This window comes from Drosophila santomea, chromosome 2L, assembly GCF_016746245.2.
Source record: "Drosophila santomea strain STO CAGO 1482 chromosome 2L, Prin_Dsan_1.1, whole genome shotgun sequence".
Classification (NCBI taxonomy): domain Eukaryota; kingdom Metazoa; phylum Arthropoda; class Insecta; order Diptera; family Drosophilidae; genus Drosophila; species Drosophila santomea.
The window spans coordinates 22021400-22093488 of record NC_053016.2 but is presented as its reverse complement, the minus strand read 5'-3'; the positions used below and the strand labels follow the sequence as shown (position 1 = coordinate 22093488).

General features: G+C 37.3%; 2 protein-coding genes and 1 long non-coding RNA gene across 5 annotated transcripts; 1 reads left to right on the top strand and 2 right to left on the bottom strand.

Moving 5' to 3' along the window:
* The first annotated feature begins 19303 nt into the window (after positions 1-19303).
* On the top strand, positions 19304-48630 carry LOC120453669 (laccase-1). Of its 3 annotated transcripts, XM_039638483.2 has the most exons (8): positions 19311-19673; positions 29895-30384; positions 31372-32132; positions 34071-34255; positions 35153-35348; positions 35402-35614; positions 36484-36714; positions 36776-37503. In XM_039638483.2, exons 1-8 carry the CDS (start codon positions 19544-19546, stop codon positions 36922-36924), a joined length of 2355 nt encoding a protein of 784 aa, XP_039494417.1. In that variant the 5' UTR covers positions 19311-19543; the 3' UTR covers positions 36925-37503. The 3 variants fall into 3 exon arrangements, with proteins under 3 accessions (XP_039494425.1, XP_039494433.1, XP_039494417.1); XM_039638499.2 differs by lacking the exons at positions 36484-36714; positions 36776-37503 and adding an exon at positions 35752-35961 and having other exon boundaries at positions 19309-19673; XM_039638491.2 differs by lacking the exons at positions 35153-35348; positions 35402-35614; positions 36484-36714; positions 36776-37503 and adding exons at positions 47727-47922; positions 48038-48630 and having other exon boundaries at positions 19304-19673.
* LOC120453700 lies at positions 30783-40787 on the bottom strand. Its single transcript, XR_005616554.1, has 5 exons — positions 40729-40787; positions 39771-39854; positions 38981-39139; positions 31100-31158; positions 30783-31025 (listed from the first exon to the last, which is right to left on the bottom strand). It is a non-coding gene; the product is annotated as an uncharacterized LOC120453700 (long non-coding RNA).
* Positions 48631-68837: 20207 nt separating the features above from the next.
* Positions 68838-70994, bottom strand: LOC120458845. Its single transcript, XM_039646671.2, has 3 exons — positions 70766-70994; positions 69412-70546; positions 68838-69328 (listed from the first exon to the last, which is right to left on the bottom strand). Exons 2-3 carry the CDS (start codon positions 70184-70186, stop codon positions 69183-69185), a joined length of 921 nt encoding a protein of 306 aa, XP_039502605.1. The 5' UTR covers positions 70187-70546; positions 70766-70994; the 3' UTR covers positions 68838-69182.
* Between the last annotated feature and the right edge of the window lie 1095 nt (positions 70995-72089).

The following is a 72089-nucleotide window of genomic DNA, read 5'->3' as shown; positions in this document are numbered from 1 at the left end:
ACGCTACGATAGCTGCGTCATAACGGGGTTTGCCAGAATTGTTATGCCGCTAACAGATATCTTAAAAGGCGAAAATGAAAAAGTAAGTGCCCTTTACTCAAGAAAGATGATAATCGAACAGTCACCAGAGGCTTTATACGTTTAAAGATATACAGGTTTACAAAGATGGAATATTGTCCTGCCCAAATTATAAATAGCCTTTTGACTTCACAACTGATGCGTCTGGCTACGGACTGGGAGCGGTACTGTCTCAAGGCGGTCGTCCGTTTGCAAAAAACTCGCGAACATTGCGAGGTAACGAGATCAATTTTGACACAAATTAGCGTGAGATTCTCGCCATTGTATGGGAACTAAAAAACCTAAGAAACTACTTTTATGTTGTTAAAAATATTAACATTCATACAGACCACCAACCATTAACCTTCTCGGTATCGGACAAAACCCGAATGCAAAATAAAAGCGTTGGAAAGCCTTCATCGAGGACCACAACGCAAACATAATTCATAAACCCGGAAAAGAGAATTGGGTAGTGGAAATGTCAATGCGTTAGAGAAACACTGAAGAATTCCCCACATATACCATTGAAGAAATAGACAAGCTGGAGAATTGCTTTCGGAGAACTTGGTTACAGATGTAACATAATGGAACAAAAGGAAATTGCAACAGCTGAACATAGTCGCGCAAACAGACCACTGTTAAAACAAGAGAGAACGCTATAGTCGAGTTCCCCGACTATCTGATACCCGTTACTCAGCTAGTGGAAGTGCAAAGGAGAGTCTTCAACAGTTTTTGGCGATTTGTGGGCGTTAGAGTGGGCGTGGCAAAAAGTTTTTTGGCAAATCGATAGAAATTTGCAAGACTAATACAAAAATGAAAAAATATCAAAACATTTTTCAAAAGTGTGGGCGTGGCAGCTTTGGGCGGTTTGTGGGCGTTAGAGTGGGCGTGGCAAAAAGTGTTTTGACAAAACGATAGAAATTTACAACACCAATACAAAAATGAAAAAATATCAAAACATTTTTCAAAAGTGTGGGTGTGGCAGTTTTGGGCGGTTTGTGGGCGTTAGAGTGGGCGTGGCAGCATGATTCGACAAACTTGCGCTGCGTCTATGTCCCTGGAGTCTGTATGCTTAATCTCAACTTTCTAGCTTTTGTAGTTCCTAAGATCTCGACGTTCATACGGACAGACAGACGGACAGACGGACAGACGGACGGACAGACGGACAGACGGACGGACAGACGGACATGGCCAAATCGACTCAGCTATTGATCCTGATCAAGAATATATATACTTTATATGGTCGGAAACGCTTCCTTCTGCCTGTTACATACTTTTCAACGAATCTAGTATACCCTTTTACTCTACGAGTAACGGGTATAAAAATGCGAAACAAATACTTAGGGACTAAGTAATAGAAATAGCTGCAAACTGTAGAATGTATGTTCTGAGTAAACATGATCGGCATCCATCATATGCCCGAGATGCCACTGCCCGTAAACATTTTCTAGCATGCATCGAAAAATTTTTCAAAGTACAATAGTAATAGTTCGCAATAGTACAGCTCATACTCGCGCAATCACAGGTAAAAGATACTGTCAAAAGTATTTCCCTTGCAACCATAAAGTACAAAAGATCGATTCGGTGGTAAACGAGAGACCCACAGACACTGCAGTGCGCATTAAGAAAAAAACACTCTATCACCAGTTTCCCGGCCATCACCATCTCGACTCTTAAGATTGGCCTTACTGTCGTTTAAGGGAAACCATACCAAGTATACAAATTTTATTACTTCATTCTTGAATCTTATGAACCGTGAAAGCATATCGAACGTAGATAAGTTTAACCATCTCCGCAACTGTCTAACAGGATCCGCCTTGGAGACCATAAGAGCTTTTCCAGTTTCTGTAGAAAATTATCTGGCATTGGATAAATTTAAGTTTCGGTACAATAAGCTGGCACTTACGAGTATATTCGTGAAATCAGTCGCGTCAATTTTCATGCTGCCGCCAGCTGGCTTATATAATGCCACCAGTTACGGAGCCACTTGTAAACTACTACTTAGGGAAAACCTAAACCGTAACAAACAGACAATATGGGAAAACACCACACACTGTCGCCTAACACGCCAAATATGGCCAAAAATAAGCTCAATAATATGAATATATAAGAACGTCAAAACTTTTAAGATTGACCAGAGCAAACCTCAGCACTGCTATGGGAGTCATCACAGGGCATTGGTTGATAGGCACTCATGCCAGAAGACTAAATGCCTCGTATAATGATTTCTGCCGTAGCTGTAGGGACGAAGAAATGGAAGAAACGGTAGAGCATCTACTATGCCACACAAGCCACAGCAACCGAAAAGACTTGCTCAATTGGGAAGCAGATTCCTGATAGACACGTCCGACCTGTCCGACACCGATCCACATCGGATACAAAAATTCACCAGCGCCTCTTTCTGGGGAAACTGCCAACTTCACACGAACCTCGACGGGCAAAACCTAACCTAACCTAACCTAATTGACAACGAATCTGACCTTTTTAGTTCGTTATCATTTTTAGGATCTGATGCAGAAATTTCCCAGGCGAAATCTACATTATATTAGAAAAGTGTGATGAACAAAGCAAAGCCAAGTGTAATGAGTCACTGGAATAAGTTACTCTTCCATCCTGGAATCAATTTGTGAAGGTGTCATTGCCAATTTCTTCTGTCGTTCTTCTGTGTCAACAACACCGCTCAGCAACAACACATCCAGCACCTATTCTAGAAGCGTTACGTCTCACATAGCTTACCAGCCTGACAACGATATTGATACCACCGCGTGGAATCTTCAACACTCCGCTAGCGGACGATAAATTTTACCGATCGCGATTGACATATTACTAGGAACCGAAGCATTTTTTGATTATATGTCAATTGAACAAATCAAACTGGGTCCCTCTGGCCCAATGCTTCAGAGAACATTATTTGGATGGGTTGTGACTGGCAGATTTCAGCCCAGTGGCACGACTAAATCAACAATCTGCTTGGCTCTCAGCACCACCGCAATCGATCGCAGTCTTCAGCGACTCTGGGAACATATCAGATCATATTCTGTGCAAGGAGCAATAAAAGAAAATTACATACTTAAATAGCACGGGCAAAATAGTCGTCAAACTGCCTGTTGGTCATACAGCCGCCTAAACTGTGCAGTAGACTAATCTTAGACTTGTAATATTGTAAGCCGAAGAAGTCAGTAGTAGCAGTTGCGATGCCCATAGTGCAAACCGCTGTTCTCGCATAAATGTATCTCTACGGCACTTATCCCTTGTTCTCTTGTTATCTACCTACATTAAGCTTGGGCGCACCATTCGGCTGTCTGTCCCGCCAATTGTCACTTCTTCGTTTTTCGGCAAAGACTTAACTTGTGCATTCGTTATAGCTCTTGGTCGGCCCTAGCTGCCAGCATAATTAACAAAATTAGCTGTATCGGAAAAAAGACAAAATATTCTTCGGCTACTTATTTTTCGCAACAGCTATTGAAAAAGCTCAATAGCTAAACACTGCCGTTTAAGGATAGTCCAATAATCCCCAATCCGGGAGTCGCCGGTTCCTGAGTATCGAACGTCGCTTATCGCAATCATTACCGCTTCGGACACAATATTGCGAATTTATGGACGAGTATGAGAGACTGGAGCACATGTTTCTAGTCTCTCGACCTAGGTTGCACGATCCACACTACTACTCGTACATCCCCCATCATTGTGTCACTATCCCTAGCCGCGCAAAGGGCCTACTCTACAGAACCCTGACGACTTTTAGATTTACGTTTAAAGAGCTTTGCACTGTCACAGCGGAAGTTGAAACCGTTCTTAGTTCACACCCTTTGTCTCCGCAGTCTCCAGATCCCAGCAATTTCGGAGCATTCAGGTGATCTCTTTCAGAACGCACCATGCCTACGTCAATACTTACAAATCTAGAACGGTTCGACGCCATAACTGGTGCTAAGCAATAGTTTTGGCGACGATGGTCAGCCAACTACATAAACGAGTTTCGAGGACGAACGAAATGGACGACACCAACATCGAACATTTGGGTGGGCTCCCCTATGGAAATAAAACCATCGTTTACAATAACATTTGCTAAATTATAAAAACTAAAGATTTTTTTTTCGTGCTATGTTGATTTTGAAAAGGTATTTCCAAATGCTGTATGTACGTATGTAAATGTACGTATTTATTTATCTGACATCTGCATGTATGCATTCAATATGGCAAATGGATCAATCAATCTAGAAGAGGATACAGTATTTTCACTGCATATCTTTTTGAGAGTAAATAGAATAACATTATGTTATTGGTAGAGAAATATAACAATATTAGAAAAAATTATAAACTGAAAAAGAAAAAAAAGAAAATAAAACCGCATAATTTATGTCTAATTAAATATTTATAAATATTATTGACAAATTGCTACTTGCAAAATACAAAACCAAATCTGAAAGCCGACGAAATTTTTAACATACCAGAAAACCTGACTATTTTCAATAAAAAATGCACTTTAACAGATATGCAATATAACCGTATAAATACTTCGCCCTTCATTGTTTGTTAATTTTTCTTTTCTCCATTTATTATTGCTTATTTATTATTGCCTTATATAAGCTACATATGTATATGTTTTTTATTTTGATTATGTGTATGCTTTAATTATGCCATTAATAAAAACAAGAGAGAACGCTATAGTCGAGTTCCCCGACTATCTGATACCCGCTACTCAGCTAGTGGAAGGGAGAAGGAGAGTCTTAAACACAGTTTTTGGCGGTTTGTAGGCGTAATAGTGGGCTTGGCAGAAAGTTTTTTAGCAAATCGATAGAAATTTACAAGACCAACACAAAAATGAAAAAATATCAAAACATTTTTCAAAAGTGTGGGCGTAGCAGCTTTGGGCGGTTTGTGGGCGTTAGAGTGGGCGTGGCAAAAAGTGTTTTGGTAAATCGATAGAAAATAAGAAGACTAATACAAAAATGAAAAAATATCAAAACATTTTTTAAAAGTGTGGGCGTGGCAGTTTTGGGCGGTTTGTGGGCGTTAGAGTGGGCGTGGCAAAAAGTTTTTTGGCAAATCGATAAAAATTTACAAGACTAATACAAAAAAGAAAAAATATCAAAACATTTTTCAAAAGTGTGGGCGTGGCAGTTTTGGGCGGTTTGTGGGCATTAGAGTGGGCGTGGCAACATGAATCGACAAACTTGCGCTGTTTCTATGTCTCTGGAGTCTGTATGCTTAATCTCAACTTTCTAGCTTTTGTAGTTGCTGAGATCTCAGCGTTCATACGGACGGACAGACGGACGGACAGACGGACATGGCCAGATCAACTCGGCTATTGACCCTGATCAAGAATATATATACTTTATATGGTCGGAAACGCTTCCTTCTGCCTGTTACATACTTTTCAACGAATCTACTATACCCTTTTACTCTACGAGTAACGGGTATAAATACAAGCTTTACATAAATGTTAGTATTCCCGCAGAAACTGTTTGTAGCAAAAACACGGTTCGGCTTTTATCCAAATGTGCACGATTCGATTGTAAAAATATGAGCAATCGGCAAATTTTCCTTAACATTTCTAAAGGAGTATATCAAAATGTATTATAACAGAGCTTTATACGAAGACTTTTATTCAATACTTGTATCAATTATCTTTAGTGTAGAAAAAATAAATTGTTTCGTTAATTTGTGGAAAATAAAGTATCTATAATATAAAAATTTTTTTTGACACGTTCCCGAACGGAGTACATTTGATGATCCGCACGTGGATTGCGGCGTCCGGAATGATGTTTCGCACGTGGAATGCGGCCAGTGGGTTTCCTAGTTGCACCTGTTGTAGATGGCTGTGGTTAGGGCTGCCAAGTACATTTTATACATCATACATTTATCCACTAATTAAATTGTTCGAAAAATTCCACAATTTAAATATATGTATGGCCGTGAATATTATATTTTATTCTCGATTTTAATCGCATATTTTATTGTATGCCATTTATATTTATGCTATGTGTTCTCTGCTTAGTTTAAGAGATTTATTTTCTTATAGACTTTAATAAAATTTTATAATGTTTTAAAGGAGTTTTTGTGGCCGCATCTAGCTTTGCCTTGTGATGTATGGTAGCACTTGCAGAAGGGATCGCTCAGGCTATAATGTGCAGAGGGTAGGAGAGACCATTGGTAGGATGGGCAAGAGACAAGCCTCCAGAATATCAGGGGTAGTGAGGGAGGTGTTCAGCCAAAAAATGGAAATATTTTTCCTGCAGCATTTATTTATTTGTGTGTGTGTTTCTCTATACCGGTTAAAGCTTGTTGCCTGTTATATTTTTGGTCAGGGTAGCGGTTCGTTACAGAAGTTCTAAGAAAATGGTAAGTAAATAATTATACTCATAAATTAAATTTTTAATCATATTCGAATTTAATTCATTAATTATTGCAGGTAATGGATTTATATCATAATCAACAACAAATACAACTCACAAAAGTGATCATTTAAGGTAAATTGTTTTAAGATACTTTCGTATACATCTAAAATTTTTTATTTTAAGGTTAGAATTAATTGTAATTGTGAACATGTAGTCCCATTTTCAAAGCAACTGAAACGAAGCTAGCCCCAACTCCGTAGGACTGAAGACTGGAAAATCGCATGGCTTCGATCTAATAACACCGAAAATGATCATCGAGCTTCCAATGTGTGCAGTTCTACAAATCTGCCTACTCTTCAACGCCATAACCAAAATGGGATACTTTCCTCAAAAGTGGAAGAAATCAGTTATAGTTATGATCCCTAAGCCTGGGAAAGACAAAACACAGCCATCATCATACAGGCCAATAAGCCTACTTACTTGTCTCTCCAAGTTATTTGAAAAAGTACTGCTGCTACGAATCAGTCCCCACCTTAAAACACACGACACACTCCCATCGCACCAATTTGGTTTTCGGGCAAAACATGGAACTATTGACCAGGTTAACCGCATCACAACGGAAATTCGCACTGCTTTTGAGCATCGTGATTATTGTACAGCTTTATTCTTAGACGTTGCACAAGCGTTCGATAGAGTATGGTTGGATGGACTTATGTTTAAAATAACCAAACTGCTGCCTCAAAACTTTCATAAGCTTCTAAAGTCTTACTTATACAAAAGAGTGTTCGCGGTTAGATGTAGTTCAAGCACTTCAAGCGATTGTACTATAGAAGCTGGAGTGCCCCAAGGAAGTGTATTAGGTCCAATTCTATACACCCTATACACGGCGGACATCCCAACAGACTACCAGCTAACAATATCCACATTCGCTGATGACACTGCACTACTGAGTCGATCCAAATGCCCAGTAAAAGCTACGATGCAACTAGCACGCTATCTAACATGTGTAGAGAATTGGCTTGCAGATTGGCGCCTACGAGTAAACGAACAAAAATGCTAACAAGTTACGTTTACCCTTAACAAACAAAGCCGCCCGCCCTTGGTTATGAACCACAAGCCGATGGACAAGCGGCTCACCTGGCGGAAACACATAGAGGCCAAGACGACGCACCTGAGACTAAAAGCAAAGGATCTACACTGGCTTATAAACGTTCGGTCTCCCCTGAGCCTGGAGTACAAAGTCCTTTTGTATAACTCCGTTCTTAAACCCATATGGACCTATGGCTCCGAGCTATGGGGCAATGCATCGAGAAGCAACATCGACATCATACAGCGAGCACAGTCTAGGATTCTGAGAATCATAACTGGAGCTCCACGGTGTCTTCGGAACGAGAATATACACAAAGACCTAGAAATAAAACTAGTCATTGAGACAATAACAGAGAGAAAAGTAAAATACAAGGAAAAACTAGGCTCACATCCAAATCCCCTTGCAAGAAAACTTCTTCGAGTATGCAGCCAAAGTAGACTGCACCGCAACGATCAACCAGCCCAGCGTTAAATTTGTTAGGCCACATAGCACAAATCATCTCATAAAATGATAATTAGCTAGCTTAGAGTAAGATTTATTGTTATTGTTAGTCTCTTAAGCAAAAGGGAAGATTCAATAAATAAGAGAGATTTAAAAAAAAAAAAAAAAAACTCCGTAGGACAAAACGCACAAGACTCAGCAATTTAATAGATATTTTTTATGTATTTTTGCTTACACTCCTTCACTCCGCTCCTTTTGCGGTCTTTATGTGATATTTATCAAAGCGATGACTTCCTAGGACATCCCTATTTTAAAATCAACAATTGTTATACCCGTTACTCGTAGAGTACTAGATTCGTTGAAAAGTATGCAACAGGCAGAAGGAATCGTTTCCGACCATAAAAAGTTTATATATTCTTGATCAGGATCAATTGCGGAGTCGATGTTATGATGATGTTTTGATATTTTTACATTTTTGCATTATATAACGCGCGAGTCCCACGGCCACACCTCCCGCCCAACCGACCGAGGGGCGCTGCCGTGTATCGTACGGCTCGAATCGCGGCAAGATAGACGCGATATAGAAGACAGTAAAGGACGAGGAAATATATGTATGCTAGTAGTAATATCTAAGAATTCGTTAAGTACGTTAGTATTGATCGCTTTAAAAACGGCAGAGAGTCAGAATTAGAGATAATAGGATAGAATCTATTATAGTCAGAACATAATACTCTGTAGGGATCATGCAACTCATAGTTAGATCTACAATGATTTAAAATTAGAGGTACGTAATTTCTAGTAAATCTGCTTGGAACAGTGAAGTTTAGCCGACTTACCAAGTCGGGACTATCCACTTCACCACGAATAAGGTTAAAAATAAAGACTGTTCCAAGCATCGTTCTACGGTTAGCTAAGGAGGGTAAGTTAATTAACATTAATCTATTCGAATAAGGAGGTAATCTACGGTTTGCATCCCAATTAAGGCGCCGTAAGGCAAAAAGTAAGAAGTTCTTTTCAACCGATTCAATGCGGTCCGACTAAACTTCATATTGTGGACTCGAAACAGGTGATCCATACTCGAGGATCGGACGGACTAGAGAAATAAAGATTGTTTTAGTCATGTAAGGATCATCAAATTCCTTTGACCACCGTTTTATAAAACCAAGCACACCCCTGGCCTTATTGACAATAGACGAAATATGGTCTGAAAATTTAAGTTTAGGGTCCAGAAGAACACCAAGATCATCAACATGTGTTATTCTGTCCAAAGAGCACCCACTTAAAGTGTAAGTTGCGTGCATTGAGTTGGCACGACAAAAGGTCATAACTTTACACATAGAGCCATTTAAGTTTAATACGTTATCACGGCACCAGGTTTGAAAACAATCTAGATCGGATTGTAAGTCCAAATGGCGAGAAATGTCCTTATATTGCAAGCATAATTTTACATCATCAGCGTACATTAGTACACGCGAATGATTTATTATTAAGGGAAGGTCGTTAATAAATAAGGTAAAAAGGAGCGGACCTAGGTGGCTCCCTTGTGGGACGCCAAAGATAATTTAAACAGTTTTAGTAGAGGTTTGCACAAGGCTTCCGCACAGAATCTAAGCACACAGCCAGGAATTCCGTCGGGATCTGGCGAATAGACAGGCTTAACTCGCTGAAGATCATAAAGCAGTGAGCTTTCGTTTAAAGTGGGACAGAATATTAAATTTGACTTTGATACCGCGTAAGGGTAAGGCCGTTCAGAATGAGGTAACGTAGAATATGTGGTTTGAAACAACTTGGCAAATAGATCGGCTATTGCCTGATCCGATGTTACCGAAGTATTTTCAAAAAATAGCGAGGAAGGGTAACTGGTTGTTTTGCGCTTAATGTTAACGAAATTATAAAACTGTTGGGGATCCTGTGCGAACTGGAACTTACAACGGTTTAAATAATTCTTATAACACTGAGCATTAAGCACGGTAAAATTTAACCGAGCACTTACATATTTAGAAAATATAGATTGAGAACCGGTATTTTTAAATTTTATTAAATTTAAATTTTTTAAATTTTAAGTCTGGACTTAACAATTCTTAGATGTGTCAACTCTTTATTAAACCAAGGAGGTTTGTTAGAGGTAGACGGATAGTACATCGGAACACAAGAGTTGAAGAATGATTTAATTGCATTATAAAAAATATCTATGGCATCGGCCATTATGTTGCAAGAATATAGATCGGACCAATTAAAGCCAGATATAAAAAGATTTAGCCTCTGAAAGTTTGCCTTACGAAAACAATGAATTCGTTTGGTTGACTTTTCTGGCCTCTCTTTTACCTGTGTCGATTGTCACCTCGAAAGTTGGATGGTATGGATCTTCAGGTTGACTAAGAGGTGCTACTCTAGTCAGAAACACACTTTCAGGACTTGAAACAAAACATAGATCCAATAAACGACCAAGAAAATTTCGAATATAATTAACTTGCGACAACGATATGCAAGCAAGCCGTCAATAAAGTCATGCTGTGCTACAGGCAGGAGAATATTCGACTGTTCCTCTGTGGACCACTTAGTGCCTGGTATATTAAAGTCACCTAGGACAACTAGTTGGTCCCTATCGGTCAGTCTGTTTGTAACGGATTGGATAGCGGACAAATGGTTAATATATTCAGGAAATTCAGAAGACGGCGGAATGTACGAGCACGTAATATAAACATAGCTATCAGAAAATGACAGCTTTACGCATAAGAATTCTAAGTTACGGAACTCGTCAAAAAGTACCTCCACTGACGTGAGGGTAGACCTAACAGCAATTAGGACCCCACCTCCCCGCCTGGAGGGACGATCATGCCTGTATACTGTGTACATGCCTGTGAAAACTTCGGAGTTAAGTATCTCCGGTTTTAACCAAGTCTCTGTAAACACAATAATATGGGATGCAAAGGAAAGACTATTAGAATACAAATTAGTAAGCTTACTACACAAGCCTCTTACATTTTGATAACAGATAGTGAGACTAGATTTTAGTTTTTTGAAGATAAAGAAGTAGAAGTACTAGAGGAGGATGGGGCAGTGATCTGGCCACTTGTGGGAAGTTTAATTCCCACGGGCCCTTTTTTTCTATTTTTAATCTTAGCTTCAAACACTTTCACAATCATACTTTCCGGCCAAAAATCACCAGAACATATGGTTGAGAATAGCTCATTTGGGACAGTTAGCTTGAAAGATGAGATGTCCCTAGCATAAGAAAATTTAAATTTTTCCACTTTTATGTTGTCGGCTTTTGTTTTGTCTTGTATATAAGAAAGTACATCAGATGATGTTTGATCAGGGGAAAGCCGAGAAACAAAAATTTGTTTCTTTAGTGGAACCACCGAGAGGGGTTTTGGCACTGCAGGTTGTATTTCTGAAGTGCCAACTTGTGCCGGTAGTCCGGACTCAATATTCCTTTGTGGTGGTAAACAATTCGGGACGGGTGGAATCACCGGTTGAGAAACCAGTGTGGACAAAACGGAATCTGTAGCAGTCCCAGGCTGGACTCCCTCCACAACCGATTGATCGGATTGCGCCGAATCTTTTTTAGCTGCCGATCTAAGCAACATTTGAGGGTTTGCTGCGATCGTCAACTGATCAGCTGTGGAGTCCTGTTGATCACTTGCTGAAGGTTGCGGGGCATTCCCCTTAGGCAGCCTACCACCAGCGGCTTTCTTGCGCTTTGGAGATTCTTCTAATAGTTTAAGGCTATTAAATTGCGAATCAAGCGCAGAAAGAAGATCATCAGCTCGACGAAAACTATCTCTAGCCACGCCAAAACTGCTGATCAGTCCTTTCAAGCCACCTTTAGTTTGGCGCATAAAGAGTTGCATTTCATTCGCAACTCCTAGGCAAGTATCACAACAGTATTTTAGATTAGGGCCTTTAGCTAGGTCATCACTTGTTCGGCCGTTAAAACCAGCGCACTTAGTGTGCACCATTCTATCACATAGCCAACAGGTCATTTTTGACTGATCAGGCTTTATTACCTGACGGCATTTGTTATGAAAGCAGACAACATTGGATTCCATGTTTAATTGGGTTTTGACCACTGTACCAAAAGACAAAATCAGAAAATGTACCGCAAGAGCGCAGTGTGCACTTTAAGATTTTGTGTGGGAGAGCGAGAGAGCGGGTGCACCGTGCAGTTTATTACAAAAACAGCACCAAACAGCACTACGGACAACGCACGAAAAAGAGAGTAAACAAAACGCAAAGACAGAAAGAGAACAGATTGAATTAATTTATTAAAATAATGCACATATCACAAAAGATTCACTCGCGAAGCGAACGGCACTTTAACTAGTACGGATTACGAAATTGAATTATTAAAGAATTTGTTAAATTCCACCTCTGGATTTAGCAAAACAAAAATAAATTCGGAGCGCAGAAAAAAACACAAGCTTTCGAATTAACAAATTAAATTAAATTAAATTTCTATCGATATGCAGAAAATCTTTTAGCCACGGCCCCCCAACGCCCACACTCTGAAAAGTGATTTGATATTTTTTCGCATTTTGGTTAGTCTTGTAAATTTCTCTCGATTTGCCAAAAATATTTTTGCCACGCCCACTCTAACGCCCACAAACTCCCAAAAACGGTCAGTGATGAAATTTCTCTGCGCACTTCCATTAGCTGAGTAACGGGTATTAAGTAGTCGGGGAACTCGACTATAGCGATATCTCTTGTTTTCATATAAATTTAGCGGTGATTAAACGCTCGAAATTTTTACAGTTTGGTAATTCATCGGTGAAAAGCTAATGGATGGAACTGCAGGGAGGTTTCCGAAATCATTACCTGAAATACATTATCGAAAGGATTCTGAATGTTTTTCAAAACAAGTATTTCAGAATATTTATATTACAATAATTTCGTAAACGTTACTGAGGATTGTTTTTATATTATTTTCCAAATTATTTATTAGCAAAGGTATTTTTTGTGTATCGTATTCTAACTAAAGTAGAGGAAGTGTTCCCAAAGTCCCAGTTTAATAATTTTTTTTTTTTGATTGTAAATTTGTTATCGATTTGCCAAAGATATTTGAATTACGCCCACTCCAACGCCAACAAAAGGCCAAAAACTGTCACAACCTAAGTTGTTAAAAATTTAAAATTTTTTAAAATTGTGGTTATTTTTTTCCCAATTTTTACCGAAATCCCATAAAATGTTAAAATTTCTCGGTCGTTGAGTAACGGGTATCTGATAGTCGGGGAACTTGACTTTAACATTCTCTCTTGTTTATTTAAAGGTTAATTAAACATGTAGTCCCATTTTCCAACACAACTGAAACGAAGATAGCCCAAGCTTCGATAGATTGATTGGTTTTTGTGATGTTTGTCTTAGCGATAAATTCCTAGGACATGTCAATGTTAAAAACATCTAAAGTTTTTATACAAATTAAGCGATGAATAAGGGCTCGGTATTTATAATATTTTGTGATAGCCTGATGAAAGATACATAAGTGAATGGCATTTGAACAAAAATTCTAGAGAGCCTGGAGAGATCCATCTATAGAGCCAGCACAAACAATATTCGTATGGCGTTACGCATTTTGATGTAATATCTTTCGAAAATACCCCTTTCGATTTCTTGAAAAATATATATCTTCTTAATCAAAATCAACTTCAGAAGCTAAATGTTTTAGATTAAGCATTTTACGTACACCCTTTTTGTAAGATCATAAGACTTTGAAGATTAACATATAAAACCAACCAGAATCTAAAACAGGGTAAGGGGTATTACCATCTCGTTGAGTCAGACGAAACGCGACAAGGAAAATGCAAGTCGACAATAAACAAGTGTCCAATGACCAGTTCAGCGGCCGCATTAGTTCGCAGAAAAAAAACCTACTAAAATTACGGGTACAGTTCACCGAGGGGATATTGACTCCCAAAATAGGGGAATTCTAAAAATATGACTCCTAGGTGGGAACACTTGGCATATAATAACGATGTCCGAAGTAGCTCAGAAAAAGCTCTAAGCCGGTATAAGAAGACCGTAGCCCACCGAGAAATCGAGAGTCAATACTCGGGAGTCAGTAGTCGGGACTCAATACTCGAGATTCAATTCTCGAGATTACCTTCCCGGGACTCCATCCTCGCGATTCTATTCTCGGGAAATCTATCCTCGGGCGGTATAATCCCCAATGAAGACAGTCTTAAACGCCAAGAGCTTCGGTCAAAAGAAAAGTAACGAGGGGACCAAGGACTAAATCCTGCACCAACCCCCAGGATACCACGACTTAGACTGGAAGGATCAAACCCCAGCGTAAGGAATACTCTTGAAGAAAAACTAGAATCCTACCGACCAAAACTATAGAAAAGAAGTCTCAAGATGGGCGACAAGGAGTCCAAGGCATCCGACAACACCGCCAACGTAATCAACACTGTGGAAGTCATCGACCACAAAGATGAGATACTGGGTGTGCAATATACACTTGAGTTTATCGCGTGATATTAGTGTTGCTGGCACTATTGAAGCTAGTAAGAATCTTCAAGTGATCAGTGCAACGGCGTCGGAAAGGATCGTATCCAGTATTCCGCAACACCAATAGTGTATAGCTCTGGAAACGGAGCCCGCTCAACAGATATGAGCAGTGTATCGGGCTAAAAAATCCGTCTATTTGACGGATGTTTGACGGACAGTCTTGACAAAAGGCTGTTACAAAATAATCGTATTGCGCGCCCCGCGACGTTCCGTCAGGGATGCGGACGTATGAAGAGGAGGGAATGTGGCCGAAACATTTCCCGATCCTTTTACGATCAAGCTACCGCTTAGCTTGTGGGGCAGTGAGGACTACTGACTGACGAACGATACGAATTTTTTCAGGCACTTCTTATATTTATTCTCGTTATGTTGGAGAGGTTAGAGGCTTACCAAGATTCCACGACCCAAAATCGACAAGCTTACACTGGAAACCTGGTGTCCTTACTCAGGACATTGTCACTAATACGGCGACGTAACAAGCGTGTAGATTCCAGAAATATAGACGTAGCGCAAGTTCGTTTTAAACGTTGCAACACCCAGTCGAACGCCAGGAAGCTGCCACCCACACTAACTCGCCCATAACGTTTTTTTTTTTCATAAGTAAAATCATGAAAACTTACGCAACATACCCAAATGATTTTTCAATACTAATAAACTTCTAAAGGTTGTGCAAGATTAAGTTCGTGGGCCATATAACATTTATATATATATTTATTTTGAAGAAACTTTGTATCAATTACCTTTTCAACAATTACAGTGTACTTTTTATACCCGTTACTCGTAGAGTAAAAGGGTATACTAGATTCGTTGAAAAGTATGTAACAGGCAGAAGGAAGCGTTCCCGACCATATAAAGTATATATATTCTTGATCAGGATCAATAGCCGAGTCGATCTGGCCATGTCCGTCTGTCCGTCCGTATGAACGTCGAGATCTCAGGAACTATAAAAGCTATAAAGTTGAGATTCAGCATGCAGACTCCAGTGACATAGACGCAGCGCAAGTTTGTCGATTCATGTTGCCACGCCCACTCTAAAGCACAAACCGCCCAAAAGGGCCACGCTCACACTTTTGAAAATATTTTTATATTATTTCATTTTCCTATTAGTATTGTAAATTTCTATCGACCTGCAGAAACACTTTTTGCCACGCCCACACTTTTGAAAAATATTGATATATTTTTTATACATTTTTGTTACTCCTGTAAATTTCTCTCGATTTGCCATAAATCTTTTTGTCACGCCCAATCTAACGCCCACAAACCGCCACATACGGTCAGTGTTGAAATTTCTATTCGCACTTCCACTAGCTGAGTAACGGGTATCAGATAGTCGGGGAACTCGACTATAGCGTTCTATAGCGTGCCAACCAATAAATTGGTTATATTGGTGACAAGAAGACAAGTAGTCGGAAATGCAAGCGGATGACATTGGCTTTTTAAATTGAAGTTGAGTTGCTAATCAGTACGTTGTTTAGATCCCGAGTCCAGTAGAGCACGACAAAGGAACGCGGAATGGATTTTTACTAATACGGTTGCAGATGCTAGGACCACAATATCTTTACTAATATACTGTGCAAGTAAAGCAGCAGTCGTCCCAGGCAATATAGGGAGTTCTACGGCATGATTAAGTCTGGGGTGTTGTGCTCAGATCTGTATGAACGCAATTGCAGAAGGCACAGGTGGAAGGGTTGAAATTAGTGACTAGATTGGATGACCTAAGCCCGGCGCATAGCTTGTAATAGCGAAATCCCTATTCTCCAGCTTCCTGCATCGAAGGTTTCTCTAGAAACGATGCAATGGATTTGTAATTTAAAATTAAAATATCGAATTCTGGGTTATCCAATTAAAGCCATTTTCTTTTTTCAAACGTGTAACTCAATGGCAATTTGTTGATCCCCTTTAAGCACAGCGATACGGACAACCGCCGACATAAGTCGCGTGTTAATCATAATCCGTTAGAAATCGTGATTTCGAATCCCGCCGTATGTTATGTTATGTTATGTTATATATTACGTAATGTTATTGAGTATAATTGCTTAATTTTACATTACCCCTAACTACGTCATCAAACCTGCTGACTACGTGAAAATTTTATTAAGGACGCCAAAGCCGCTCACCTTATCGAATATAATTTCTTCAACAGCTCACTTATTATTCGAAGATAAGCGAAAGATATTGGAGATATTTAGAAATCCATGTAAATAGGAAAAAATTGTTGATAGTTTGTAATTAAAACCGAAATTTCTACAAAGAATTATCTAATATGACTATTACACCTGAAGAGAAGTGGAGACGCTTGATTGGAGTTGTATAAAAGAGAAAGTTAAGGTTTAAGGTGACCCGCTGTGGATACGCTAAGAAGACTTAAAATGTAGAATTTTTGCGTCACAAATACCCATATTTGTTTGAAGAAAGACTGGCTTTTCGCATCTTGTTGGACCTACATGCCTACATGACCTATATGCCGTGAACTACGGTGCTTATGACTGTAGCGGTCCTTAAGAAAAAATGGAAGAGTCCTAAAAAGCAGGCTTTGGATTGAAGACCAATAGTAAATTGTTTGTTGCATATAGTCTGCAACCTTTACCAATTGAATATATTGGTTCTGCGGTATCTCAGGTAAAACATAAGAGAGAGAGAGAACGCTTTAGACAAGTTCCCCGACTATTTGTGGAAATTATAGGAAGCTATTTGAAGTACGAAGGAGAAATTTCAACACTGACAGTTTTTAGCGAAACGTGGACGTTAGAAAGGGCGCTGGCAAATCGAGAGAAATTTACAAAACTAATGAAAATGTAAAAAAACATTTATTAAAAGTGTTGGCGTGGCAGTTTGGTGCGGCTTGTGAGTGTTAGGGGTAAAAAGTTTTTCTGCAGATCGATAAAACTTTACAATACTAAGAAAAAAAACAAGAGAGAACGCTATAGTCGAGTTCCCCGACTATCTGATACCCGTTACTCAGCTAAAGGAAGTGCCAAGGAGAGTCTTCAACACTGAGAGTTTTTGGAGGTTTGTGGGCGTTGGAGTGGGCGTGGCAAAAAGTTTTTTGGCAAATCGATAGAAATTTACAAGACAAAAATGAAAAAATATAAAAACATTTTTCAAAAGTGTTGGCGTGGCAGCCTTGGGCGGTTTGTGGGCGTTAAAGTGGTCGTGGCAAAAAGTTTTTTTGCAAATCGATAGAAATTTATAAGACCAATATAAAAATGAAAAAATGCCAAATTATTTATGAAAAGTGTGGGCGTGGCAGTTTTGAATGGTTTGTGGGCGTTAGAGTGGGCGTGGCAACATGAACGTCAAGATCTCAGGAACTTTAAAAGCTAGAATGTTGAAATTAAGCATGCAGACTCCGGAGACATAGACGGAACGCAAGTTAGTTGACCCATGTTGCCACGCCCGAAAACCCAAACTGCTACACCCACAATTTTAAAAATATATTTTTTATATTTATTAATTTTTTAATTAGACATGTAAATTTCTATCGATTTGCAGAAAAACTTCTTCCCACGCCTACTCTGACGCTCTGAACCCCCCAAAGCTGACAAGCCCACACTTTTAAAAAATGTTTTGAAATTTTTTCATTTTTATTGTATTTTCTTTAGATTTGCTAAAAATTTGGTAGCCACGCCAGCCAAACGCCCACAAACCGCCTACAAACCAGAAAAAAATGCCACGCCCACAGTTCTGAAAAGTGATTTGATATTTTTTCGCATTTTGGTTAGCCTTGTAAAGCTCTGCCAAAAATCTCTTTGCACGCCCACTCTAAGGCCCAAAAACCGATAAAAACTGTAAGTTTCTCCTTTGCTATTCCACTAGCTGAGTAAAGGGTAGTCGGGGAACTCGACTAAAGCGTTCTCTTTTGTTTTCTTTTACTGACGACCATAAAAGTCTTTTCTTATTCCCTTGCAGAAGTGTAAGGAGGCATTATAAAAGTATATAAAGTATATACATATTTATTTATTCAATATTAACAGTATCTATGTCCGTCGGCCCATCTGTATGTATCGCGTCCGTCCGCGAACTAGTTTTAAAGCATCATACATATAGGCACGATCCTACAGCCTTCTATTGTTTATAAATGTTATATGTTTATATAATATATATACATATTCTTTATAAGTCGGAACGAGACGGTTAAAAAAAAATTTAAGTTATCTTATTCGGTATCTATTTTCGTTTTTTCATGCATATTTTCCGCGATTTTAACCGACTCCCGACTCACCACCACTAGCTATAATATTTTATATTTACACTTTTTGTTTGATTTCTCGTGTAGAATTTCATATTTTTAGTCATGCTCTGCCTATTGTTTAGTTTCGGAGATTTTTTTTCAAATGATTAAATATCTTTTGTATAAATGTCTTTTGTTTATATTAGTAGTAATAGTATATGCAAGAATACTATAACCTATTTAAGTAACTGCGTACATATACATATGTGCTGACATACTTAGTTGGTAACGGCGTTAATTGTTTTTCAAGCGCCGTATACATATGTATGCATTTTATAAGCCGATAAAAGTAAAAGCTACATGCAAAAATCTTAACACAGCACTTCAGTATTAGTTATGAGATCTATTTGTTTGAACTTTAAAACATTCCCTTCATTTGATTTAAGCAACAACAATACAAAAAAGATCCGTTATATTTTGTTTCATTTTCTTTTTTTATGCTTTGGTAAAGCTTTTGTGAGATTATGGTAGCTCTAGACTCGACCAACTTGCTCTGAGATCGTGATCAAGTTGGCAGCTGCAATTTCTTGCGCTCTCTGAGCCATGGCATGATTCACTGAGCCATTCCTTTCCCTGGCTCATTCGTAAGCTCGTTTTGCAGTGACTTTTCTACTTAAACATTTTATATAGTCGTACGTATGTAGCTACCGCTTCAGTTTGGTGCTTAAACGCGTTGCTCGTACTTCATTAAGCTGAAATCAGTTCAAGTGGTGTTGCTATCGCTTAGTACACATACTTTGAAAAGATAATATAGTCTTATGTTGTGAACATCCACCAAAAAGTATAATTGAAAAGCTTACAACATTTCGAGCCCGAAAGGAATTTAACAAATTAAAACAAGAATTGTGAAAAGTCAAAGTATACGCCATTCATACGACTATGAGAGCCATGGATCTCAAAGGATTTTACCAAACTTTTATTTCGTTCCTGATCTTGTGTGTACTTTCCGATTTTCCTGAAGCATTTGCAGTACGTGTTGCCAACTCACAGCAAAATCATCTTAAGAAAGGTAAGAAAATCCGAGGCTAAACAGAAAATATCACCTCATAAATATAGGTAATTTTAACTCCCAACAAGTCTTGGAATATTATGCTGTTGTTTGTCAACTGTACTTAAATTTTTTTTAAATGTGTATTTTTATACAATGTGTTTTTGAACTCTTACGTTGGTTTGCTACACTTCCGTTTCCGTTCTCTTGAGAAAATATATAAGAATTATATAATTATTAGTTTGCCATATTTCAAGGCGCCCATGCTTGCAAAAGCTTCAATTAAATTCACTCAAAAATGATTATAGCATGCTGCAACTTTTCACGGATTAAAAAGTATGTAGCGATTGTGATTCAAAACACACAAACTCTTAAATACCGTCTTACTTATTTAACCCATAATAAATGAAAGGTAAAATTCTGCAAGGTAATTACATTTGTGAACGGCAGTATTCGTGGTAAGAAAGCAGCTTCTATATATGAACACACGAAAGCTTAAAATTTGCTGAGATGGTGCGATCAGTGTGTGATGCTTAAAGCGAAAGGTATTACTAAAACGGAAGGAAATAAATATTAAAACATAGGAAAAAAAATTAAATGGTTTAGGAAAAAGAGCAGTGAATGCGTACCAAAAAACTGGCTATGTTGAATCCAGTGTAGATAGATAAATGTACTTTCTAAAATTTTCCCATTCGCCTAGCTCGAATAAAAAAAAAGGGTATGTTTCCTACATATCAGGTAAAATATGCTAATGAAAAGGGCCATCTAAGGAGAGTTTATTTTATATATTGAGTTTCTTATAAGTTTCGTCAGAGAAAATATATTTTTGGTTTGTTGAAGGTTAAATCCCTTTTTACTTAATTTTTGATGGAATATTTTAAGATTATTTAAATTAAATTATAAACATGGAACTTTAACTTATAAAAGTTCCACTCTCTTTAAATAAATAAATGAGTAAGAATAATAATCCTAATACTGCTCACTTTTTTCTTTTTTTCGTAAATCAAAAATGATCTTTTTGCGAGTAGATTTTTATTTATCGCCTACTTAGATACTTTGCGCGTTAAAGTTATACTCTTTAAATTTTACTAATAGTGGTACTTCCTTCACTTTGCTGAATGACCTTGTCAGTTGTTAGCATGCTGCTCCCTAAAAATGTTATTTTCAATAATACGAACAATTTAACAACCTGTAAGTTATTAAATCGATGGAACTTCGAGATGTTGCCAACTATATTGGACGATTTCAAGAAAACTCTGTAAGATTATGGTATGACAATATGTTGTACATTTTGTTTATCTTTCTTAAAAAAAACACATTTTATTCAATAATACAATTTCCCAGAGTTTGAGTCATATTTCTTTTGTTTCATTTCGAGGTAGTCATTTACTTTTCGAGTTAGAATAACACACGAATTAAAAACAAGAGATACTGCTATATTAGAGTTCCTCGAATTTTAGATGAACGTTACACAGCTAGTGGAAGTGCGAACGAGAAAGATTTACAAGACTAACAAATATCAAAACATTTTTTTTAAGTGTGGGCGTGGCAGTTTTGGGCGTGGCACCATGGACCATAAACTTGCCATATCGAAAAGAACACAATTGAAAAATAGGTTTTTAACATTGTTCTTTTTATACCCGTTACTCCTAGAGTAAAAGGGTATACTAGATTCGTTGAAAAGTATGTAACAGGCAGAAGGAAGCGTTTCCGACCATATAAAGTATATATATTCTTGATCAGGATCAAAAGCCAAGTCGATTTGGCCATGTCCGTCTGTCCGTCTGTCTGTCCTTCCGTATGAACGCTGAGATCTCAGGAACTACAAAAGCTAAAAAGTTGAGATTAAGCATACAGACTCTAGAGACATAGAAGCTGCGCAAGCTTGTCGATTCATGTTGCCACGCCCACTCTAACGCCCACAAACCGCCCAAAACAGCCACGCCCACACTTTTGAAAAATGTTTCGATATTTTTTCATTTTTGTATTAGTCTTGTAAATTTCTATCGATTTGCCAAAAAACTTTTTTCCACGCCAAAAACTGTCAGTGCTGAAGACCTCCTTCGCACTTTTTTTCTCTAGCTGAGTAACGGGTATCAGATAGTCGGGGAACTCGACTATAGCGTTCTCTCTTGTTTAAATATTCAAAGTTAAACTAGTGGGAGAGAGGTGACCAAATTATGTATACTTTATACAAAATAGCATATACATTACTTTCATCTGTGTTTGCTGAAATCAAAAACTAATTCAACCAGTTGTAGGTCTATGATTTAACAGTTAACAATTGATTACAATAAGCAATCAGAGCTTGTGGATTTAACTTTGGAGTACGCACGAAAAGGGTGTTCTTTGGACATATCAGTAAAAAGATTATTTGAACGACGTATAAATAATTTGCTTATTACTTATTCTAGATAGATAAGGACGTACTTTAGTCCTTATATATATATATAATATTAATATATTTATATTATGAAGCTGTTGCTACTTTATATAAATTATTGTCCTGGCATTTTACCTTTGTCTTGTTAAGCACTTGCTAATACTGTTAAATATTTGCGTTATGACCTGACGAAAATTCACCCAGCTGGTTGTCGCGCGCTTAAATTTCTTAGTATGTTGTCGATTTTCCAACGAAAATACCTCCAACTATTTTTGACGAATGAACTTTTCGCTGTACATTGTTTAGAAGGTTTAAAATTTAGTACCATGTCATAATTATGTAATGTATGTTATGTATCTTCACGTCAGATTTTATTCGTCCCCAGCAGGTGGTGCATTTTTGGGAATACATGCATATGAAGAGATAAACGGGTATCTGATAGTCGATGCACATATTAGATTTTAATATGTATATATATGTACATACTACTACAACTGGGTATCTTCCTTAATCATTCTTCTAAGTGGTCCTAACCCAATAAATACAAGTGTCTTATTTGAAATCAATGCAAAAACAAAATACATATTTATTAAGCTTAAACCGGTCTGCAAGGGGTATAAAATGGTGCAGTCTTAAAGAATAACTGATTCAAGGTGACTTTAAACTGAAAATTGGTATATGTATTTGTGTTCGTCCAAACATATATTTGTTTAATGTTAGTATTGCATTATTAAACTTTAACATTCGAAACAGATATACTTCTTCAAATCAAAACATATTTTTTTATATTGTTATTGTGGCTAAACAAATGGTCAAACTGTTAGGCAAAACCATGCCAGACATCTATATTTCCATAAATACAAACTAACAGACTAACATATGTGACACGTACGGAATGTGGGACTGGTTTCCGATTGCAATTATACAGTCCCAATATATACATACATATATATATACGCATGCTATATAAATATGTATGTGCACTAGTGAAAATGTTTCGAAATAACGTAATTGATTACACTAGCGAACAAGATAAATGGTGTAAAAAAGCTTCAGAAGTATCTTAAATCTTTTTAAAGAGCTTTTATAAATGAAATTTCTAATTCAGCAATCTCTATTTTTACTGTTTTTTATTTTAAAGCTAGCATAGTACGCCTCCAAGCTAAATAAATAAATAGGCTCTGGTAACAATATTGTATGCTAGGACAACGAAAATATAAAAATGTATATTTAATAGAGCTGTTGCAATGGACCTAATATGATACAAGCATACATAATTATACATATGTACACCGAAGAAATTAAATTTTACCTTTTTTTTTGAACTATAACAGATTATCGTAAAACTGTTCCGTTTTGTTATTTTCTCATAAAAAAGAATTAACACAATATTTAAAATAAATATTTCGAAAATAGGAAAATGAAACCTGGATTTCTAGACTATCTTCGTGTTATGAAAATTACATTTATCCAACTTACCAGCAATAATAAGTTAAAATTAAAATAAATTTACCAGTTATAGGTGTAGTTTTTTTTTACATTTAGTTTTAAATTTTTCGCTTAGTTCAATACATTTATTTTTGAAATGTTTACATGTATAGTTGTATATGCATATGTAGATTTTCCATTTATTTTAAAGACTATTACGGCTAAAAGTTGCGGTCTAAATACAAGTCGAAATAACTCACAAAACAAGACTAAGCTGAAGAGCCAGTTTTCTGGTTTACTTTAAAACTGTATTTGTAATTCATACATGTGTACAAAAATATTTAACTGTGTGAAATGTCTGTACTATATATGAAGTTGTCTATGAAGCTCAACGAAATGGAACAAAAAACTAGTTGACGACAACAAAAGCTAATAATTTTGTGGCTTATAGATTTCGACCAAAAAGCTTAACTAGAAAAATAAATTTATTTATAGATAATACCATGTTAAAACATATATAATGCAATTTAAATTTTTGTATGTTTTTCAACTCTTTAGCTTTATTGGTCGAAGTCAAAAAAACTTTAATAGATGGGCAGAACAGGACTCGAAAACACGTTTAAAACAAAACATATTTAGCTTATGTACGTTCTAGATTTAAGCTGGAAAATTATTTTCATTTCTGCGCTATGTACGTTTGTTGCTAATTATACCCGTTACTCGTAGAGTAAAAGGGTATACTAGATTCGTTGAAAAGTATGTAACAGGCAGAAGGAAGCGTTTCCGACCATATAAAGTATATATATTCTTGATCAGGATCAATAGTCGAGTCGATCTGGCCATGTCCGTCTGTCCGTCCGTCTGTCTGTCCGTCTGTCCGTATGTCTGTCTGTCCGTCCGTATGAACGCTGAGATCTCAGGAACTACAAAAGCTAGAAAGTTTAGATTGGGCATACAGACTCCAGAGACATAGACGCAGCGCAAGTTTGTCGATTCATGTTGCCACGCCCACAAACCGCCCAATACTGCCACGCCCACACTTTTGAAAAATGTTTTGATATTTTTTCATTTTTGTATTGGTCTTGTAAATTTCTATCAATTTGCCAAAAACCGTTTTGCCACGCCCACTCTAACGCCCACAAACCGCCCAAAGCTGCCACGCCCACACTTTTGAAAAATGTTTAGATATTTTTTCATTTTTGTATTAGTCGTCTAAATTTCTATCGATTTGCCAAAAAACTTTTTGCCACGCCCACTCTAACGCCCACAAACCTGCACTTCTACTAGCTGAGTAACGGGTATCAGATAGTCGGGGAACTCGACTATAGCGTTCTCTCTTGTTTTACATGGCGACGTGTGGCATGGAATGTAGCTGGAAAACAAGATAGAACGCTATAGTCGAGTTCCCCGACTATATGATATCCGTTACTCAGCTTGTTGACGTGGGAAGGATAAATTTTAACACTCACGGTTTTTGTCTGTTTTCGGGTCTTAGAGTGGTTGTGGAAAAAAGTTTTTTTTGCGAATCGAAAGAAATTTAGAAGACTAATAAAAAAATGAAAAAACGAGAGAGAACGCTATAGTCGAGTTCCCCGACTATCTGATGCCCGTTACTCAGCTAGTGAAAGTGCGAAGGAGGTCTTCAACACTGACAGTTTTTGGCGGTTTGTGGGCGTAAGAGTGGGCGTGGCAAAAAGCTTTTTGGCAAATCGATTGAAATTTACAAGACTAATACAAAAATGAAAAAATATCAAAACATTTTTCAAAAGTGTGGGCGTGGCAGTTTTGGGCGGTTTGAGGGCGTTAGAGTGGGCGTGGCAGCATGATCCAACAAACTTGCGCTGCGTCTATGTCCCTGGAGTCTGTATGCTTAATCTCAACTTTCTAGCTTTTGTAGTTCCTGAGATCTTGACGTTCATACGGACAGACAGACGGACGGACAGACGGACAGACGGACATGGCCAGATCGACTCGGCTACTGATCCTGATCAAGAATATATATACTTTATATGGTCGGGAACGCTTCCTTCTGCCTGTTACATATTTTTCAACGAATCATGTTGCCACGCCCACTCTAACGCCCACAAACCGCCCAAAGCTGCCACGCCCACACTTTTGAAAAATGTTTTGATATTTTTTCATTTTTGTATTAGTCTTGTAAATTTCTATCGAATTTCCAAAAAAAATTTTTCCACGCCCACTCTAACGCCCACAAACCGCCCAAAGGGCCACGCCCACACTTTTGAAAAATGTTTTGATATTTTTTCATTTTTGTATTGGTCTTGTAAATTTCTATAGATTCTAACTCTAACTCTCTCTCTTGTTTTTTTATACCCGTTACTCGTAGAGTAAAAGGGTATACTAGATTCGTTGAAAAGTATGTAACAGGCAGAAGGAAGCGTTTCCGACCATATAAAGTATATATATTCTTGATCAGGATCAGTAGCCGAGTCGATCTGGCCATGTCCGTCTGTCCGTCCGTCTGTCTGTCCGTCTGTCCGTATGAACGTCGAGATCTCAGGAACTACAAAAGCTAGAAAGTTGAGATTAAGCATACAGACTCCAGAGACATAGACGCAGCGCAAGTTTGTCGATTCATGTTGCCACGCCCACTCTAACGCCCACAAACCGCCCAAAACTGCCACGCCCACACTTTTGAAAAATGTTTTGATATTTTTTCATTTTTGTATTAGTCTTGTAAATTTCTATCGATTTGGCAAAAAACTTTCTGCCACGCCCACTATAACGCCTACAAACCGCCAAAAACTGTGTTTAAGACTCTCCTTCTCCCTTCCACTAGCTGAGTAACGGGTATCAGATAGCCGGGGAACTCGACTATAGCGTTCTATCTTGTTAAAATTTTATTTTGCGTGTCGATAAAAAAATTTTGCCCAACGACTTTTCCAGTTCTCGTGAATCCTCACGCTGCTGGCGTGAGCGATCTATTTCAGTTTCCATTGTTTTCTTTGTTGGCCGCACGCTCTTTCTGTCTTCCGCCCTACAAAAAGTTACATTTTGATATTTTCATATACTTTCACACTGTAAACTTACTGTGTTTGAGTGGTCGAGTTGGCGTATCCTTCTTTAATGAACTCCGATTTGCACTGTGGAATAGCGTCAACAATTAATCACCTCTTTTTCAATGCATGAACTTTTCTACTTTAAATCTTCCACTGCGATGATTAAAAATGAGTGTCGCAGATTCTAGAGTTATCACCAAGGCACACCTCGGTGCTTTAACAAATTGCTCTTCAGGTACACACTTGCGGAATTGCAGAATTTGCAATAACTCAGTTTTAGGTTGACGCGCAAGGGTTAACGTCTTACCAAAAACATGTGTCAAAACGTTGCCAGACCATTCCCACAAATAGGCCATCCTACACTGCATTCGCCTCGAATGCGTCGTCTTTGTCGTCGGTTTAAGGCATTAATGGCTTTTGAAATTCAGCGCGTGCTCGTCTGCCTTGGGCCCTCACCAAATACGGAATCTTTTGAAACGTCATAAGTATCACTTAATTTAAACTTTACAATGCGGTATAGACCAAGATACTTCGGTTTTAGGTTTAAGCCTGGACCAAGCTGAGTTCTTTTATAAGAAATCCAACTTTGTAATTTGATGCTGGTCTTCGTCGTAGATTTTATCTCTTTTTGTTCTCGTTTTAAATAAAGAATATGCTTTCTTGCTGGGATTCTAAGTTGACGCGATCGTCATTGAAATTCTGAATCATTTCATCTTCTAGCATCTTGAATCATTAATTATCGAATTAAAGAAGCTTCTTCGTTCTTGGTAATAGCTCTCATGGTAAAGTTTTGGTGCTTTTAGCAAATGTTGAGTTAATGACTTGTTGTACGCTACTGACGAATTTATACCATTGTCGTAGGTCGTCAATAGAACATTTTGAAAGGCCTGAAACTATTTTCAACCTCTCAACCTGGCCATTTGCTCGCGGAAGGCCTGTCGTGATGAGGTGATATTTAATTCTTCGTTATCAAAATATAGCCTGAACTTCTCCGACGTAAGCGCAGAACCTTTGTCGGATTTCCAAAAATGTTGCTTTGCTCTTAAAGACTTGAAAAAGCATCTCTTCAATTTGGTCGAATTGGTCGGAAAGAGCCAGCAGAATATGGTGAAATTGTTGATTACTGCTAATGTGTTTATACTGCTTGTGCGTTGACTCTAGAGGCACAAGAAAATCTATATGGTACGTTTGTAGCGGTTGATCTTCTTTGCTTAGTGGATGAAGTTCGCCTTCTTGCTTTTCTTGCTACTTTCATTTTGGTACGTCAAACTCATTCAGTCTTATTGACTGAAAAGTGGCCGTGCTTGTTAAATGATTTCGCGGTGCATAGCCGCAGGCACAACTATGACTTTGCTGTCGTCGACTAGTTTGTACAAAAGACCTTGCTTCATGAAAAACTCGTGTTTTGTCTTCTACGATAGAATTTAGATTTTTGCTTTCAGCTTGATGCTGGGTACACTTCATTGTACTTCATTGCTAGCTCGACATCAGAGTGGCGACGTCTGTGTTCGACGTCGTATTGGAAGTCCTTCTCCTGGTTAGTTTTAGCCAAAGCATTAAAGGCTGTAATGAATTTGAAGCGCCAACTAAGTAGTAAGATTCTGAATTTCTTTAATGCTTACACTACAGCGGGTATTTCAAGTTCATAACATGTAAACTTTCTTTCAGCTTAGGAAGTCTTTTTGCTCATCTCATCTCGAGATTTCTGTAAAAAAACGGCGCCAAAACCATCTGTTGAAGCGGTAGTAAGTAAATCAGTCTTGTCCTGGTGATGATTTTTAGACATCTTAAGACTGTTGAAAGCAGTTATCTTCAAATCGCCAAATTTAATCTTCGCATCTAGTTTTGTCATGTTAGCCTTTTTGAAAAGTTGGGAATACATTTTCGGAAGTATCCTACTAAACCAAGGATATATTGTACTTTGAAGTCGCAGCTGGCGTTTTCGTTGGAGACGGACTTAGTAGTTTATTCTCGATTATGTGGCCCAAATACTCGATTTTAGTTTTCAGAAAATGTCATTTCTTACTTATTTATGAGCCCATGTTCTGAGCACCTGTTAAGAACTTCACTGATGTTTCCTACAGCTTCTTCGTCAGTTTCTGCATGGATAGCCACTTCTTTGACGGTAAAGTCCCTGAAGATAGCGTTTACATGTTGGCATACGCTTGGCGTATTTGAAAGACCGAAAGGTACTCGCAGAAATTGAAATCATCCGTTGTGAGTGATGAACGATTTATATTTACGGCTCTGTTCCTAAATTTCTATGTGGTAGAATGGTTGCGGTTTAAATTCATCTAAAATTATTAACTACCGTAAGCATTACCCTCTAGATTCCCTGAAAGCCTTCTGGAAGCATTTCCTGAAACGCTTCTGGATGCAAGCTTTGAAAGGTTTTTCGAAACATGTATTCTAGAATATTTATAATAAAATACTTTTCTAAACGTTAGCAAGGATTGTTTCTGAATAATTTTTATTTATATTATAATTTGTTAAATTTACTGATTTACTGATCCTTAATGATTTAGATTGACTATTGTTTAAGGATTTTCGCATTTGTTGGTGGTCGTGTTGTATCATGAAGTTTTCCGATCACCTGAAAATAATCGTTTAAGTTTCCACTGCATAAGAAGGGCAGCAAGCTTAGTGAAATTCCAAGTCTGTTCAAAAATTAATAATCTATTAGCTACAAAACCATTATACATCAATATATGCCATATATGGTATATATGGCAGGAAACAACAATCTAACAAAAATCAAGAGAGAACGCTATAGTCGAGTTTCCCGCCTATCTGATACCCGTTACTCAGCTAGTGGAAGTGCGAAGAGAAATTTCAACATTGACAGTTTTTACGGATTTGTGGGCGTTAGAGTGGGCGAGGCAAAAAGTTTTTCTGCAGATCGATAGAAATTTACATTACTAACAAAAAAAATATCAAAACATTTTACAATAGTGTGGGCGTTGCAGTTTTGGTCGATTTGTGTGCGTTAGAGTGGGCGTGGCAACTTGCACTGCGTCTATGTTTCTGGAGTCTGTATGCTTAATCTCAACTTTCTAGCTTTTGTAGTTCCTGAGATCTCGACGATCATACGGACGGACAGACAGACGGACATTTATAAACTTTAAATGATCGGAAACGCTTCCTTCTGCCTGTTACATACTTTTCAACGAATCTAGTATACGCTTTTACTCGAACTACTCTAATCGTATATCATCTATCCGTTACTCATCTAAAGCAACTAATTTTTTTATATTAAAAAAAAACACATTTACACTGTATACCTTACAATTAGTTTTAAATTTCGGCCATAGCAATGAAAAGCAAAAAGATAGCTATGTTAAATACGAATGCCTTCTACCGACACAGAGTTTAATTTTTATATATATTTTTTATTTGTTTTATTTAACGCAGAAAATCAACCGGATCTTACACCAATGGGGTCCTTCTGGCAGCAACATGTGGCCACTTCCAGTAGTTCAACTCCATATGATTCACCATTTTTTTCAGCAACTCACGGCCTTGTGCAGACTCACCCCTCTCTGGGAGGAAGCCAATCCGGGCCTGCTCCATTAAATGGCAATAGCCTTGGAACTGGTGTGCCTTCCTCAAACTTAGCTGGTACTAAGCCTTCTCTAACCGCTGGAAGCGGGTACCTGAACTCACGCGGAAGTCTACCGACCTCTGCACGTTATCCAGCTAATAAGATCACAGGAACCGTGGTCGAGCCCAACCCAAAATCTCCTTTCCGTCACTTAGATTTCTCTACTAGTGCAACTGCCGAGCTGCGGCGCAATCCTGCGCTATCTGCTCCTGATGAATGTGCCCGCGCTTGTCGCGAGGGCGAGCCTCCGAGAATTTGCTATTATCATTTTACGTTGGAATACTACACAGTATTGGGAGCGTAAGTACTTGGCAATTCAAAATTGTTTGATTAGAAAGATTAGCTGTTTTAAAAGGCAGTGGTTGGTTTAATAAAAATGAATGCAATCCTATTAATATCGATCGGTTATATAGCTTTTTTAATTATCAATATTTTTTTACCATATTTACATCTGACTGTATTCTGGTTTTCCGATAATGAAAAAAGTTTGTAACAAGTGATTTAAATATAAACAACAAATTAAATATATATGTTTTTATACAAAATTTATGTTTAATAACTTCATATAAATAAAAGAATTTAATAAAGGAATAATGATTTTATTTAAATAAGAATATTTATCAAAAACGACTTAAACGTAAAAAAAATTCCTTGATTTGAGAATATTTTATATATAACGATATACTTTGTTTAAATAATTAAACTGTTAATTTAGCATGGATGTTGACTAAAAACTACACCATTAAGTTGGATACACAGAAACAAAACTTATACAATTAAACCAACGATAATTTAAAATACTTTAAATATTAAAAATAGTTAAGTAATCTGAAACTGAACTACGAGAACTTATTTACAATTAATTTCCGACGTTATCAGAATAGCTCCACGGAGTTGATCTGTATGCTCTTGATAAAGTCAATATCTTTGCTGTGTTTATCCTGCAGCAATAGGGATAGATGGTTGAATATAACACATAAAACATAAAGTTAACCGTTAGGATGTTCAGACTCACCAATCTCATTGCCCAAACTGTTGATTTCAGGACATCGTTAAATAGACCTGGGGTCGTAGCTTGTAGAATAGCAAAAATACATTTATTTTATTTTTTTAAGATGTGATACTATTTTTTTGATTACAAAGTTTTTGACAATTATACTATCTAGATTCTATTGAAAAAATAGTCTGCTTAAGATTGAGCAAACTTAAAATTAACGCTTTATTTATATCAGAGGAATATATTTTTTATTTGAATGACCATTTTATAACCTTTATATTTACACACAGTGCGTGCCAAGTATGTACTCCAAACGCAACGAATACGGTTTGGAGTCATTGTCAATGTGTCTTAGCTGATGGAGTTGAACGGGGAATTCTAACTGCAAATCGTATGATACCCGGCCCAAGCATTCAAGTATGTGAAAACGACAAGGTAGTAATTGATGTGGAGAACCATATGGAGGGAATGGAAGTAACTATACACTGGCACGGTATATGGCAACGTGGATCGCAGTATTATGATGGCGTCCCTTTCGTCACTCAATGCCCCATTCAGCAGGGTAATACCTTCCGTTATCAGTGGACAGGAAACGCAGGGACACATTTTTGGCATGCTCATACCGGTCTTCAGAAACTAGATGGACTGTACGGCAGCGTTGTGGTTCGACAGCCACCGTCAAGGGATCCTAACTCCCATTTATATGATTTTGATTTAACAACACATATAATGCTTATCAGTGATTGGTTGCATGAAGATGCAGCAGAGCGCTATCCTGGTCGTTTGGCTGTTAACACTGGCCAAGATCCGGAGTCCATGTTGATTAACGGAAAAGGCCAGTTTCGTGACCCAAACACTGGCTTTATGACTAATACTCCATTGGAAATATTTACAATTACACCAGGACGTCGTTACCGCTTTCGAATGATAAACGCGTTTGCTTCAGTCTGTCCAGCACAGGTAACGATCGAGAGTCACGGCATGACGGTTATAGCCACCGATGGTGAGCCTGTGCATCCTGTTGATGTTAACACAATCATTTCATTTTCAGGTAAGTTGCTTTTTCAATCGAATCAGAGATCCAAATTGGCTTGAGCAGTTTTCTCCCCGCCATTAGCCATTATTTTTGAAAACTGTCAAATTTCTAATTATACCCGTTATTCGTAGATTAAAAGGGTATACTAGATTCGTTGAAAAGTATGTAAGAGGCAGAAGGAAGCGTTTGCGACCATATAAAGTATATGTATTCTTGATCAGGATCAATAGCCGAGTCGATCTGGCCATGTCCGTCCGTCCGTCCGTCCGTATGCACACTAACTTTTTTTTACCAATTTAATTACCTATGATATAAATAATTTTGTTTTGGTATGAAACGATTAAAGATTTCAATTTAATCCTACAATTAAAAGTTAAGCTAGGGGCGCCACAGCAAATTTAATCAGTATTACTTCAAACGTCGAGATCTCTTTTACTAAAAGATGAGATTACTCGGGCAGGTTGAACTATTTCTGGCGTATATGGTTCACTTTTAGCCATGGAGGGGGCTTTACTCCTTCTGGTGTGGTTAGGTGGCCCCGGGTTCAATGTACTCAATTACTTCTCTTGATCACGGGTGGAGAACAGTCTTCTTTCAGGGATTCGGTTCGTTATTTCACATCAAGTAGAACTAATTAACAGAAAAACAAAATTATATCTTACTTATTAACCCAGATGAAATTCTCAATACAAAAAAAAAAAAAAAAAACAGGTCTGAATAACTTAAAAGCACTATAAGGTTGTGCCGTAAATATCGCCACAGGGTACGTGTCATAACGCCCAGTGCGACAAGTGTTTGTGTCATAAGACCGACTTTAAAAAGTAGCATACAGCACGAATAAGTGGCATATTATGGAATAATAATTATTTTTATGATTCTCAAATCTGCTGCCACACAGTTAGCGCACACACACAGCGCACCACAAATGTACAGAATACTAAACCTCCACGGTCATTAGGGAGCATCTGAAGCCAAAAAAATCTTGGACGCTGTTCAGGATTTTAACGTGGTCTACCCTAAAAGGCTTAAATTATACTTCTCCAAAACCTACGCAAGGTGCCGAAATCGTAGATTTTAAAGTGTAAAGTGCATTCTTTTTCTCAATTTTCTAGCTCCTACAGTTCACATGACTTCGACGTTCATACTGACAAATAAAAACTTAAAACGTACTAAAAGAAAGTGAAATAAAAAAAACGTTTATTCTGTATAGGTATTATAGAACGTTGGGAATGACAATGTGGGATGTAGTTGCGGGGTTTGGGAGCACTTAGCTGCATAGAAATTTATATTGTTTCAGATTTTTTGTTGGAAAAGTGCACTCAAGGTTTTCTACGTTTTTCTCATCTTGAGGAACTCATCTAACTTGAGGTTAATTTTCAGATGATTGGACGGACTTCCCGTCAAAAGAAAAAGCGTTATAAAATGTCCAGATTACCTCTACACATTATTTTTTTCTGACTATAAATAAGTTTATCCTATTATCTCAAATTGTTGACGCCACTGGTTGATCTCCTAGCTATTTCAAGGAGGATATCTACAATCATGACAAAATCGCTCTTTACCGTGTTTCCGCACATGACATGCGCCGCCGTTGTTTGCCTTCGCTATCTTGCTGTTCGTTTGTTCAGTAGCAGTTAAATGGCCTTGTTATTCTTGTTTTTGTCGCTTTATACTGTCGCTGTTTTCGAAATTGATGACCGTCTATACCAAGGCTGTATTATATTTTTGTTATTTGTGTTTGGTCTTTTGATCTAGCATCTGCTCTGTCACGTCAATAGCACTATGGCCCTTTGTAAATCATTAGCTCTTTACTCAAAATTTTAATTCTAATAGCTTATAATGGCAACCATTTAAAAACATAAAGCTCGTAAAAAATGTATGCCTATAAGGATATATGCACAGTTATATTAATAATTCTACTTAACTATTTTTGATAAATTTCATACATTCAAGGTGAGCGCTACGATTTTGTTATAAGCGCCGATCAACCTGTTGGAGCGTATTGGATACAGTTACGTGGACTTGGTGAGTGTGGTATTCGTAGAGCTCAACAACTGGCTATCTTGCGTTACGCTCGTGGACCTTATCAGCCAGCATCTTCGCCGCCAACATACGATGTTGGAATACCGCAAGGAGTCGTAAGTATCTGTTCACCAAAAACGATTCTTAAATACGGTGTAAATATTTTATTAATTTTAAAAATTTATAATTTCCATAAATATTTATACAATTTATACTACAATGTTGACAAAGTACAAAGTTGTTTATTAAATATTGATTAGCTAAAGAATGCAGTTCATCTCCCCTTAATTTATGGAGGGAACGTAGGCATATTATTTATTATCATATTAATTGTATTATCAAAAGAGATGGATTTTAAATTTTCTATTTATAACTATTTGAAGATAATTCAAATTATGATGAATTCCAAGACTTATGGAATTCCATTTCTCATTTGTTTTAGCAAATTTGATTGCTTCTTATTTTCATCATACAATGTGGTGGTCTCTAGTTTAATGAAGTTAAATTTATCGTTATTTAAAATACTGTAAAAATGCAAGTATAGACCTTATTTAATTAACTGGTGTGTTTTTATACTGTCTGGTTGTGAATATAGTATTTAAAAGCCAAATTAGGTATTTATACGTGTTCTTTTCTGAAACGTTAGATATATATATATAGCTGTAAGTAATATGTATATATACATATGTATATGTATAAACTACATAGATAAACATATATATATTTATAAATATATGTATATACATATATATATATATATATTATGTATATATATTATACATATTTATATATGTATGTATATTATACATGTTTATATATGTATATATTATAACTTATGTGTATTATATTTAAAATCAAATTAAATTTTTTTCTTTGTTTCTTTAAATACCCAATATGTACATTATCAACAAAACAAAAACCACTTAAACTTTGGTTAACTGCACCTGTATATAAAAAACACAAATACCATTGTATTTAATGACCTTCCAAAACGCACCAAAATAAATGAAAAGGTTATGAATCCTTTGGATGCTCAATGCAACCGTCAACGAAACGATGCCATATGCGTAAGCCAACTTAAAAATGCTCTTGAAATTGATCGTGGTATATTGGCAGAGAAGCCAGACGTTAAGATTTTTTTACCATTCCGGTTCTTTGTATACCGGGCTGAAGATCTTTTTCAGCCAAACACATACAACAGATTTTTAGGTACGTAGCAAAAAAATGTGTCTTATTATAATCACTAAGTACAAATATTGCAGTGGCACCCACCGGCGACCATGTCATATCACTAATCGATGAAATTTCGTACCTATCGGCTCCAGCGCCATTGACTTCTCAATATAATGATATAAACCCAGAACAGTTTTGTAACGGAGATAATCGTCCTGCAGACTGTGGGCCAAATTGTATGTGTACTCATAAAATTGACATCCCACTTAACGCAATTGTGGAAGTCGTTTTAGTCGATGAAGGTAAGCTCTTTTTTAAATATAGAAATGCATAAATACATATATAAAGTTATGTGACTATTAGATAGCCTTAAGACACCTATAAGATACGTTATTCGTTCATATTTATATTTCTAAACCTTGCTTCCATTGTTCCATAGGAAGGACACACGTTAGAAAGCCTTCTATTAACTTAGATAAAGCATGTGTCCGGAGCAACGTTCTGGAGTCTCAAGTTTTTAACATTAAAAGATTCTGAGATCTAGACATTCATACGGTTGAACAGATGTGATCCTGACCAAAATATATATACCTAATAGGGTGGAAAACGCTTCTTCAACATTTAATGAAAAGTATCATCGAATCTAATATGTCATTTAACTCTACGAATACCGATTATAAATAAATGGGTAATGGATTTATATTAAAATAACAAACTGTCCTTTGTAATAATTACAAATATGGGTTTTGTATAGCTATAGCTTTGTATTGATAAAGATGTCCTATAACTTTATTGGAATAGTTTAGCTAAAAAAATAAATCCCTCAGCCATATTAAAACTATCTGGAGAACGAAATTTAAGTTATCTTAGTTCGTTCCTATTCTGTTAATTAATTTAAGAATAATAAGTTGTTTTTGAAGAATTTGGTATAAAGTAAAATTATTGTTCTTATTTAGTCCAGCCCAGATGTTTACTTATACACTATAGGCCAATCCTAGCTTTTACGTATTGATAAACGATCTAGGTTGTTTGTTCGATTACAATATATGATTTGTTCAGAATTTTCATAGCTAAGCCTTTTATTTTTTCCTATTAATAAACTAGTAAACAAAACGCCAACTACTTGTTTTGTAGTGAATTAGTAACTTCATTTTAATTTTTATTTTTTCAGTTCAACAGCCCAACTTGTCACATCCGTTCCATTTGCATGGATACGGGTTTAGTGTCATTGGTATTGGCCGTTCTCCAGATTCATCAGTGAAGAAAATCAATTTAAAGCACGCTTTAGACCTTGACAGGCGCGGACTTTTACACCGTCAGTACAATTTACCGCCGACTAAGGATACAATTGCAGTACCAAACAACGGCTATGTTGTCCTGCGGTTTAGAGCTGACAATCCCGGTATGCTACAAAAACAACATTGAGTTTTTTGCATACCTAATGCTAAATTTAATCTTTTCAGGCTTCTGGCTCTTCCACTGTCATTTCCTTTTCCACATTGTTATTGGTATGAACTTGATTTTACAGGTCGGCACTAACGCTGATCTGCCACCTGTTCCACCAGGATTCCCAACATGTGGGGACCACACACCATCCATTCCAATAAATTAATATTTTACTTGACACACAAGTAAATTAACCCATATGGCGACCAAATTGAAAAGAGCAAACAGGACTTACATAATTCTGATTAAACAGTTTGCAAAAAGCATCCTCGATTACTATATATGAACCAAGATTGTATATATATATATATGTATTTTAAACTCACAAAGCACGGTTTTTGCTTAATAATTGTAAACACTGCCAATGTCCAATTATTTTTAAATAACAATGTACCTTTTCTTTAATTTTCACCCAGGAGCTTACTATCAAATGTATATATTTTATTATTTGTGTGTATTTGTAGGAACCAAAAATAACAATACATTAATTTATTTTATGAAAAAGCCATTATGTAACCTTTTTGTTGTTGAAAATGACTGCAAGCAACCAACCACTTTCCTTTTATTTTATACAAATTTCTTTGAGCCCTATTTTTTGAAACTAGTAGCATTTTCATTTTCAACTATTTTCAAATACATTGGCGTTCAAAGAAACATTGTGAAATGGTTAGTATTTAACTATGTAATAATTAATCAAAGTTTTTTTCCGCTATTATATGATATCGATTTACTTTCTTGTAAACGTAAATTTTCTGTACAAAATAAATATATTTAAACTGAATTTTAAGAATAATTGTAATGATTAACAAGGAATATAATATTATCAATTTAAAATAATGTAATTTTTTTATATTTCATTGGTAATATTTTCATACACAGATGTCTTTTTATTTTACGATTTAGCATGCATTTTAACAAATCAACTGCCATTTACACATTTTTCTGAAACTTTGTTTGTTATTAAAATGTAAATACCATACATGTTTTCGTATATAAAATAAAATGTCCTTTTTTATAATTGTAAAATAAATCTTTAAATAACAAACCAAAATAATTACTTGTGACAGCTAAGTTGATTTTTATACAAGCATAATTGTAATTATATTTCCAAATTGTTCAATTCTGGGTACACTTAATTGGTTTTAATGTTTGTATCTAAGCCCCAAATTTTCATATCAGTATATATTAAAAACATGCTCACAATGAAAAAACCCTTTAATTATAAATGTACACTCAATTGTTAATTTGCTTATATATACATATAATAAAAATAAATAAATGTATTTAAAACCCCGTTGGTAAAAGGGTATACTATACTTCAGTATAAAGTATTTAACGGGTTAAAGGATGCTTTTCGTTCCTATGAAGTATATATACTTATCTGGAGACCTCCTGTCCGTCAGTATGTACATATGTCCGTCTATATGACCGTGAAGACATAACTAACGATTAGAGCAAATTGGCGCTCACTGTGATTATAAAATGGAATTCCTTAAATTTGCTTGCACCTACCCAATTATAAACATCTTTATTAAGTTTCTAAAAAAAAAACAACTTAACAAGAGAAAGATATAGCCGTGTTACCCGTTTCTCAGCTAGAGAAATGGAAAAAAAAGCGTGGGCGTGAATGTGGTGGTCAAAATGTTTTTTAGTATACCTGTAGAAAATAGCTAGAAAATAAATAATATTAAAAAGAAAAAATTTTAAGACATTTTTTAAAAGTGTGTGCTTAGCATTTTTGGGCGGCTTTGCTGCGTTAGAGCGGGCAGCCGGACTCGGCTAGTGATCCTGATCAAGAATATATATATATACTTTATATGGTCGGAAACGCTTCCTTCTGCCTGTTAAATACTTTTCAACGAACCTAGTACACCATTATACTCTACGAGTAACATGTATAATACTGTAGACATCTGTTACGGTATGTTATGTTACTGAGAATGGAGCCCAAAAAATTTTGTTGAGTACGAAGCATACTTGCTTGCGAGTCTGGTCACGAAAAAATGATTGAAGTAAAGATTTCGACAAAATGGGCCTTAAAGTTTGAAAAATATAATTTTTTCTTTTATTTATTTTTTTTTATACAATTTTCTTTGATGTGCCAAAAATTATTTAGCCACGCCAAATCTTGCACCCACAAACCGCACAAAATGTTCACGCAAACAAAACACATAAAATCTGTAACCCCCTATTTTGAAAAATATTTTGATTTTTTTACTTACCATAATATATCGATATGCCAAAAATTCTTCAAGATCGGTACCAGGCTGCACTAGTGATCAATCGCGAAAAGATTATTTTCCTTCCGTGTTTTGTGTGCAGCTCCATCTTAATCTCTTTCGAACTACCACTAGCCATTGTGACTGATATGATCTTGGGAACTATGAATAATAGAAAGTTGAGATTAGTATGTAGATTTAAGAGACGCCTTCGTTGTGCAAGATTCAAAGACCCCCAAACCCATTTTACTTACGATCACTAAAAAAATATTTGCTTTGTCTTTGTTATTTTATTTGGTCAATTTCAATAAATTTGTAAAAAGGACTTTTGAAATCCCACTAGCTGAGTAACATATATCCGATAGTCGACAGTATTATTATTTATTCTTGCCATATACATTTAAAATATAATATTCATTGAATGAACTTGTAAATATAAAGCATTGCGAAATTTACAAATCGAATTTACAAATTTTTTTTATATATGTAACCTTTTTTTATTAAAACGGTTGAGCTGAGATAATGGAAAACAAAAAAAAATTAAAGATAGGTGGGAAAATATATATATCCCAAGCAATCTCGGAACATACTGGAAGGTCTGCGCATATTGCTTTTATACCCATTACTCGTTCAGTTCGTTGAAAAGTCGAGTAAATCTGGCCATGTTCTTGAAACACCATTTGGCCAATGCTCCCGAAACAGTCTTTAGTAAACTTTTAAAAAACGTTTTAATTTTTTTATTCGCTATTCCAATTTCTATTAATATGCCAAAAAAAAAAAAATTTCGCCATACCTCTGTAAAACTGTCAAAAATTACAGTTTTGGAAAATGTTTTGCTTTCATTTTATTTCAGTATTTTCCATTTTCTATCGATTTTCTAAAAATACAAAAAAATAGATTAGTAGATAATTAGTTATCTTTTATTTATTTTTTTTTTTTTCAAAAGAATTTTTAAATTTCTTCCATGCATTCCTTCTAGAAGAGTAATAGTAAAGAAACTTGAGTAAAGTGGTTATAACATTGTATATGTATAATATATATACATAATATATAATATTGTCCAACGTACAGGATCCCGAGGGTCAAGATCTCATTAAAATGGGGTAAGTTTGACGGAACACAGTTCTCTTATTACAGTGCCAACTTTGTAATTATAAATAACGTAAGCGAATTTAAATATAATAAGAGTTATAAACATTAATGAAATAGCCTTATGTTATATTTTTTAGTAATAATTAATATTTTTAGTAGAAACCTGAACTTTTCAGCGTCGAGTATCAGAGAAAAAACGTTAACCCTCAGAGCGACGTTTTTGGTCAAAAGTAGTCTGAATTGTTTGTTGACGTATGCACCCTGGGGTAAACGCAATACTCTGCGCTACAACGATAATTGTATAATAATTCTACAAAGATAATTGTTAGTTAAAGTATTTTCGTGTATAATAATTTTTATTTCATGGCAATTAAAGAAATTTGTAGTTTAATTTATAAAGTGAGGAGGTTTGTAACACCATGAGCTGTTAAATCCCTTATCAGCTTTAACGGACAAAAGCGATCCCTTTGGAACACGAACGTGTGAAAGGTTGTGATAGTGTCCGAAACACAGTACAATCGTTTTACCATCAATAGAAAGTTTAATTATAGCTCTTAGCGTGCTCTCACTGACTACGCACGTACCGACGGGGGCGCGGATTGACTATTCGCAGCGTTCCTCTTGCTTTTTGACACACAAACAACTTCTATCTTACATACCGCAGTTTCTCATCCCATGTGATGTGATCGCAAAAACGAACTGATTTAGCCCGCCGAAATTAAGCTTAGCTTTACCATATTTAGTGTGCCCGAATTCATAACATCGAAATCCTGACACAAAGACCTTTACGTTCTGGCGGCTCTAAATTTAAACTTAAATAACTATCGATAGCCCTAAACCGTTCCGCGACATCTGGTTTGTTAACATTTTTCTTCGGCTTATAATACCTTCTAACAGGTATATATGCAAACGTATAAATGTATTAAACATATGCACGGATGCATTCATTGCGGCAAAGGAATCATTCAGTATAGAAGAGGGTACAGTGCTTTAACGGCATAGTTTTTATGACAGCATTATAACATGTTTTTTGACTAGCATGTAACGAGTTCAATCGTTGTACGATTGTTCAATCAAAACGCTCAGTTCCAAAAAGTTTCTTTTTATTTCCTTACTCCGCTCACAATCAAGTTGGCATTGGTTGCGAGAACATCTTACTCAACTTTGTTTTACTTTGTAATTGGTCACGAAGTGAAAAGGGACCTCACCCATACACTACTTTCCTGGGCGCTGTGGAACAAAATATTACATTCGACCTTGATACCGCGTAAGAGTAAAGCTGTTCGAATGAAGTGGCGTAGATTATGTTGTTCGAAATATCTGGGCAATAGATCGTAATATTCGATGTTACCGTGGTATTAAAAAAAATAGGGAGGAAGAGTAAGTTTTGTTTTTGGCTTTATGATAACGAAATTATAAATCTGCTTCGGATCCTATGCAAACTTCAACTTACAACAGTTTAAATAGTTCTTGTAAAACTGAGCATTAAATATTAAGAAAGGTTAGAGGGGGAAATGATATTTTTAAATTTTCTATGAAGTCTTTGTTACTTCGGCCTGTTAGTGCCCTTGTCCTAGAAAAGATCTTGGTCCGAGGGAGAGGTATCCGATGTTCAGGAACCAGGTTGCCAGCGTAAGCTCTTGGGGAAACTTTTCGTGGGAACTCTTGCCTCTCCAACATTATAAGAATAAATAAAAATCTGGTTTAGAACCGTTCGTCAGACATCAGTCCTCACTGTCCCGCAAGCTTAGCTGACGCTTGATCGTTAAGCAATAGGGTAATGGTTCGGCCACATTTCCTCTTCCTAACACTTCAGTGTGCCAAATGGTATCGTCGCGCAATGCTATCCCCTTTTATCAAGGTTGTCCGTCAAAAAGTTATGTCAACATTTTTTACCTACACCAACTTCTCACGTCAGCACCCCCTTTGAATATCATTTATTTGTTGTAGTTGTAGTCATATTATATTTTTATTGATTAAAATATTGTTGGCTAGTGTATGTGTAATAAATATTAAATTCTAAATAAATACTCGCCGCTGAAGAGTAAACTCTATACTCAAAAATATTAATTGTTAAACATATAATTTTTGTCATTGAAAGGGCAATGAAAGAGGCTACCAATAAAACATTTTCTATGCCTAACACACATTACAATTACAAAAAATATGTTGATAGTAAAAAGAAATAAAGTTGGCACGAGAATATTTTTATATACAAAATATAAAAACAAAATCTGGAAACTGTATATAGTCAAATTTACCCCGCTCTAATTCTGGGCGATGACACGTTTGTATACATTTATACAAAATATATCGTATACGCACATAAAAAATAACATATAGTAAATATATATACATATATATATATATACGTATACATGCTACATGTCCGTCTGACCGTATGAAAGTCGAGATCTCAGGAACTATAAAAGCTAGACTAAGCATGTAGACTCCAGAGACATAGACGCAGCGCAAGTTTGTGATATTAATATTTATTTATAAGTAAATTTCTATAGATTTTCCAAAAAAAATGTTTGCCACGCCAGCTCCAACGCATACGAACCACCCAAAAACTGCCACGCCCACAAGATAAACGGTGTCGTATTACCGGTGTTGTCGGAAGCTTGGAACTTTTTAGCTACTGTTTAAAAATACGGGTCTTTCCTTACGAGGTGTCCTATTGCCTTTACATTGCCATCCCAGTCCAGGATTTTCTCATCCCTCCTGAGATAAGGATGAATTTGGTTCAGGATCTGAGAGAAGGTGTCTTTTTTGGACTCGATCTTAAAAGTTCACTTTAGACATGAAAAATCTACGTCTCGAGACTCTCCTCTCCCTAGACCGTCTTCTTTTTTAGTGGTCTTAGGTCATTTATACTGGAATAGAGCTTTCTCTTGTCTATTTCCGTAATCGGTGCTATAGGCTAAGTGTTCCCACCTAGGAGTAATATTTAATGCCCTACTGATGAATACTGTCGCCGCTGCAATCAAAACTCCGCTGTGCTGCAAAAATGAACAGTTGTTCTCCCTTTTCTTTTTTTTTTTAGAATGTCCTGTTAGAGTTAAGACAAAACGGTGTTGCCATACACATATTTGGACATTTTAGAGACAATCTGGTTACTTTTCGTAAATATTTGCAAATATTTTTTTTTCATTTTTGGCCTATGGGCGCAATAACAGTGCGCTGGGCTGGTTATTTAACGCTCGTTTATTGACGAACTGTATTTTCTTTGTTGAGATGTTGTTAAGATTCTGGGTGTTTTATGTATGAAAAGAATGTACTCGTTTGGTTGACTTCTCTAATTTTTCTTTTATAAAGGTACCATTTAATTTTAGATTGTCCCCTCAAAAGTAGGATATGGATCTTCAGGTTGAGTAAAAAATGCATAGCAGCACTATTTTCTTTGATTTTAAGATCCCTTTCGTTTTTTGCAAAACTTAATTCCCAATCTTTTGGAGTTCTTGATATCATGGTTAATTGTTTTCTATACTATGATAGGACAGGTGATGCCACTGGCACTCCTGCCACTCCCTTCGAAGTCGTTTTTAAAGCAGTTCAGTATTTCGCCTTGTCATGTGAAACTTTATATTGCATGCGTAGGTGACTTAAGGAGTTGACGATCAATGTCTTGCTTGTTTTCCAAGGGGCTAGAGAGGTCGGTATGGGAAGAAACATATTTTTTGTACCTCTCCCAGTTGGTCATGTTGCTTGTAAGCCTATACGGCCGCTCGATGTGTTGCAGTTTGTGCAAAAGATGAAAAAGTACCGGACAGTGATCAGACGAAAGTTCTGGAAGAGCCTCAGCTGTAATCATTGATTGGGATATCCTTTTGGTGATAGCAAAGTCAATCAGATCTGGAAGCTTCTTATGATCTGGTGGCCAGTATGTAGGCGCTCCCGGGGAAACATAATTAAGCTTGCTTTGCGGTTTACTGATTGCGTTGTACAGCTGTTTTTCTTTAGCGGTCGCTATCGGAGATCCCCAGTGCATGTGCTTGGCATTCCAGTCGCTAGGTGCTTTGCTTGCATGAAGGTCATGAAATCTTTCATGCTTTGCTGCATCGAGAGCACAATCGCTTCAACGCCAATTGGCTGCTGTTGCTTTTTCTCGTGAGTGTTGTGAGTTATTTGAACGCTGGGAGTGTCTGCTGTTGGTGCATGGATCCCTGATTTCAGCGCACTTGCAAAGGACAAATTTGGCACTGTAAGGTGGCTGGCAGACAAGGAAAGTTAGTCGGTTCCACTACTTTGTGAATTATCGTTTGTTTAGACGACTCTTAAGTTCCTTGTAAACAATGCATCCTCGCCAGTTGGCGGTGAGGTTTTTGCCACAGTTGCTGCATAGTTTTATTGAACTGTCGTCTTTGTTCTTAGGACAGTTTGCGGTACTAATGTGGTCACTGATGACTCTATCCCTTTAATGACAACCTGCAGTCCTTTGGCACTTTTCAGCTGGTAAGTGTAGTAATTCTTCCCAGCTTCGTCCGGGTACTTGGTCACTGATCGACGGCTAGCCTCATCCTGAGTCTGCACTTGTATGTTTCCCTTAGTAAGAGTTATAACATGGAACTTGTTTTCTCCGATAATTGCAGCTAGTTTGTTAACCAGCGCACTTGAAGTTTTCTCACGTATGTATATTGGTGGCGGCTTAAAATTCCTTGGCCCCTGCTCATTGATTGGATGCACTTCGCAGTCACCCAGTAGTGCAAACATATTCGAGTTTTGCTTTTGGCAGCGTTGGTGCAATTTATTTTCGGCAGATTACCAGTCTGCTTGTGTTGAGGGCTCAACTTTCCCTTGATTTGGATGTAGCGATCCATACCTGTTTGACACAGTTTTTATACCCGTTACTCGTAGAGTAAAAGGGTAAACTAGATTCGTTGAAAAGTATGTAACAGGCAGAAGGAATCGTTTCCGACCATATAAAGTATATATATTCTTGATCAGGATCAATAGCCGAGTCGATTTGGCCATGTCCGTCTGTCAGTCTGTCCGTCCGTCTGTCTGTCCGTATGAACGTCGAGATATCAGGAACTACAAAAGCTAGAAAGTTGAGATTAAGCATCCAGACTCCAGGGACATAGACGCAGCGCAAGTTTGTCGAATCATGCTGCCACGCCCACTCTAACGGCCACAAACCACCCAAAACTACCACGCCCATACTTTTGAAAAATGTTTTGATATATTTTCATTTTTGTATTGGTGTTGTAAATTTCTATCGATTTGTCAAAAAACTTTTTACCACGCCCACTTTAACGCCCAAAAACCGCCCAAAGCTGCCACGCCCACACTTTTGAAAAATGTTTTGATATTTTTTCATTTTTGTATTAGTCTTGTAAATTTCTATCGATTTGCCAAAAAACTTGGCCCACTCTAACGCCCACAAACCGCCAGAAACTGTCAGTGTTGAAGACCTCCCTAGCACTTTCACTAGCTGAGTAACGGGTATCAGATAGTCGGGGAACTAGACTATAGCGTTCTCTCTTGTTATGTTTTGTTTTGGTTCTTTTGGCTTTCCAATGTCGTGGTGAGTGCACTTTTTGTTGTTGCCACTTGTTCAGCAGAACTGCAAACCTCTATTGTTTTTGAGCATAGGGTTGATGTTGTTGTCGTTGTTGATATGGGTGCAGTTGCTGTAGATATTGAATTTACCGTACTGGTAGCTACAGAGCTTACCGCCTTTTGTGATGGGAAGAGCGGGAGAGAGACCTTCTCAGTGCGTTCGGGTTCACCTAATGTAGTCGGAAGCATTGGTAAGCAAGACCGCGATCGTTTACTTTCGGCAGGTTTAAGGTCATTGCCCGGGTGGATTGTTTCGCGCATTCGGGCGTCATATACGACTGTGAAGTATACATTGATCCGCTGCAAAGAGTGACGGCGCTCGTCGTGCTCTTTTTGCCGCTGAGCGCGAAAATCGCGATGGCTCATTGTAGAATTTTCGTTTTCCTCGTTATACCCGTTACTCGTAGAGTAAGAGGGTATACTAGATTTGTTAAAAAGTATGTAGCAAGCAGAAGGAAGCATAAAAAGTATATTTGGCCATCGTCGATTTGGCCAGAGACATAGACGCAGCGCAAGTTTGTTGATTCATGTTGCCACGCTCACAAACCACCCAAATAGGATAAAGTATATTACAGTCAAATATTAATACTCTGTAGGGGCCATGCAACTCATAGTTGATCTACAATGATTTAAGGTACGTGATATCTAGTGCATCTGCTTGGAACAAAGAAGTTTAGCTGACTAACAATGTCGAGACTGTCAACTTCTACTTAGAACATCATAGAAAATTTTCTGAAATATCGGGAATTGGGGAAAAAACAAGAGAGAACGCTATGGTCGAGTTCCCCGACTATCTGATACCCGTTACTTAGCTAGTGGAAGTGCGAGAGAGAAATTTCAACCATGACAGGTTTTGGCGGTTTGTGGGCGTTAGAGTGGGCGTTGCAAAAATTTTTGGCATATCGAGACATATTTACAAGACTAACAAAAATGTGAAAAAATATCAAAACATTTTTAAAAGTGTGGGCGTGGGAGCTTTGGGCGGTTTATGGGCGTTAGAGTGGGCGTGGTAAAAAAATCTCTTGCAAATCAATAAAAAAAATCATTTTTGAAAAGTGTGGGCGAGACAGTCTTGGGCGGTTTGTGGGCGTTAGAGTGGGCGTGGCAACATGAATCGACAAACTGCGTATATGTCTCTGCTCAATCTCAACTTTTTAGCTTTTATAGTTCCTGAGATCTCGACGTTCATACGGACAGACGGACGGATAGATGGACGGACAGACGGACGGAGAGACGGACATGGCCAGATCGACTCGGCTATTGATCCTGATCAAGAATATATATACTTTATATTGTCGGAAACGCTTCCTTCTGCATGTTATATACTTTTCAACGAATCTACTATATCCTTTTACTCTACGAGTAACAGGCATAATAATATAATTAAAAAAGTATTCAGGCACGCTCTGGTAATCGTATTATTTTTCTATCAAAAAACTTTTTGCCACGCCCACAAACCGCCCAAAGCTGCCACGCCCACACTTTTGAAAAATGTTTTTATATTTTTCATTTTTGTATTAGTCTTACAAATTTCTATCGATTTGCAAAAAAACTTTTTGCCACACCCACAAACCGCCCAAAGCTGCCACGCCCACACTTTAGAAAAATGTTTTGATATTTTTCATTTTGTATTGTAAATTTCTATCGATTTGCCAAAAAACTTTGTGCTACGTCCACTCTTACGCCCACAAATCGCCAAAAACTGTCAGTGTTAAAGCCTCTCCTTCGCACTTCCACTTGCTGAGTAACGGGTATCAGATAGTCGGGGAACTCGACTATAGCGTTCTCTCTTGTTATTATTCTTTTTTACTCGTAGAATAGTAGAAAAGAAGGTAGTTTACTAGAAATATTAATCAACTTATACTCGTAACAACTAGGATAACTAGCCAAGTCAATCTGTCCATATCCGTTAGTCTGATTTAATTTGAAAGGCGATTGAACGATTCTTGGTGGTATTGGGCCTCCCTCAACGACCAACTTAAATATAAAAATAAATATATATGTTGAATCAATGACTTTTTTCGTATGTTATAAACATGCTAAAATATACTCTTCTTTGAAGCCATACTATACTTACAGAGTGATATTTTTACAGATTCTCAACCCTTTGGATGCAATTTGTGACCGTAAGCGGCCCGATGCCGTTTGCGTTTCGAATTTAAAAAATGCTAAAAGGGTCGACAAAGGCGTTTTGGTTGAACGCCCTGATGTTAAAATCTTTTTACCTTTCAGATTTTTTGTATATGAGCCAAAGGCTCTATTTATACCAAACACCTACAACCGATTTTTAGGTATGTAAATAGGTGATGATAAAAATAATGACTATTTTCATGACTAACAATTAATTAATATTTTAAATGGGCTTTCACTACACAACGACAACATCAACTTTTCCTTTCCTTTTAGTTGTGCCTAGTGGGGATCATCTGACATCTCTGGTCGATGAAATATCATACATATCACCACCGGCACCCCCCCTTTCTCAAATAGACGACATTCCACCCGAATACTTCTGCAACGGGGATAATCGACCGCCAAATTGTGGACCAAACTGTGAATGTACACACATGGTTGACATACCACTTGGAGCTATTGTTGAAGTTGTGTTGATTGATGAAGTACAGCAAGTGAATCTTAGTCACCCATTTCACTTGCATGGTACGGCCTTTTATGTGGTAGGACTTGGTCGCTCACCAAATAAGTCAATAAAAAAAATTAACCTAAAGCATGCTTTGGAACTGGATCAAATGGGAATGCTTGAGCGTCATTTTTCTAAGCCCCCACTTAAGGATACAATAGCTGTTCCTAACAATGGATATGTTGTAATACGTTTTCGCGCAGACAATCCAGGCTATTGGCTTTTTCATTGTCACTTTCTTTTTCATATCGTCATAGGCATGAATCTTATCTTTCATATCGGTACTATAGCTGACCTGCCCCCAGTTCCACCACGATTTCCCACATGTGGCGACCATGTGCCGCCGGTTACATGGTACTAGTCCAGTGGTATATATATTTTATTAACATCTAATTAAGATATATATAATTACTAATTTATTGCTTAGTTAACCAATAAACCGAAATTGTAAACTTTTCACAATGCTGTTTAAAGATAATAATTTAATGTTTTAATTTATTAATATTACATTCAAATAGAAAAAAAATAAAACTTTCTTATAAACAGAAAACATTAGCAATTTAAGTTTTTATTATTTGTTTCTAACCATTCTAAATATTATTAATTTATAGTCGCTTCAGATGCTGATCATCTCATATCACTTATCGACGAAGTATCTTATATATCACCACCTTCCCCGATGCTATCACAGTATAATGATATACCTCATGAGTATTACTGTAATGGGGATAATAGGCCAGTAGATTGCGGCGAAAACTGTCAATGTACTCATAAAATAGATATACCTCTTAATTCAATAGTTGAGGTCGTGCTGGTGGATGAAGTTCAACAGATAAATATAAGCCATCCATTTCATTTACACGGTACTTCCTTTTATGTACTAGGACTTGGCCGCTCCCCGGATAAGCAAATTAAACGTATGAACTTAAAGCATGCCCTGGAGCTTGACCAACGTGGATTGTTGGAAAGACAATATTTGAAACCTTCCTTAAAGGATACCGTTGCTGTACCAAACAATGGATACGCTATTTTACGATTTCGTGCAGATAACCCTGGATTCTGGCTTTTTCATTGTCATTTCCAATACCACATTGTAATAGGCATGAATTTGGTGTTTCAAATAGGTACGCTCAATGACTTGCCTCCGGTACCACCTAATTTCCCTCGTTGTGGCAACCATTTACCACCCATAATGACGTAAAGTCTATTTAAGCACCTCATTCTTAGGTATTTCATATGCAAAGAAAGCCTGGAGACAATATAATATCCTATAAGCAATAATGATTGCAGCTTCTCATCAAATAAAATAAAATTTTAAGTTAAATATATGTTATAGGAAAGGCGATCTGAAATCACATTTGTCGGTTTGACTAATAATTTAATCGACTTTAGATGAGATTTGACTTCAGTGGTACCCATGTAAGCCCACTGGAAAGTATGTGAGAGAATAAAAACGTGCAAGTAATGCAGCGGGAAACCACTTATGGTGAAAATGATGGTGTAAATGATAAAAAAATATTTAACAATTACATTTCTGGAAATAAGATATATTAAAATTTTAGTAAAAACAAGAGAGAACGCTACAGTCGAGTTCCCCGACTATCTGATACCCGTTACTCAGCTAGTGGAAGGGAGAAGGAGAGTCTTAAACACCGTTTTTGGTAGTTTGTAGGCGTTAGAGTGGGCGTGGCAGAAAGTTTTTTGGCAAATCGATAGTAATTTACAAGACCAGTACAAAAATGAAAAAATATCAAAACATTTTTCCAAAGTGTGGGCGTAGCAGCTTTGTACGGTTTGGCGTGCCAAAAAGTTTTTTGGTAAATCGATAGAAATTTAAAACACTAATACAAAAATGAAAAAATATTAAAACATTTTTCAAAAGTGTGGGCGTGGAGTGTTGCGTCCAGGCAGTCCGATGATCAGCTCGAAGGACTATTACAGTCAAGTCGGCGGTTCGAGCTTCCAGCGATCGTGGTTGAATCGAAAGTCTACCGATGTTAGAAACTAAGAAACTAACTATGTACAATGTATTTAGGCTCAAGTCCACACAAACGTGGTTCACCAAACCGACTCTGAACACGACTTCCACGTGAGTTCTACTCAAAGGGTGATGTAACGAACTGATTTTATTGGACTGCTTGCTACGGAATACGTTCGTGTGTTCGTCCCACCAAATTTATATTATAACGTGATCACCCTTTTACCAGTAACGACACTTGCAGTTTTCGTTTTTTGGGTATTTATTCGTGCCTAGCTTTACAATGCGATATGATTATCCGGACATCTCTGCTATCCCGTCGTAGTGCTGGATGGTCTGTCCAGCGGCCCAGTTCCGCTGTCTCGCCGCTCTTGTCGACCTGAGTGGCGCGGACCGTGACGTTGAGTGCCCGTCACCTGGGCAGAGAATTGTCGTCGTATGCATCCCCAAGACAAACGCCTGGTGGAACAGCAACACGCCAACCCCACGTCTTATCGGACTGGTGGCGCCGGTACCACGCCTGCTCGGATCGCACGGACACCCCAGGCAATCGGCGGGTTCACGTACGCGGTCACCGACGCAGTCGACCGGGTCTACACCACAATTCCTGTCGCCTCTTCGCTACCCTCCTTGGTTCGGCCCCGCCTGTTGAATGTTTCCGGACTTACCGTGCTTCGTCGTATAGGACCTCAGCTACCTGCGTTTCAATTCGGAGACTTTCCTTGTCCCGAACGTCTTGACGTAACGATCTTGTTCCTTATTGACTACCACGGCTGTAGCTCCTCTACTGACTTCGTTTCTTCACGTTTTTGACTTGTTTGCTCGTTTTCCTTGACTGTCTAGCTTCCATCGTTCGTCCTGCTTATATAGGCCTCCTTTAACGGTTCATCCCTCTAGTCTCCAGTCTCCGGATCCAAAGTCCACGGTTTTATCGTTGGCCCGGTCCAAGGTTTTTCTCTCAAAGTCAAACTCTCTTTCTCTTCGGTTTCGCACAGCCGGCAGGCCCTCCTTATGCAATCTTCCTCTGCATTTGTGCGGAGTTTGAACTCCTCACAGTACAGGAGTAACCCTTCCGATCACTGTCTGTCACTTAGTGATATGTCAGTGCCAGCGGTTGCGCTTTTATATTTTCTTAAATGGGATACCAAGATAAGCTCACATTAAATGTAATAAAAATGTGTGTTAAATAATATCCGATTTGATTAGTTGTGCAAATTAATAGATATTTAAAGGCAAAATAAAATAATATTGGAGCAAAATTTTTTTGAATACAAGAAGATAATGGCAAGATACAAGATACAAGAAAATTAAGTTTGAGAATGGCATGCATTTTTTAATACATCGCAGTAATATGAATTTGGTTATTTTACCAGATTTACATGACAATTTTCGAATACCCTTTAAAATTCATCAAACCGACACCCCTCAAAATATACAATAAAGAAAAAAGTTTCTATTCGTAATTTTTAATAATGTTAAACCGAAGTAACCAATTGCTATATATATTCCAGAAGAAAGTTCTGGTTGAATTCAAATAGCACTCTGAACGTCATAAGCTATCGGTCACCATCACAAGTAGATAATTATTCCCGTTACCAATGGACTAAGAGGGTATACTAGATTTGTTAAAAAGTTTGTAACGGAAGTAAGTCTTGTAAATTTTAAGAGATTTGCCAAATAAGATTTTCCACGCTCACTCTAACGCCCACAAACCGCCCAAAGCTGCCACGCCCACACTTTTGAAAAATGTTTCGATATTTTTCATTTTGTCTCGTAAATTTCTATCGATTTGCCAAAAAAAACTTTTTGCCACGTCCACTCTAACGCCCACAAATCGCCAAAGCTATCAATGTTGAAGACTCTCCTTCGCACTTCCACTAGCTGAGTAACGGGTATCAGATAGTCGGGGAACTCGACTATTGCGATTTCTTTTGTTTTTTATTAGTCATGTAAATTTTTATTGATCTCTCAAAAATCATTTTGCTTCGCCCTAAAGTCCACAAACCGCCAAAAACTGCCACGCACACACTTTCGAAAAATGTTTTGATTTTTTTCACATTTTTGTTAGTGTTGTAAATTTCTCTCAATTTGCAAAAAATCTGTTTGCCACGCCCACAAACCGCCAAAAACTATTAGTGTCGAAATTTATCCTTCGCACTTTCGCTAGCTGTGTAACGTGTATCAGATAGTCGGGGAACTCGACTATAGCGTTTTCTTTTGTTAATATTCTTTGAAGCTACTTTAAAACAAGAGAGAACGCTATAGTCGAGTTCGCCGACTATCTGATACCCGTTACTCAGATAGTTTAAGTGCGAAGGACAGTTTTTGGCGGTTTGTGGGCGTCAGAGTGGGCGTGGCCAAAAATTTTTTGGCAAATAGATAGAAATTTACAAGACTAATATAAAAATGAAAAAATATCAAAACATTTTTCAAAAGTGTGGGCGTGGCAGCTTTGGGCGGTTTGTGGGCGTTAGAGTGGGCGTGGCAACCTGAATCGACAAACTTGCGCTGCGTCTATGTCCCTGGAGTCTGTATACTCAATCTCAACTTTCTAGCTTTTGTAGTTCCTGAGATCTCGACGTTCATACGGACAGACGGACAGACGGACAGACAGACGGACGGACAGACGGACATGGCCAGATCGACTCGGCTACTGATCCTGATCAAGAATATATATACTTTATATGGTCGGAAACGCTTCCTTCTGCCTGTTACATACTTTTCAACGAATCTAGTATACCCTTTTACTCTACGAGTAACGGTTATAATAAAGCTTCTCCTACCACCCTCTTTTATTTCCATATAGTTCTGTCTCGTTCGATATTAGTTTGTTTTGAGCTAATAAGCTTTTTTATTAAAGATTTTTAATAATAAGAATACAATTTAAATGTACTGAGTTCGAATAAACATATTTTATTTAAGTTGGTTAGAGCGATAACGAAAGCAAAAATTATTGAGAGACTTAATTGCAGAGCAAACAGCAGAACGCTATGTCAAAAGTGCAGGCGCAAGTAAAAGAGAAAAAGAGACAAGCTAAGATGGTCCCTTGTGATTCCTTATATAAATTATAAGCGATATTATTTCACAGCTGATGTACCGTAGGGCTTATATATGTCTTCAAATTTGGCATGTTTTTCAATAACTAAATTTAGGAACTTCTTTGTCTTCTTAAGTTGAAACTGATTTGCGAATCGGGATCTTATAAGGCGCAGTTGACAGCCCGAGTCGGGAACAGCACGGCAAGGAACAAATTTTCTTTAAAGTTTTTTTTACTTATACGGTGGCAGTGGCAATGCAGAAGGCTCTACGGCGTGATGTGATTCAGACTCCAAAGTTTCTCGAAGCTGTGATCTTTCTAGTTATGAATGCGAGGCCAAGATTGAAGGATTGAAGGTGAAGGAGAGTATGATGCTTAGACCTGCATGCACGTAAATTGACGGAGTTCATTACCAGTCTAAAGGCAATTTATGCAAAGTGAGCCTTTTTGCTTCTTGAAATCGATTAGTATGGGTTTTAAACTTCTGACAATAATAAGTTGAGTGCCCAGAAGCATTACAAAAAGCACAGGACGTGGCAAGAAAGGTGGACCTACGCAAATCAGATGTTCTATGTTTTCCCACTTGATTGCCTGGCGCATAGCTTGACAAGGCGAAATCTATATTTTTCAGTGTCCTGCATCGCTGCTCCAAAAACGATGCCATTCATTCCCACGTTGGAATTACATTTTTGAAGGCTCCCATTTTGCCTGACTCACCGGATCCATGGAACACCCGAGCAATGCCACAGGCTCGTAGCACGCATTTTGGACGAAAATAAGCATTACTGTTGTGCCCTCTTCCTGGATGTCAAACATGCGTTTAACAGAGTGTGGCACTCTGGATTCATATCCAAGCTTAAATTTCATCTTCCCAGTTCCCAAGGAAGGAAGAGAGTTCTAAGTGCGACGCGGTTCCTCAACTAGCTCGTCAAGGCCCATTCTCTACACCCTGCTCAAAGCAGACCTACCTACCATACCCTCCAGTAAGCTCACAATAGCCACCTATGCAGACGACTGCGTTCCTTATCACCGCAACAAACCCACAAGAAGCATCAGCCATCATCCAGAGACAACTGGATGCTCTGGATCCATGGCTGAAACGTTGGAACATTGTGGTGAAAAATCCTCCCACACAACATTCTCGCTACGCAGAGGAGAATGTTCCCCTGTCAAGCTCGACGGTGACACCATTCCAACCACCAGCCGCCCCAAATACGAATCGAATACCTAGGGCTAACCCTGGACCGTAGGCTCACATGGGGCCCTCACCTCAACAAAAAGCGTATCCAGGCCAACAGAATCGGGAAACGAAGTTTGTGCAGATATTGACAAGGAGTCCGCTAAGCGTCATGTCACCCTGTTTGCGCCTAAGAAGATATTTTTTGCATTTGTTCACCGCAGTTAATATTATTTAAATCATGCAGACAAATGTTGGTTGATCAACCAACGCACTCAGCAACAAAATTGGTCCGATTTGCACTGGGTTTTGTTTATGCATAAATCGTCGGGGTCATCAAATTTTGAGCTAATAACTTTTTTATTAGCTTTTATTATTAATTAGACGACGATTTAAATGTAAAGATATTTGAAAGATATTTCTTACAGCGATAAATGGCATCGATGCACATATGCAAAGGGTACGAAAGCGAATGACAAGAGGCTTAATGGCAGAACAAACAAGAGAGAACGCTATAGTAGAGTTCCCCGACTATCTGATACCCGTTACTCAGCTGGTGGAAGTGCGAAGGAGAGTCTTAAACACTGGCAGTTTTTGGCAATTTGTGGGCGTTAGGGTGGGCGTGGCAAAAAGTTTTTTGGCAAATCGATAGAAATTTAGAAGACCAAAACAAAAATTAAAAAATATTAAAACATTTTTCAAAAGTGTGGGCGTGGCAGTTTTGGGCGGTTTGTGGGCGTTAGAGTGGGCGTGGCAACATGAATCGACAAACTTGCACTGCGTCTATGACTCTGGAGTCTGTATGCTTAATCTCAACCTGTTACATACTTTTCAACGAATCTAGTATACCCTTTTACTCTACGAGTAACGGGTATAAAAATGTCATCCTCCAGGGAACTGATGAATGATACTATGAATCACCATCACTCAATGCGAACCGGAGGCTTAGACGCTGGATTGAAATGGTGTTCAAAGGTTTGTTATCCATTACTAGCTTAAAATGCGAACCTGCTAGGCAATTGTACAATTTCTCCACGGTCCAAACCAAGGCTCTCTTTTTTCATTTGGTAGTAGGGTTTCTGTACCACTGATAGGATAGTAAAAGTGATTATAAGCGGTTCGTTGTCTGCTTTGAATTGCAGTAGAACAGACAGGTAAGAGGGCTAGCATCCAAAATCACGCAAGTCCAATGCTTGTATTGAGTATTGGGTACCTTGGCTAGCCGGTTCTTAATTTGATAAAAGCTTGCCTCTCGTCCTCGCCCGAGGTAAACTTGTGCTCGGGTCAAAAAAGCTTTTTTACGTAAAATTTGCTAAGTCGGGAAGGAACTTTTCGACGTAGGTTACAAGACCGAGAGAAATTCGTGTTTCCCTTTTGATTTTTGGGACTTCCTTTGGGACTTATACTTAGTTTATAATCTTTATAACATTTTCTACCATTTTTAATGTGGAAGCCCGTGGTCGGATTTAGAATGTAAGGTTAAGATTTATAATTTAACTAGTACCATTACTGGGCTTTTAGATTTTTTTTCCTTTTTTTGATTTTGAAAAAAAAAATAAAACAGGTGCTTGAGCAGCAAGAAGCGATGAGAAACGAAACATTCCGATATCAAAAACAATAGCACCTAAAAAAAATAGAAAAAAAATACGATTACCAGAGCGTGCCTGAAAACTTTTTTAATAATATTTGTTTTCCCCTATTTCCGATATTTCAGAAAATGTTGAAATTTGTAAATGGTATATGATAGTCGGGGAACTCGACTAGAGCATTCTCTGTTGATTTTTTTCGTTTTTTCAAGCAACATATGTATGTTTCGTTACCGCATTCCAAACACTCGAACATTCCGAATTCGACTATTTGATTTTGTAGTTTTTTCAAACAACATATTTATCGTTACCGCATTCCAAACAAACGTACGCGGCATCAAAGTCGAAGTCCAAGTCTAATTCCCACTTTAAAGAAAGCTCACTCCTTTTCGAACTTTAGCTTGTTATGCTCGTCTATTCGCCAGCTCCCGACGGAATTCCTGGCTGTATACTCAGGTTCTGTGTGGCAACCTTGTGCCTTTACTGAAACCGTTTACCTTATCTCTGAAATTTTCACAGTTCCCACATATATGGAAGGAGTCCTTTACGGTAACAATCTAGATGCAAGCAATTATAGAAATTTTTTTTTTTGTCGGACATCCTTAAGCTCTTTGAAAGTTTTATCATTCCACATTGGGAGCACCCTTGTAGAGTAATTATATCACAGTTGTATACAACGCTGATCAACAACCAGTAATCTTTTTGAGCTAACTTTGAGCTAATCTTCAAACAAATATCTTCAACACTGACTTTATTTGATCTCACATCCCACGTCTCACAAGGAAGCCACCTTCGCGTGTACTTACTATGTACGCAGACGTATACTTTGAGTCGGTTTAAAAGAACTTCTTACTGTTTGCCTTACGGCACCTAAATTGGGATGCAAGCCTTATATGTATTACCTTCCTTTTCCAGTAGACTAATGTAAATTAATTTACCGTTTCTAGCTAATCGTAGAAGTTGATAGTCTCCACATTGTTAGTCAGCTAAACTTCTTTGTTTCAAGCAGATGCACTAGATATCACGTACCTTAAATCATTGTAGATCAAATATGAGTTGAATGGCCCCTGCCTTTATCCTATTATCTCTATCCCTGACTCTACCGCTCTTAAAGCGATAAATAGTAACTTTTTTAATACATAAATATATCTTACTAATATTTATATATTTCCTCGTTCCTTTACTATGTCTTAGATCGCGCCTATCATGTACGGTACACGACAGTGTAGCAAGATTAGAGTGGAAGCCAGGAGCAAATCTAAACTGTTCCAAATACCAAAACCTAGGAACGGATTTAATAATCACCTCTGTGGTTGCCTTACCTCCGATATGCTATTTTTACTAAACATTTAAAAGGCCTAGTAGTATCTAGCAACCGGCTAACAGATTTTCCCAGCATAGGATCTTTTGCATAAGGTCTGACATCAGGGGATTTTAAATTATGGTTGAAAACATGCGCGCTTTGGCTTCCGAGTTAAGAAATAGTGTTGGAGACGTACATATATATATGCATTGCTTTGGTTTTTCATTGGTACTTCCGGTAAATTGGTACAATATGGTAATCCGGTGGCTTAGTATTGTCTGTGGAAATTAAGATGAATTACCTATTTATTTCTTTTTGTTTCAATTTCAGTTAGGACAACGGATACGTTTTGTGACAACTGTTTCCTGGTGCTATGTCTATAAGTTAGTTTTTGCTTTTCCGACACAGTAGCAACAAACACGTCGATTCTTTAAATATTTCTGTCATGCCACAGTTCCAATATTTTAATTCTATACACTTACATTCTTCCAGTCCAGCTATCCTAGCTATCTAGTTAGTCCAGAAACTATCGTATTATTTCGACGCAGTATTATTTTCTTTACCTTCTAAATTTTATTTATCCGGACTACTTGTAAATGTTTTAGCAGAACTGAAACAAACCATCTTTTATGATAATGGTATTGCGACGACTAAGCTCTTCAATTGGAGGGTGCATGACTGAGAACGCCTTTGTAGCTTGAAGCTTTTCATGTTTATTAATGAAACCAGGGAAACTGTCATTCAGTAAATTTGCTCATTGTTCCCGACGTTCACGGTGACCGAGATATCTTTGAATTTACTTTTTTTAGGCCCCAAAGAACCACCGACCCAAAATTAAAACAACGTATTTTTTTATTTGTTTCACTGGATATATTTTTTTGTACCACATAAGATCAAGAAACACAAAAAAAAAACGTCCATCAACGGATAGACAACCATATCTCTCTGTCAGTCCTCAATACGCTAGGTAGAGAGTATGCTAGTCTGTAAGAGACGATAAGCTGGAAGACAAAAGACTAGAGTCGTACAGACCCAATATAAAATTCTGGACCCAAGGTTCATAGGCAGGGGCCATGAGTCAGCGGCATCTGTTTTTTGACAAAGCCATTGTAAACAACGAAGTGCAAAAGCAAATTCAATTGTTTGCAAATCAATAGAATGGCCTAAAAAGATAAGCATACATTTTTGATGCAGAAGAAGAATACAATTACAGCTCAAACAGCAAGGGTACTGAAAGAGTAATCATGCTGAAATAAATACAATATATTTACGAATTCAGAAATTTAGAAAAAAAAACACGGTTGGTTTTTGATATATTATTAAACGTTTTATTAATTCCAATAGACGAAGAACTAGAGCCTTTAGATTATCACTTAGTTGGATAATGGATTTCGAAGTTGAAATGGGCTTTAGCAAAGCTATCGCAATTGATAGCGTACTCAATACTGAACTGCCTTATGGGGGACATGTTTGCGTTTATATAGGCAGATTGTGATAGCTTAAGAGCGAAGTTTAAGTGAATTAAGTTATAAATGTTTATTAAGAAAGAAGCTCTCGAAAAATAGGAGAGAGAAGGTCCCGAAAAATAGGAGTAATTGGAGAATCCTGAGACCATTGCGTGGGCGGAAGTTTTTGTTATTTCACTTGGCTCGCCAAGTGATCGAATGTTTAGGGGACGACGTTGGGTCGATCGAACGTTAAGGGGACGACGTTGGCTCGCCACAGAGTCTAGACTTTGGAATATGATGCTGTGCGTAAATGACAGCTAAGCTTAGTCGAAGGGCTCTCTATCTTTGATTACATTTTGTTCTTAGACATTAATGTGTGCGTGTCAATTGTTACAATAGTGTGTGTGGTTTTGTACTTAGACATTAATGTGGGTGTGTGAGTGGGGAGTTGTGGGTGTAGAATGAATATGTTACTTCCCCATGCTTAAGAAAAAAGCCTGTCCTCAGGCGTTAAGATTAGGGTACAATACAGGGGTATTGGGGGTACAATATTGTTTGTTTCAGAACTTATAATCTGTTCGTTTTTTAGAGTTTGATTTTTGAATTTTACAATTAATTTTTAAGGTATAGTCTTATATTTATAGATAGCGTACAATAATGCAATTATAACAATTAAAATTAATGTTGTAAGTGTAATTACTTAAAATATATTACTCGTCTGATTGTGTTGTTCGATTATTTCTTTTGTTTGAATATATTCGCGTGGTTCGAGTTTTGTTACATTATTATTTACATAGATAGTTCGAGTATAGTCTAACATTGTGTTGGTAATTAATATTTCTTCTAGTTGAACAGAACAATTAAATGCTTTTATCATGTTATTGCCTTCTATTATAGTTTCTCCATTGATACAATTTTGGCTTAGAATAGTCTTGGGAAGGTTCCAAGTTGTAATTATATTAGGCTCTACATATTTTATTTCGAAATCAGAATGTGTTTTACTGTATCTAAATTGTGTTGGGACCTGGTTTAGCATACCAGCTATACATTTATTTATAACCAAGCTTTGAGAACTTGCCGTATAAGTTTGATTATTGTGTGAAATATATTTGTCATGTATTGTTTCGGTTAGTATGTTACTTGTAGAGTAAGTAACTCGTAGAGTAAAAGGGTATACTAGATTCGTTGAAAAGTATGTAACAGGGAGAAGGAAGCGTTTCCGACCATATAGAGTATATATATTCTTGATCAGGATCAATAGCCGAGTCGATCTGGCCATGTCCGTCTGTCCGTCCGTCTGTCTGTCCGTATGAACGCTGAGATCTCAGGAACTACAAAAGCTAGAAAGTTGAGAATAAGCATACAGACTCCAGGGACATAGACGCAAGTTTGTCGATTCATGTTGCCACGCCCACTCTAACGCCCACAAACCGACCAAAATGTTTTGATATTTTTTCATTTTTGAATTAGTCGTGTTGATTTTTATCGATTTGCCAAAAAATATTTTTCGACGCCCCCTCTAACGCCCACAAACCGCCAAAAACTGTCAGTATGGAAATTTCTCCTTTGCACTTTCACCAGCTGAGTAACGGGTATAAGATAGTCGGGGAACTCGACTATAGCGTTCAATCTTGTTTCATCTGGGTATGGGATTATTTCAAAAACTGGTGTTTTGATTATGTCTCTTGGAATGTGGGATATTATCAGAATTTCGTTAGTATCAGATTTAAGTGAGGCTGAAGTTTTGATATTAAGAAGTTTTTCAGAACTGACGTGAATTAACGAATCGTGTTTTAAAAGTGTTGGGTTAAAGATGCCTAAGCGTGTCAAATGCAAACCAAGCTCTATGGCTTCAATATATTCAGTGAATTGTTGTATGTTGAAAATTATTAAGGCTATCATTTGTTCTCCTTCAAAATTATGATTTAAATGATTAGTCAGTTCGATTCCTTGATTCATGACTTCTATTACGTGGTTGAGTTCGCTTATTTGTACATTATTTTTAGAGATGTCGGCTATTTGTTGTTGTAATTCTTCTTTATCTTCTTGATCTAATTCATTTCTCTGTTTAGTTTTTCTACTTTATACTGAATTTGTGGTAAGTTATTAAAAGGTTGATTTTGTTTAATAAGTTCTTCATAAGTATTTTCTGTTTTAGTTAAGTTAATAGATAAGTAATGATATTCGTGGTTTATTGGTAAATCTATTGATCCGGTTTGAAAGATTAGGTAACCGTTTTTGGCCTGGATGGGGGCTACTTCTAGATATTGTGTGTTAATTGTCGATGGGAGGCATAACATGATTATCATGCTCAGGAGTAGGCTTGGAATTATCGTTATTATATTTACTCTTATTAATTTTCTTTTTATTTTTAAACTTGGATTTATAGTGTATTATCTTTCTACCTCTATTTGTTTCTTCGAAATGTTTATCATCTATTTGTCTTAAATTTTCTTTCTTTTTGAATGGGTTAGTTGTTTTTGATCTAACTAGATGGGATTCTGTAAAGTTGGTGTCTATACTGAAGTCATGTCTATTCTCGTTGAGTTTGTCAACTTTGTGTACATTATTTTGTTGAGTGTCATAAGAAGGGGTTCCTGCAAAAATGAAGATGTCAGCTGGAGTTCGACCGGTTGTATTATGCTTTGTTTTGTGATTGTATATGTAAAGAATTTTTTCGAATTTCGTGAATTGGTTTTCGGGTTCATTTTCGCTTGTTATTATTCTTAATTTTTCATTAACAGCTCAATGTCAGAAATTCCATTTTTACTTGTTGTTATATTGAGAGTCACTCCTTCTGATTCTATCCAGAGTTTAAGTGCAGCGCACATAAAAGCGGAGTCTTTGTCGGCTTTTATTTCTGTGGGTTTACCCATATCGTTTAATATGCGTAAAATAGCTCTTTTAGCTTCAAGCCAATCTCTACTGTTTACTTCTATCAGGGAGGCGTATTTAGAATAAATGTCAATACATGATTAGAATTGTTTATTAAGTAAAAATCCATGACAAACTTGTCTCTGGGATTGAAAGTTTCTGGAGTTATTTCAAGAGTTAATTTTGTGTTTCTATGTTCCGTTTTGGCGATGTTACAGATTTCACATTCGTTTATGATATTTTGGATAAGTTTTTGATAATCAGGATAATAATAGAGTTCTTTGAACTGAAGCGTGAGTTTCTCTATACAAAGTTCTTTGTGTGTTTTGAGAATGATTTCTTTGAATTGGGCGTAAGTTTGAATGTCTATTAGTTTATGACTGGTTTTCATAGTTTTAGTGAAACTGTCGGGACTTATGATTTGAATATACGCATTTTGAAAGATTTGAAAGTCGATTTCGTTAGGGAAGTAAATAACACTTTTTTTAGTGCAGAAGTATTCTTTAATTAGATCTTTGGCAAGGGTATTAGTCATTTCTTTATAACTGATTTTTATTCTGAATTTTTGGAAATATTTTATTATCTGGACGCCGTCAAAATCGTCTTTTATGAATTTGAATTGTCTGTTATATTAAATAAGAGGTCTTTCTGTTATTGAGATGTGACTTTGGTTGTCTTCTGGTGCACTATGCACAGTAGCTGCTGTGGGAAAGGAGACCCAGTTTCCTTTCCCACATCTTCTCCTAAGAAGTTTTCCTGTATTTGGACTCTAGATAGAGCGTCAGCAACGTGGTTTTCTTTACCGGGTAGATATTGAATCTTATAATCGTATTCGTTAAGTTTTATCTTCCCTCTCTGTAATTTCATATTGGGGTCTTTTATGTTACTTAACCATACAAGTGGCCTATGGTCGCTTAATATGTCGAACTTTCTACCGAATAAGTAGGACCTGAAATATTTTGTTGCCCATACTATGGCTAATAGATCTTTTTCTATTGCCGAATAGTTAAGTTCGTGTTCATTTAAAGTTCGGCTTGCATGGGCTTATGTTCTTGGGATAATACAGCACCTATGGCTATATTACTCACATCTGTTGTCAGTGAAAATTTCTTTTCGATGTTAGGATATATCAGGATTGGATCGGAAGTGATGAGTACTTTTAGTTTTTCGAAGGCGGACAAATAGTCATTACTGCTCCTTTTTATACCCGTTACTCGTAGAGTAAAAGGGTATACTAGATTCGTTGAAAAGTATGTAACAGGCAGAAGGAAGCGTTTCCGACCACATAAAGTATATATATTCTTGATCAGGATCAATAGCCGAGTCGATTTGGCCATGTCCGTCTGTCCGTCCGTCTGTCCGTCTGTCTGTCCGTATGAACGTCGAGATCTCAGGAACTACAAAAGCTAGAAAGTTGAGATTAAGCATACAGACTCCAGGGACATAGACGCAGCGCAAGTTTGTCGAATCATGCTGCCACGCCCACTCTAACGCCCACAAACCGCCCAAAACTGCCACGCCCACACTTTTGAAAAATGTTTTGATATTTTTTCATTTTTGTATTGGTGTTGTAAATTTCTATCGATTTGTCAAAAAAAATTTTGCCACGCCCACTCTAACGCCCACAAACCGCCCAAAGCTGCCACGCCCACACTTTTGAAAAATGTTTTGATATTTTTTCATTTTTGTATTAGTCTTGTAAATTTCTATCGATTTGCCAAAACACTTTTTGCTGTCAGTGTCAGTGTTGAAGACTCTCCTTCGCACTTTCCCTAGCCGAGTAACGGGTATCAGATAGTCGGGGAACTCGACTATAGCGTTCTCTCTTGTTTTAGTTTGGTTTTAGGAATAGGGAAATTAACAATTGCATTTATTTTGTTAGGGTTTGGTTCTGTTTCTTTCTTCAGAAATTCACATTTATCGAGTTGCAATTTTAGATTAGCTGATCGTAGCTTATTAAATACCCTTTTTAATGACATTATATGTTCCTCCAATGAAGTGTGTTTAGCTATTGAGCTTTTTCAATAGCTTTTGCTAATAATAATAAATCGAAGAAAGTTTGTTTATTTTCCGATACTGTTTATTTTGCGAATTGTTTATGGCAGCTAGGGCCGACAAAGAGCTATATCGAATGCACAAGTTGAGTCTTTGCCGAAAAACGAAGAAGTGACAATTGGCGGGACAGACAGCCGAAATGCAGCGACCAAGCTTAATGTAGGTAGATAACAAAGAGAACAAGGAATGAGCGCCGTACAGATAAATGCGTGCGAGAACAGCGGTTTGCACTATGGGCATCGCAACTGCTACCACTGACTACTTCGGCTTACAATATTACGAGTATACGATTAGTCTACTGCACAGTTTTGGCGGCTGCATGACCCAACATCCTCCCCCTGTTGGAAGCTTGGCTTCCACTTGGAGCGCTGCTGGAGCAACGTCAAGTACTCTTCCTTCCATCGCGACCAAAATATTTGCTGAAGAAAGGAGATGCGCTGCCAAGAGTCAAGCCGATTATAGTTTAGGCCCGTTGTATCTGGCTCGTCAAACGACGAAGGCGGAACACCATTGAGAAAATGCGCCGGAGTGAGGACGTCCAGATCGGCAGGGTTCTCTGAAATGGGAACTAAAGGTCTGGAGTTAATAACTGCCGAGATGTGGCACACCAGCGTCCTCAGCTCGTCGAAGGTCAGAACCGCCGTACCCACAGCGCGGTAGAAATGATGTTTGGCCGTTTTCACCGCTGCTTCCCAAAGTCCACCGAAATGGGGCGGCCGTGGAGGGATGAACCGCCAGTCAATCGTCTCCGAAAGGCAAAAATTCTGAACGGAGCCTTGATGCTCGCTGCTGAGAAAAAACCTTCGAAGCTCCACAAGTTCATTTTTGGCGCTGACAAAGTTGGCGGCTTCCGCCGGGTGCATATGAACATCTTGAGTCCGCACAGAAAAGCAACTGTCGAGAGATCCTTGATCAGCTCCAGGTGCACTGCCTTGGTTCCAAAGCATATCAATACGCAGACGTAGCATTTAACCGCGGGCTTGTTGTGAGTATCCGACTTGTGAAAGAAGGGTCCACAGAAGTCTATACCAGCAACCTCAAAAGCGTGAGATCCTTCCAAGCGCTCCTTGGGAAGGTCCGCCATTATGTGCTCTATCAGCCGTCTTCCTCCCCCCAATAGGCCAATATTGGGATCGAATTGCACCCAGAAGAGCTCGAGGTCGAGGTAATGCGAAATAATTGCCAGAGTCACCGGATGGGACCTTGGAAGGATTTTCGGGTGGCGGCCATCAAAGTCCAATGATGAATTCCGGAGGCGACCGCCTACTCTAAGAAGTCCAAATTGATCCAGGAACGGTGAAAGCGAGGATATGGGACTAGACGAGGAAACTCTTCCGAGCGTTTTTAGGGACTGCATGTCCTCCCATAACTGCGCGCGCTGCACCGCAGCATCATCTGAGTACCCTCTTGAATGTGTGCGACGGTGAGCCCAGGATGACGAATTCCATTACAAAATTTGTAAATGTATGCAAACACTCGTTGCAGTGAGGGTACACATCGGTACATTTTACATATGTCTCCTGTAACGGAAACTGGGTGTGAGCGAAATCAAATTAGGATGTGAAATAGCTTGGGCTGGATGACCGGGCCAGCCATTAACACATCGTTAAGCGAGTAACCAGTGGAAGTGGCAGCTGATCCGTCAAAGACAACGCGAAGCTTGGTGGTAGTGCTATCCTCCTTCATGACGCAGTGATGTGGTAAAAAATATCGGCACGAGCTGACCTCGGAGGCAGGCACAGGCGACATATGTCCCAGATCACGATATTCCTTCATGAACGCCGCATATTTAACCCTCAAGCCAGAGTGCTTTGTAAGCTTCCTTTCCAGCGACAAGAATCTCCGCAAAGCCTGAGGATAGGAATCTCCTAAAGAGTCCAAATGGAGTTTTAGCGGTAACCTTACCGAGTAATCGCCAGCTGGCAATCGGGTGTAATTTTTAACAAAGTGGGCCTCGCAATCTAGCTCCTCCTTAGTGGCTTTGACTATTGGGCCGGCACAATTTTCTACCTCCCAAAAGCGCTGCAGAAGTGAATCAAGTTCAACATCAATGTTGTTTTCCTTGCTGGCTGAAGAAGGAACGCGTAAAGCTATTAAGGCGCTACCGCAAGGGCGCGCGCAGTCTCCAGACACAACCCAGCCCAGACGAGTTTTTTGGAGCAGTGGCATTCCTGGCAACAACTTTATCTGACCTACGCACAGCAGCTCATAAAACAGGCTAGCTCCTATTAACAGGTCAACAGGCTGAGCTTTATGAAATTCCGGGTCGGCGAGCTGCAGGTTTTCTGGAATCTTCCAGTCCCCAATGTCCACATTAAAACTTGGCTGGCGATCCGTGATATTGTGAGCGATAACTGCTGTTATGCTCGTTGAGGAGGGTTTCAGGACGGTTTTCTCCTTTTCTGGGGTTTCCTCTGGGTTAGATGACTTGGGGCACTCATTGGTAGCCTTGGACTCATCTATTTGGATGTGGTGGTAAATTTTGTTTCATAATGTTAATAGACGAACCAGTGTCTACTAAGATCTTGGCTGACTATCGGATGTTTTTGAGGCTGGGTCTTCGTAGAGACCTTCTTGTTGGGCGGTTTATCTTAATTTTTGCATAGTTGAAATGTCATGCCTCGCTAGGATCATGAACAGCCTATCGGGGAGTGATCGTTGAATTGTATTTTTTATAGTGGTTGCCATTGCTTGTGTATAAACTATAATATTGGTTCTGTCATTTTCTAATGCTAACTTATTTATGATTACATTTGATTTATCTTCTAACTGTTAAAAAAATAGACGTAAGTTACCTTTGAAAGGTGTGCGGTACAATCTTCCTAGTAGTTCCTCCAGGGGTGTCTGGGTCTTAAATTCTGTAATTAAGGCGTCCCTTAGAGTTTACCAATCATTATGCATTCCGAATAGGGAAACTTTTTCTGCATCTCCAGTGATTTGAAGTTCGATGGCTCTAAATATGATCGCCTTCTGTCGAGCGTCGTTTGCATGGTATAGGTTCAACCGGTATTCCATTCGTCTGATGAACGAGCTGAGTTTTGATGGATCTCCAGTGAATGGTGGTACTTAGCGTATTTGCCGAAGTAATTGAGAAAGATTTTCTGCTGGTAGCGCCATTTTAGTTAGTTTTCTGTTTTTGTTCTTGTTGCTTTACACAATAGTAGCGGTCGCACTTTTGATCTTCGTGGGCTACTGTATTTATTCACAGTTAATTGTATTTATTTTATGTTCACTTTTAGCTTCGATTCGCGTGGTTCAATCTTAAAGGATACGCTTGGTCGTACAAGGATCTTTTGTCACTAGATTAATATTTCGTAAACTACTCGCACAATATTTTCTTTTTATCCTACCGACTGCGCCATTTACGAATTCAGACCGAGAGTTTAATAAAAAAACAAGGGAGAACGCTATAGTCGAGTTTCCCGACTATCTGATACCCGTTACTTAGCTAGTGGAAGGGAGAAGGAGAGTCTTAAACACTGACAGTTTTTGGCGGTTTGTAGGCGTTAGAGTGTGCGTGGCAGAAAGTTTTTGGCAAATCGATAGAAATTTAATACAAAAATGAAAAAATATCAAAACATTTTTCAAAAGTGTGGGCATAGCAGCTTTAGGCGCTTTGTGGGCGTTAGAGTGGGCGTGGCAAAAAGTTTTTTGGCAAATCGATAAAAATTTACAAGACCAATAAAAAATGAAAACATATCAAAACATTTGTCATAAGTGTGGGCGTGGCAGTTTTGGGCGGTTTGTGGACGTTAGAGTGGGCGTGGCAACATGAATCGACAAACTTGCGCTGCGTCTATGTCTCTGGAGTCTGTGTGCTTAATCTCAACTTTCTAGCTTTAGTTGTTCCTGAGATCTCAGCGTTCAACGAACGGACAGACGGACGGACAGACAGACGGTACAATCACTTCTACATTATGTTGACGCCTTGGCACTCAAGGTGTTTGACGGCTTTGAACTTGAGGATTCGGAGTATCAATCACTAGCTCCCATTGATATCCTTTTGGGAAGCGACTACGTTTGAAACTACGAAACTGATACAACTGCTGGAACGCGCAGGCATGGAGCTTAGCAATTGGGTTACAAATCCATCATCCAATTACCAAAAGTAAATAGAATGGCCAAGACAAGAGAAATGTTTCGTTAGCAAAGATTCTTGGCATTCATAGGTATCCAGAAGATAGCTCTTTATCCTACTCAGTTTGCCTTACATCAAATGCGAATAGTACAAAACGGCAGCCCTTGGCATACTGTCGCCGGCGGTAAATTTTAAGATTCTTTTTCAAGAATTATGGCAGCTCGATCTTGGCTGTACACAATAAAAAGGAACACATTTAATTACTCGGCTTTTCGGAAGCATTCATCAAAGTCTATTCTGCAGTCGTTTACAGTCGAAAGGTATAGAAAGATGGCTCTATATCGGTTTCAACCTTCGCAGGAAAAACACGACTTGCGTAATTAAAGCCACAATCACTACCGCGCCTCAAGCTATCCGGCGCTTTGTTTCTAAGTTGACTCATCGTCGTTGAAATTCTCGGGGTTCTGTACTTCCCTCTGTTTCAGCGTATCTCATTCTGGCCAACACTAGTTCGAATCTTAAAGGAAAGAAGAGGACGCAACCCCCCTAAATCAAAGGGATACATATGCCTGTTTGTCTGCCTTGTCACATCAGCCATACATCCGGAATTGGCCACGGATCTCACCACAGACACATTCCTATGATGCCTTTGTCGTTTTATGGCACTTTTAGAAAAATTTTCTTAAATCTTCAGCGACAATGGCAAACATTTTGTGGGTGCAAAACGCGTCTTAGATGCAATGCATAACCTTTTACAGTCGCAGCACCATAAACACACCGTTGCACAGTCCTTGACTAACGACGGAATCAAATGGAGTTTCATACCAGCACATTGGTGCAATCTGCATCTTCGTCATGCCGTAGGAAAGACGACATTAACCTTTGAACGGATGCACATTTTTTTCAGATAGGCAAATTGGTTAATTCTCGACCGTTATGTTATACCCTAGACACTGACATAACATACCCGTCTTCAGCCTATTTTTTAATCGCTCAACCATAAGCTAGCGTTCCAGAAGGAGATCTAAGTCATTTGCCAATTAATTGCTTATACTATTGGCAGCATTTACAATCAATGTACCAAGGATTTTGGAAAAGATAGTAACAAGAATATTCAACAACTATACAACAACGTCACAAGTGGAATAATAAGAAAGCCAATGTATCTGCAGACAACCTGCTACTTGTCAAAAATTCTAATCAGCCACCAGCCGCTTGGCTCTTAGCACGCGTATTTAAAACTTATCCTACGCCAGATGGATTTAAATTTTTGTAAATTTACGTAAGTCATCGCATCTTGTATGTATTCCTGCATGTTCCGTGGACTGCCGATGTAGCTTGAATGTAAAATGAAAGCATTACCGATGTCATTGAGATTTACATTTCCATCGATGTTTCCAGCAACAGCATCTCGTAAGTGAATATATTCTTCCGATCGTAGTTATAATTGTCTTGATGTTGTCTTACCATTATTCGGTGTGCGTAGTAGTTCATTGAGCTAACTTTTTTATTACTGCAATCACCTAAAAAATAAAAAATAAAATGCAATACGAAATTAAAATCTATACATACAGTAAGAAACTAAATAGATAATTGTCAAATTTACCGGTATTTGGATCATACTGTTTGATATTAAGGTGATATTCATCTTGTCCTTGCCAAAATATCAATGGATACTGTAGTGCGTCATATGAACGGTGTAGATCCGAAATCGTACTGACAGTGTTGTCTCGCCGTGTAATTTTTATAGATCTTTTGTCAACTGGATCACCAACCATGATAACAGCAACCTCATCAACAGTTGGAGCGTTGAATCTACCAGCATGTTCACCTAATTTTACTTTGTCGGCTTTTATGACGATTTTATAATTGTCATTTTGCAGTCGTGGCGAAACTCTTTTGATCAATTGAATTAGTTGATTGTGATCTTCTAAAAAATTTTCCAATAATATCACAATTGCTCTTCCGTCTGCTTGTTCAATAAAATTATACAGGCACCGAGTCGTCACGCGCTCTTCATGATCGCCCATAAAATACATTTGAAGAAATTTCGGATTGTTATCAGGCATTGGCATCAAGGATCCGATTTTATGGTACACCTGGCCTTGAATTTTGAATGTAGTTTCAAAATTACGTCCATCGGATGCACGATCGCAAATTTTAGTTGCCCCAAATGACGTCATTTGGAAGCAAGAATTAAATTTGCGTATCTTACGCAAAAATAATTTGGAATCATCTGAATTGCCAGTAAGAAGGGATAATAAAGGCTCCGGCGGAGCGGGTAGAGGTGACAGTACAACTTTTCCTGATGCGCAGCACATGCCGGCTGCTTCATTTCGAAATTTCAATGACTGACAATATTGACATACTTTATCATCCATTCCACCGATAGCAATTTTTGAATGCGCTCAGTAGTTAATATCTGGTGCATATTCAAAGGCAAGCCGAACGAATGATGCACGTGTTAATGAGCGGCTGATTCGTTGCCTTTGTCGACCTAGTACTCGTACTGTAGCTATGTTTCGTTCTCGTGCCGCTCTTGTTCTCGTAATATTCTGTTGCAGACGTTCGTCACGCCGTTCTTGAGATTCTTGTGCACGACTTTCTGCAGTCCTGATTCTTTGAGCTGCATTTCTTGTTTCGATTTGTTCTGGTATTTGCTGAGCTCTTTCAACACGTTTGCGTCGTGACCCTTTGCTGCTCGCGTTGTTGAGGTTAGATCTTTTCGGTGGCATTTTTGACTGAAAATAATAATTTAATCGTTTAAATATTAGAAATAGTAACTGAAAAACAGGTTATCATAGAACATTGAAATAATAAGTGCAAAATAATTTTCAATGGAGGTTAAATAAAAATAATATAAAATTTTTGTACAATTATTGAAAAAGTTTGGGGAGCTTTGTGCCATTTTCTCATTGATATATTAATTAACTTTGATAAAACTATGTGATATTACTTACGTGTATAAACTGAAATTATTGTTCCTGTACTCCTACTGTGGCTATGTCTCGTTCTCCTGCTGCTCATATTCTCATGATATTCTCTTGAAGACGTTCGTTACACTGTTCTTGATATTCTTGTGCCTGAATTTAATTAATTTTATAGCGTCAACAATACGTGATAAATATGCTGTTAAAATGTAGCTTATATGACACGTTCGTTGATTTCAATAGCAGCGCCATCTATTGATTACTTACTCAACCCAGTCGAAATGTATCGACATCTGTTAGAAATTCTAACTTAGAATCATTTGGAGTTAACAGATAATTGTTACTATAATTTGAGATTTAAACTATCCTATCTCTCAAGTTGGATCGAACTGCACATGGTGTGCGAATTTTATTTTAATCGGTTGAGTGGTTTAAGAGTCCATTGAGGACAAACATTGTGACACGAGATTTATATATATTAGAAAATTATATATTATATATTATATATTATATATTATATATTATATATTATATATTATATATTATATATTATATATTTATATTATTATATATTATATATTATATATTATATATTATATATTATATATTATATATTATATATTATATATATATATATATATTATATTATATATTATATATTATATATTATATATTATATATTATATATTATATATTATATATTATATATTATATATTATATATTATATATTATATATTATATATTATATATTATATATTATATATTATATATTATATATTATATATTATATATTATATATTATATATATATTATATATTATATATTATATATTATATATTATATATTATATATTATATATTATATATTATATATTATTTTTATATTATATATTATATATTATATATTATATATTATATATTATATATTATATATTATATATTATTTTTTTTTTTTTTTTTTTTTTATATTATATATTATATATTATATATTATATTATATATTATATATTATATATTATTTTATATTTATATATTATATTTTTTATTATATATTATATATTATATATTTATATATTATATATTATATATTATATATTATATATTATTTTTTTTATATTATATATTATATATTATATATTATATATTATATATTATATATTATATATTATATATTATATATTATATATTATATATTATATATTATATATTATATATTATATATTATATATTATATATTATATATTATATATTATATATTATATATTATATATTATATATTATATTATATATTATATATTATATATTATATATTATATATTATATATTATATATTATATATTATATATTATATATT

What these genes read in the sequence shown, in the direction of transcription:
- LOC120453669 (XM_039638491.2), top strand. Translation starts at nt 19,544, where the DNA reads ATGAGAGCCATGGATCTCAAAGGATTTTACCAAACTTTTATTTCGTTC. An exon ending in TACTACACAGTATTGGGAGC is followed by an intron (nt 30,385 to 31,371) that starts GTAAGTACTTGG and finishes ATTTACACACAG; the next exon opens with TGCGTGCCAAGTATGTACTC. An exon ending in CACCTACAACCGATTTTTAG is followed by an intron (nt 47,923 to 48,037) that starts GTATGTAAATAG and finishes CTTTCCTTTTAG; the next exon opens with TTGTGCCTAGTGGGGATCAT.
- LOC120458845 (XM_039646671.2), bottom strand. Translation starts at nt 70,186, where the DNA reads ATGGATGATAAAGTATGTCAATATTGTCAGTCATTGAAATTTCGAAAT. An exon ending in ACAGTATGATCCAAATACCG is followed by an intron (nt 69,329 to 69,411) that starts GTAAATTTGACA and finishes TTTATTTTTTAG; the next exon opens with GTGATTGCAGTAATAAAAAA.